Source organism: Phaseolus vulgaris, chromosome 4 (assembly GCF_051622355.1).
Source record: "Phaseolus vulgaris cultivar YP4 chromosome 4, ASM5162235v1, whole genome shotgun sequence".
NCBI lineage: Eukaryota > Viridiplantae > Streptophyta > Magnoliopsida > Fabales > Fabaceae > Phaseolus > Phaseolus vulgaris.
In genome coordinates this window covers 4,380,804-4,441,751 of record NC_143501.1, presented here as the reverse complement: position 1 = coordinate 4,441,751, position 60,948 = coordinate 4,380,804, and the positions used below count along the sequence as shown (strand labels likewise).

The window sequence follows — 60,948 nt, the reverse complement described above, 5'->3', positions numbered from 1 at the left end:
AAGGGGGTACAACATGTGAAAGACTTGAAGAAAAATATATTGTTTATTTGACAATTATATGACCTCAGTTGTAAGATCAATATTGAAAGAGGAATATAAAAGATGATGTGAGGGAATCTGGTAGTGAAGAAAGCAGAAAAGGTCATGAAAAATTTATATGTTCCAAGAAACAGACGTAACAGTTGTATCAACAAGTCAAGAAGAAGTGGTGGTAATGTGGCATCATAAACTTGGTCGCATGTTAGAGCGAGGTTTGAAAATTCTTATGGAACATAATCTCTTACCCAAGCTCAAAAATGTTGTTTTACCTTTCTACAAGCACTGCGTGATAAGCAATCAACATATATTAAAGTTTGCTAGCTACTGAAAGCAAACACATATTAGACTTGATTCATTTTTATGTGTGAGAGTCAGCGATATTGTCCTTTGGAGGAACAAATATTTTGTATCATTAATTGATGATTAATCCAAGAGATTATCGAGGTACCGTGTCAAGAGGATCTCATATGTATTTCCAGTATTTAAGGAATTCAAAGCACGAGTATAACTTGAAACTGGGAAAAGAATTATCGTTTGAGGATATATAATGAAGGTTAATATGTAGATGGAGATTTTTTAGCATTCTGTAAGCCCAAGGGTATTACGAGACAATTTTATGTTCCACATACATCTCAACAAAATGGTGTGGAAGAGAGGATGAACTCTCTTAAATAGAATAAGAGTTATGCTGAGTACAACGGGAATGACCAAGTTTTTCTAGGCATAAGCAGTTAAAATCACATGTTACGTGATAAATTGATCATCATCAACAAAGATAAGTTTGAATATATTGATGGAGATGTGGAATAACAAAGCATTTGATTATTCTTTCTTACATGTATTTGGTTATCATGTGTACGTGATGTATAAATTCCAAGAAATAACAAAGTTGGATCTATAATCTAAGAAATGTATATTCTTGAGTTATGATAAATGAGAGAATTATCTATAGGGGAAGATCAATTGCGGGATGTGAAAGGCAGCACAAGGCACCTAACTTTTATTTTTTATGTTTAATAATATTTACTATACTTTCAACTAAATGAATGAATGTTAAATACATAATTTTTTTTGTTATGTAACGTAAACTTGTTTAGTTTTAACTTCACTTATAATCTTTTTCAATCTTTTACATCCCATCCGAAAATAATACCCGAATATTTGAAAAATACTCAATTAAATATATATAATTATTCAATTTATAAATATAGAAAAAAAATTCAAATATAATTTATTCGTATGTGATGGTAATATAATCACATTTAATCCTCAATATTTGGAATAAACATTTAGCTTTCTTGTAACAATGAGTAGACCACATCACAATTGGTATGAGACAACTATATTTCAATATTACTTGAATTCAAAAATTTCGCTCTGAATGCACCTAAAAAATAAGTTACAACTCCTAAACCCTTAATGTGTCTATTCCTATAAACATGCATGTCACTTTCAAAAAAACTTCACTAATGGTTTCAAACTCTTGATCATCTTTACGATCACATTGTACATTTGTTTTATAATTATCTTCATTGTTCAAAGTCAATAAAATGCTTATGAGTTTCACTGAAATTTTAGTCATGTTAACAAAACACATTTTTTACTACTTAATTTTTCATAATTGGATAACCTACTAATGTATGTACCAATACATTATTATAATTCATCGCTCATTACCTTTCTACACAATTTAGAAATACATTCACATTTTCTTGTTTCAATTACTGTAGGTTGTAAATACAGTAAATCTTTTTCACACACCAAACACCTAAATAAATACATTACAACATAAGAATGTCACTTGCTCACATTTTGAGTAAAAATAACAAAATCCCTTATATACCTATTTTTATTTATTTGTTGTGAAAACATCATGATAATTTTTTTAACTAATGCATTGAATCAAATTTCATAATATCATCAACTTTATCGTGAATCAACATATAGACTTCATATAATCTTTTTTAACTAATGCATATGTTGTTGAATCAACATATAGACTTTCTCTAATATTTTATTTCAGTTGATCTTCATTATAATTCTATCAAACAAATTCATTAGATTTAAAATAATATTATATTATGTAACAAATAATCCATAAGTATAAAAAATATATTTTTAGACTATATAATCGGGATCAATCCAAAATTCTCAATATATTTTCCAAATTTGTTATTTTAAAAATCATAAATTAGCTCTTGGATTAGATTATCTAAAAATATCCTATGACTTAATCTATCTAGAATTTTCAAATTAGCTTCTTTTCGATTGAATACTCTAAAGAGTAGTACTAACCAAAATTTTTACAAACCAAAATTTCTACCATTGTAATTGTACTTCTCATCGATACACATTTTTATTTTAAAAAAATAGAGTTGAACACAACATAAACTTAAAAAACGCTTAAATAATTTAGTCGAATACTTTTAAAATAAAATAGTTTCTATAAAAAAATTTATTTATTTTTAGTTCTTCTATTCGCCATTGCATTCCGGTCCCCCTCCGTGAACCAAATTACATAACTTTTGTAATTTTAAAGAACTAAAAAGAAATAAAATTAAATGAAAACTAATTGAAAGGACATTAGATTTAAAAAAAAGAAAAAATATATTGAAGTGAAAAAATAAAAAAGAGGTAGGAGAGACTATTTTCCAAGATTACTGGATTGCCTATGGAAAGGCCAAAGATTTACGAGACGATCAAGGACGGATTTAGAGAAGTAACCAGAAAATCCAGCAGGTGTAGGAGGAAAGTCTTCTGCAGGCATTGCAAATGGACGAATCATGTTATCCATGGTTTCTAATGTCAGATATGATCCAATTCCTTGCAACCTCTCTGGACCCATGATGGGCAGTGTGTGCTCCTGATGCAGTGAAGTACACTCACTACCTTCCTTCTGCCAACCATAATTATTATGTATTCTATGTTAGCTTTTCAAAATTCACCATGTTTGCCTATAAAACTTCAGCAAAATGCATTTACATCTATAAATATTTGAGGCTCGAACACGTCAGATACACGTATTAGACATTGGTGTTCGTATGATCCTCAACGGTGAAGTATTCAATTCAAAAAATATTTGTTGGATGAACAAAATGTAAAATGCAAAATGTATTTTATTGCATATGATTACCTCCAGTGGGGATAGATCGGCACCACGGCTGTAGGTCAGCTCTACGCGGTACCTTCTAGGATCTTCTAAAGCAATCTGCCATTTTAAAGTCAAAAGAAAGTTCCATAAATACAAACATAATTATATAAATATATATACTCATATTACTAAAAAATTTAAGGAACTACAATAACTTTTGGGAATAATTTGTAACTCTACAGGTAATAACTAGTAATGTCCAAAATGATTCACCTCTGTGTTCTCAAACATCCTAAGCACAATGTGACTCATATAGTCAAGCTCCTTTGTATTAGATAGTCGCTCTAGAGCATTATGGCAGACAAGACCCTCTTCTTCTTGAAGGGATTCATCCAAATTACAGTAACGAAGAACATTCATAAGAGAATGTAAGTGCGATTCCTATCAACAAAATTATCCGAGTGAAACAGAGTATGAAGATCAAATTTACAGACAATTCTAAGCTACAAGTTTTATGAATCAGTCTGTTTTCATGTATCCATTTAGAATTTCAGATAAATGTATAGTTGCAGTTGAGGTTTCAATATAAGTTTTGATACTTTTGTTCTGCCAATACAATATTTTTAGTTGCCCTGACTATCAGCTTTATTTATATTTCAAAACAGCTCCAATAGTTATTCCTCAATCTCCCCTGAATAGCTCACTATATTTATTTCATGAGGATTAGGTGAGTGTGGATACAACACTCACAGAGGTGAAGTAAAGGCGTGTTCGCACATGGCGGTCAGGTGTCTTCACATTTGCATACCTGGTGCAAAACAATAAGATTAGAGTAGATTAAAATAATGTAGAAAATCACATGAGGACCAGATATTCACTTTGGATCTAAACGATATTTGGTCTCTTTATCATCATCATCATCTTGATCTATTTCATCAATCTTATGGAATAGTTTAGAGTTGGCCTCTGCATCTTCCTTAATTTTTTCAGATAATGAAAGGTCTTGATTATTCTTTATAACATTAATGGCTTCCTCTCGAGTGTTCCTCAAATCAATTAAAAGTTTCCCCAGCAACCGTCGAGCAATCTGAATTGAAACAGCAAAAAGCAAATTAATCAGATGTCTAGAGTTAAGTACATATGAATAAGCATTAATGTGATGTGATGTGAGTACTGTGTTCAGCCGTTCATCAAACAATATAACCTGCACCAAACTGAAGACATTATAGAGTGCTTCTTTTTGTGTGACATTTAGATCATCAATGCGGATATAGTATGACGAAAGAAATTCATAGGGCTATTAATTTTTATAATTAAGGTGAGGCAACATGGTACGGCAATAACACTCATAAAGCAGAAGTTGAACCTTTTGTGCAACATATTTCAAAGATTTAAATTAAATCAATTCCACAAGATTTATAAAACATAGATTCTGCTTTCTTCGTTTTCTTCCTCAAGATAGAAAGCATAAAACACAGATTGCTGCAAACACACTTAGGCTTCATGTTGCTAAAAGCACAGTGCCATGGCTCAGACAATCTGATCCTGAATTTCATAGTGGGCAAACTGAAATACATTATTCACAAAGAATCAACAATATATAAAGTGAACCATGGGTTTTTTGGGGTATGAGAGAGATCTCTGGAGGTGTCTCATATGCTGAAGTTCTTAAAAAAGAAAATAATTGCTGTTTTTGAGATTCAATATAATTCAGTGGATATCAATGACGATGATATGATTTTGATTTCCTTATTTTGGGTGGCTGGTTCTATGATTATGCCGAAGGGAAGACTAAGATTATACTTTAGAGGTTTGTAAGGTAAAATGAAAATTGAGTTATCTTTACAACGGGAGTTTACCTTTGAGCCAATCTTCAGCTTCTGCTTTGGATTAATTCCATATTCATTTGGAATTACACCATCAGCAAGCATCTGCAAATAAATAGGCTAAGCAATTAGGGACATTATAATAATATATAATAATATTTTAAATTAAAAAATAAACTAAATATAATTAAAATATTAAAGTATTGAGTTGTTAAACGGGTGCTTTACTGTACACAATGTCAAATTCCCTAACACAGTTCTACATACCTGAGCAACTTTGAAAAGCTCATCTAGTCCTTCTAGATTAAGATGTGCATTGTGCAAGAGATCATATCTGTAATAAAGACAAAATTAACTTACCATCAGAAAATAAGAAAAAATACATAATTTAAATGAAATCTCCAGGCATCTAGTGGGATAAGGCTTGGTTGATGATGACTCCTTTGTTATTGGTGTGACATTAAAAATTTAACTTTAATAATTGTAAGTGTCCTTGAATGTGAAGATCATATGCCTTGATTCATATATATTTACAAAACTTTTGCCACGTTTAATCAAACAATTTGAACTTTTAGTTCTTTGATACAAATAATATCCATGAGTCGTGGGGAAACTAAAAGAAGACTAAATTTCAGTGCTAGTACTATTATAGCTATCAGGAAACAAAAGACTCTTCGATTACATAATTTCCCCTTGAAATCTATATGAAAAAGCTCCCAGAAATTGATAGCCATGAAGACAGTTGTTTTATTTAAAATCACATCACTCAATGATAGAGTTCCAGAAAATAATCATAATATATCTCCATAAATGCAATGTTGCATAAATATTATAGAGTTGGAAATGAACTATTTAATTATAATAAAAATAAAAGATAAAAGGGATGACTTACTTGCATGAATCATAAACATCAGGAATTTGGGTGATATCATAGCGTCTGTACGTGTAAAAATACTGTTAGTGCGTCTGCCAATCAAGAACACATATACAACCAGAAAAACAGAAACCCATTGGCAACACATGTAAGGTACTGGAATTCATGGTATTGCAAGTGAAATTGCCATTGGAATATGTTTAAAAACTGAACGTATCAATATTTAAAAACACTTTAGTTAACAAAGGCAAGTAAAAATTCTAAGTAATAGCTTTTCTTACCTTTCTTCACTTATTTAACGTTCTACAAGATACAACTAACATTAAAAGCACTACATATATTTCTAGAAACAGAATAAAAATAATTTAGGTGAGATAATTTAAGTTGATGTATGTATTAAAGAATAATTTCATCCACGGGTTAAGGAAAAATATAGGCAATGTCATTATAAATTATGTACTGACTTTTAACTTACATAAGAAATAATTAGTTTCGGAAAATTCCTGTGTGATTTCGGTCATGTATATATCTATTTTTTCTGGCTAATATAAGAAATAAAACAAGGCGAAAAGAAAGGAACAAGATTAAACCAAAAAAGGTGAAATACTTACTCCTTGCGTTCATTGTACAAGTCCGTTTCAAGTTTTTTCCATCGAGCATACATTAATAGAAATCCTTCACTACCGCAAGGTAATCCAGCAGCTATTCGGTCAACGTCAATAGTTGTCTTACCAAGTGCATTTGCTTGGTCATAGGGAGGAATTATATCATATAAGTTTCTTTCTGTAAGTTTCTCATTTTCATCCTTTGCAAGTAGTCTTACTTGTTCTGTAACTTTCTTAGTCAACTTTACCTATTGACACCAGGAAAATTAAGAAATTAAATAAACCGTGAATATAAATTAGCTATTTTGCTAGAGAGGCTTTACTTGCAATTTACCTGAATAATTTAAAATTCTATTGATAGAAGAAGTGGCAATTAAGATGCGATTAAAGGTAAGAACTGACGAGGAATTTTTTTATTATATCTTAATTATAAGGTTTATTAGAGGATGAGACTTGGCTTAATGGTAAAGTTGCACCTCCTCCGAGAACAGTTAATCTTCAAACTTGGAAATAGCCTCTTTGCATATAATGTTGCGTACAATGACCCTCTCCCATAACTTCGCATAGCAAGGAACCTGCTAGCAATGGGCATATTGGTAGTGATTTATTTCTATGATTTCTTGTAATCATTTGCTTTCCTAGTACTATAATTAGGACAATGATTTACGCTTTTCTAATTAACGTAATTAGGACAATCATTTCCGTTTTCATAGTAACCTTAATTATGAAATCAATTAAGATTTGTTATTTTATTAGGTGAAGAAAGTGATCTTTGTTTTTTTTATTTAAAATTGATCAGAAATACGTGAAAGATATAGGCAGAGAAGATAGACAGGAGAAAAGATAAGGAAAATAATCTGGGATGAGAAGTCTAAGAAGATGAGAATTCTTCCGGTACCTCCATGCATGTCTTCCTGTAACCCCACACTTCCTAAAATACCAAAATTATCTTTCTCAATTTGTTTCTTTGAAAATTTGTATTTCAGAATGTATAATCCAAAATACAATTTGCATTATGAATTGCATTCCGGATTATACAATCCAAAATGCAAAAAATCATAAATATTAACTTTCACATTTTGTAATTAAAGAAGTCTCTGAATTTCACATTCCAAAATTAAAAAAATGTCAATAGAATATGATGGTTATTTTGGTATTTTCTGAAATATGAGATTTAAGAGGAAAATATGGAGGTGCAGGAAAGATAACCGAAAATAAGTTGATGTGTTTGGAAGAGGAAAAATAAGTTGGAAATAATTTAAAAATGGTTGGACTCACTGTAATATTTCTCATCTATTCCTGCATATCTCTCCATCTTTTCTCTACTTCTTATTAAACAAACATTTTAACTCCACTTTATTTCTCACCTATTTCCACTCACTCACTCTTTATTTTTATTCATCCTATTTGTTTCCTCTATACCAAAAAGAGTAGTAGTACTTACTATTTCTTGATTATAACTCGTGACTTTTCTCGGGCAGTCTGGTCTATTTCAGTATCATGAGCTCTTCTAAATTTAATTGCTTATGTAGAGAGACAATACAGGAAGCAAGTTAAAATGATTCAAAGTGATAACGGAATGAATTCACATTTCTGAAAACAAATTCTTGAAACTCACTAAACAAACAAACTAAAACAAAGCCTTATCCTACTAGGTGAAGTTGGTTATATGGATCACATAGAGAGACAGTATATGAAGCAAATTAAAATGATTCAAAGTGATAATGGAATGAATTCATATTTCTGAAAACACATTCTTGAAACTCTCCAAACAAACTAACGACAACTAAGCCTTATCCTACTAGGTGAAGTTGGTTACATGGATCACATACGAAATTCAACTTTGTTATAAACCAAAACTTCAGAAATTTTATTTACCATGAGAATGATAAAGACATGTTATACATACTACTTGCAGCATGAAAAAGATAACGGCAGTACCAAACAAAATATTTTTTTTTTCTTCTAGTCATCAAACAAGTTCAGAATTTGGAACCTAAAAATATGGCTTCAACACAGTCTCGGTCATCCTTTTTCCAGTGTTATTTATATTGTCATTAAGCCTTCGTTTCCTTTCTTGTTTGCAAGTGCATTTTGAATCCTTTTATGTGATGTTTGTAAATTTGTAAACACCATTGGTCAAATTCTAAGGAACTAAGTTTGAGAACAAGATTTACAAAACATTACCAAATTGGGGAGTAATTCTGATGCATTGGGTGGCAATCCGGCACCATCAACAGTCCAAGGAAATTCAGATGATCCATTGCTATCAACTGGCTTAGCTTTACACGTAATAATTTCATTCAACCGAGCCTACAAAAAGAGTACGATAAAAAGGTATATTAGCATTGCAGTACCCCCAAATCTTACTAAAGTGTAGGAACAATGAAGTGCATAAGTACCATACATCCGTTATTAGAAATTTGGACCTGTCGTTTTGTAGCTTGCAGATCGTCCATTTCTCGACTTACTTTACCGGGTATTTATTTGAGACAAATATCCAAAGTTTTAATAGTATTATATGTCAATCAATAAATTTTAGAAGCTTGGCTTAAATTACAAAAATGTTATATTTCTTTCAAATTTTAACTTCTTTACAGGGCTGTGGAGCTTATGGTCTCATAATGCTAAAAGTTTTCATCAGAAGTTTGAATTATATATAGTTAACATAATTCAGAAATAAAATGGAATTAATTACGTAAGGATACAATCACTAAATAATAGTTAAACATTTCAAACTTTTCCTATTTATATAGATAAAGACGATATATATCAATTATTTTATTCTCAACATTCCAAACCATATGATATTAATGACATCCAATCAAAACACGCGATCGTTTGTTACGCCTCAAAAAGACTGAATAATAACAGAATTTACATGTTAAGCTAAATATAAATAATATATGAAATTACAAAGTCTGGTAACAAGTTCTCTCCATCTCTTGCTCAAGAAATAATTTTATCAATTTACTAAAAAATCATGAATAAATTTGTTGATCAAATTTAACTGCACAGTTACTCTCCAGTAAAAAATTAGGTATGCCATTTATATTCCCCCATCCATCCATCTCTTAAATGTCGAGCAACCAAGTTCTTTGTCTTCCCGATCATAATCCACTTTCACCGAAATTGAAAAAATCCTATAGTATAGAAGGCAATATAAATAACAAAAGAGACTACAAACCTTGGCTTCTTCCATTTCAGAGCTGGCATTTTCAAGCCCATCCAACATGGAGGAGTCCTTGCTAACAAGGGAAACCTTACAAAAAAAAATTAAATCAGTCAAATATATCTGTTAGAATAGGCTTTATTGAAAGATAAGTCATGAAAGATAATACTTAAGGGGTATCCCAACCCGTGTACCACAGCCACAAAGTTACACTTCCACAAAAGAAAGTATAACCAAAAACCTAAACCTACAAAAGGGAAAGCCAAACCCAAACCAGCACTTATAAAAGAACCAAATGACAGAACCAAAAAAATAACAGCACCCAACACCCAACTGCACTCCAAAGAACAGCACAGCAACACCTAAAAAATCCTAACACTCTTCACCAGTTTTCCAAGCTGCTCCCCACGGCACCCTTCTAATCACACCCTCTCCAATTGAAACCTTCATTCCCCTTCCACAGGAAGAAGATGGTAATATGTCGATGGGTTTATGCCATTAAAGTTGACCCTAATGAAGTTAACTGTTTCAAAACTCCATTGGTTGTCAAAGGATACACTCAGATCTATAGTTATGATTATAGTATTACTTTATCTTCAGTGGCCAATATGACTATTGTTTGTCTTTTCTTTGGCATGGTAGCTATTCGTCATTGACCACTTCATTAATTGAATATTAAAAATATTTTTTTTCATGATCTAGTAAAGGAAGTCTATATGGAGCAACTTCTTGGGTTTGTTGTTTAGAGAGTTTGGTTTGGTTTGTAAGTTGCGTCATTCTCTATTGTCTCAAGCAATCTCCACGTGCTGTGGTTTGGAAAATTTAACTACATTGTTCAAACCTTTGGGCTGAAATGTAGTGAGTAGATCTTTCAGTTTTATGTAAAATGTGTTTACTTAATAATGTATGTTGATGACATAGTTATTATAGGGAGTGATGCCGATAGAATATCTTAGCTAAAGGAATGCTGGTGCAATCATTTTCAGACAAAGGATTTTGGAAGCCTCAAATATTTCTTGGTATTGAAATAGCCAGTTAAAAGGTGTTGTAATCTCTCAAAGGAAATATTCTCTAGATATTTTAAAAGAGACGAGCATGATTGATTGTAGAACATTGGATAGTCCTATGGTGGTAAATCAGAAATTAATGGCAGAACATGATGAATCTTTCTCTGATCCAGAAAGATATAAAAGACCGATTATAAAATTTATTTATCTTTCTATTAGTAGACCCGATTTGTCTTTTGCAGTTGGTGTTAGTCCGTTCATGCAGACTCCTCGCAATGATCATTGGAATGCTATCATATATATCCTAAGATACCTAAAAAATGATCTAAGACAAGGTCTGTTATATGAAGATAAAGGAAATACCCAAATCTCTTACTGTAGTAATGGCGATTGGGTAGGGTATCCAGAGAGACGCTCTACTATAGGATGTTATATTTTTCTCGTAGGAAATATTATTTCATGGAAAAACAAGAAACAAAATGCAGTCCTGATCAACTACTGAAGTTGAATATAGGGCAATGACACCTCTTGTGAACTAGTGTGGTTCAAGAATGAAACTTTTTGTGAGATTTAGCGAATGAATATGTATTGAGATATGACTTTTCATGTTTTTTACTCTTCCTTCTCCATACTGTATCTAAGGACAACCACTATTAATGTAAATATGACAACCTACGAGAGGAAAATTAAGCGCTCTAGATAAGATTTCTCTTTAAATTTATCTCAACTATACCCAATATAAAATAGATCAAATATTTTCTTCAGCAAAACGAACACAAACCAGGATTGGAGTTAGCTGCCCTTCTAGGTCGAGAAGTCCTTTGGCAAAAGCAGCTGCAGACATCTGTTTAACAGATCATGGAAAAATGGTTCACATATGATGCCAAAGGACAAATTAAGATGATAATCTGGACATCTGATCAAACACGTATAAAATGTATAAATGTAGCACCGATAATGAAAACCACTTGGACTTTCTTGATTAAAGGTGATCACAACTTAGGCCATACCTGCACGCGACCCTCGTCAGAGCTGTAAATCTTCAGATCATGACGGTATGTACTATGGAGGCGAAGTAGCCCTGTACCTTCTCCTGTAATTTTAAACCACATAAAAGTTTGCCTTTATACATAGTACAAGCCACTGACAAGTTGATGTTATATGAAGTAAGAATGCACGATTTTGTATGAAACATATCATATCTTACACAAACTAAAACACAAATACATACTAGGTTAAACTATTCACTTGGTCCTTACAGTTAAACTAATTTAGGATGATCAATTTCCATACTTTGGTAAATTACTTTATTATTTTATGTAATTTCCTATATAAAAGATGAATCCCTGTACAGTTTGAATATCAACAATATTCCTCCTATTTCAGCTATTTATGTCATTTACTTGAAGAAAACCTAATTGAATTTTTACCTGGATACATTTTATTCCGGAAATATCTTCCCAGTTCTTCAGCCTGCAAAAAGAGAAATTCAAACAACTAGGAAAGAAGATTATAAATGGAAATTCCATTTTATTCCTAAAAATAATAACAGTATATGAAATTCAGCCTCAGAACCTGCTTTCTGCCAGCGTGCGTAAGAACGCCACCATATTTAAGAATCATAAGAGCTTCAATTGGTCGTTCTTCAATTTCACCATTGGCTTTTGTCACTTTGACCCACTTTAGTGGCTTTAGTTGAACTTTCCTATATATGCCAGAGAAATGTCCTCCCTGATAATATGTAGAAAAGGAAAAGAAATGAAACAATTCACGACTTTGATTAAAAAAATGTTAAGGTAGCAGTTTTACAGGCTTTAAAAGGACACGCAAGCTTATATGTTGTATCAGTATGGCTTGGGCATGTCTCAGCTAACATACAATATCCTGTATTATGCACAACAGAGAAACATCAATAATTTCATTTCTATGCCCAGTTTTTAGTCAATGAATCATGGACTTCAGCAAGTAGGGCATTGCATTCCACCATATAGCTTAATCAATATTATGAAATAAATAATAAGAACGAATTCTTCTACACCCTCATAAGAGTATGTATCCAATCCAAAATGGCCATGAACTTAATTTTTTTTTTCCATATAGAGTTGTACCTGAGAGCTAATACATAACTGAAATTTCATTTAGCATCGAAATGCAAACCCAATCAAGGGCACAAGTTAATGCAGAGAACTTTATAAAAAAAACTAAATTTAACTCAAATTCCAATTACTAAACTTGAATAAATATGATGGAGAAAATACTGTGTTTTCAACTTACACTGTTTTACCTTCTTTTATTGATATATACTTATATATACAAAAAGAGGCAAGTTACTTAGTTGAAACCCTAACTCTAAAGATGGATACATACAAAAGAAATAATAATAGAATAACATTACATTTTCAACAGGGTTCATAATACAAAGTATAATAATAGAGAAAACAGTGCCAAGAGCATTAATAACCTCCTCAAGAACTGCTTTAACTTGACGAAGCTTTTCAGCATGCTCGACATCTTCAGCCTCACTGTCACTTTCTAGATCTCGTCTAAATATATACAAAGATAAAGTTAATTCCAAAAATCCAACTCAGCATATGACTAAAAAACTGGTGGAAACTATTTGTAGTACTACTACTGTAGGTACGTATAAATGGCAAAGTATACATGCAACAGAAAGTGTGCGTTTTTTAACTTAGCCTATGAAATGAAAGATGCATCATTCTCGCTCAAACATTTAAAAAATAAGGAAATTTCATTTGGAAGGAAAAAAATTATGCAAATACGAGGTCCTCCACATCCATGTTGCTGGACCCAAGTTAGGGGGATATGTATGCTTGGTTGTTATTGTCATTAAATAATGAATGAAGTAAGGATAGAAATCCTGATAGATAGACCATAGAAGCTCTAATACCATGAAAAAAGCCAAATCAGCCCCAAAATTTTCAGCTTTTAGAATAACTGCCCCCTTGAAGCCTTGAGAAAGCGACGAAAGTAATAAAAGAAAAGGAAATAAATCATCAGTAGGAAAGAGCTTTTCAACTCCTCTGCATGTCTAGAGAGCTATCAGACCTCAGATCAATCACCTCCCTAGCAACAAAGCTGGGCTGAGCAAGAGTTCGTTTGCTAACTATAAACAACCACTGGCCAGAAAAGAAGTGAGAACTAGACAGTGTATAGGCACAGAACTACCTTTTATAGAAGATATATACTATTGTAAATAGTAGATTATTAGGATAAAAAATATTCTCAATATAGTAATTAGGAAAGTATATCTTCAAAATTTTCCAATTTATTTCAATTTCAGCATGTTTTTTTTTAAAGGTTTTAGTTATTACAAACAGATATGATGAAAATGTAATTCGTGTGACTGATATCAATAAAATATTTCTTTGTTTTTGAAGTTATACTAAATTATATGGAAAATTTAACTACAATACTGGAGGTGAGGATTAGTTGATCAAGCTCTAGTAGCATGAACAAGAACATGACCAATGTGCTTCTTAAACTGTTCAGCAAGTCCCTAAAAATGTTTTTGATAGATACAACATAATTCCTAGAAACATTAATGCAATAATAGTAAAAGAGCTGCTAACCTGATTTATCTATCAAGTGTAATTGTCAAAAAAGAGACCAAATAATTAAGAATTTTAATTAGAGTGCATCATTAGAGAAGTTGTATCAATCACTCCTACAAATTGTGAAGAGTAATTACTTGTTAACCTAATTTTGAAACATGCAATCTGGGCATTCAACACATGCATGTAACCTAAAAGGTAAAATATGTAATTTTTGCTTTTCTTTTTCTTACACATTCATTGGTTAAAAGTGTGCATAATAACCTTTAAGTGAAAATACACAGTAGGCCAAACCATGTTCCAGTTTAAAGCAAAGAATGTAGACACCAATCACTGTGATTGAGATTTCAATAATCCTGGGTGTGAGACAATGAACTGCATGAAACGCTAACGTGATCAATATTTACACAGGTGACATACCTAGTGCGAGGCACCAGCATCCGTGTGGCATCTAAAAGGTCTTGCAGCTGAACAGCACTTTTAAGTTTTGTCTGCAAAACAAAAGACCAATAGATCAACCACGGAAGATAAGAAATCAGAAGCTCAAATAAAAATTTATAAAAATTATTGAAGGACTTTTAAGTTTTGTATGTAAACATGAGACGAATAGATAAACCACATAAGATTAAGAATTCAGAAACTCAGATAAAACTTAATGTTGTAAATAGCGGATTATTTGAATAAAAATATCCTCAATATCTCCATGTTAATTAGGAGAAAATATCTTTCAAATTTTCCTATTCAATTCAGCATATTTTTGTTTTCTCATTTTAGAGGTCATTACAAATATAGGTGATAAAAATGTAATTGGTGTGATTGTTGTCAATAAAATAATTATTCATTTTCTTATATAGTTCAAGTTGGCATCAAAACTCTCAATCTTGAGAGCCAGCTTAGTATCGGCTGCCATGTAAACCGCTGTCACTGTCATTGCAATTGAGGTTAGTTATGGGCCAAAAAGATGTGTCCCATGCCCACAATCGAAATGTCGATAGTTGTGTCACCAATAGAGTTGTCACATGTCATCACACACTACCACTAGAACCAGCATATGTAGCCCACACGCCTAGCTCCACCAAAGCCCCACTTGCCACCCCAGCCACAAACAGGGTTGTCAGAGCCTCCTGAGCCTATTCCAAAAGGTACGGTGAGATTCAATTTGGCTTCGACTTAGAGTGGATGAGCTTTTCAGCTTTTTTTTGCCAAACGGGTTTTCTTTATTACATCTTTGTTTTGTAATTTTTTTCATTCTTTGAAGAGAAACTCTTCCCTTTGGATCTTAATGATATTCAAAATGTGGTAGGTCCCTTGATGACCGAAACAATATGTTCTATTCCTATACTAAAGAGATATTGGATGAATTTAATAACACTTTTTCTTTGAAAAAGGATTTTGCCGATTGTTATGACATTGAGAACGGAGTATTTAATGCTAAAGAAGGTTGTCTCTCTCTAACGGAATATCACGAAACTTTGAATGGGTTATGCATGGAACTAGATTAGTACCAAAATTTGAGGATGTGCAAACTCAGTAATACGATCCTTAGACAACAACTTGTCTCTAAAAATACGACAATCAATCTATATGTTTAGTTCTCTCACGAAACATTGGATAGGAGGCTCTATGAAGAGATTTTTGTTGTCATAATGCAACTTCATCTATTCATTTTCACAAAATCTCAATTCTTGAAGGAGTTGCCACATTAGTCCACATGTAGCTAGGGCCATAGATCTATATTCAGCTTTTGCATTAGAACATGCAACAACACTATGTTTCTTACTTTTCCAAGATATAAGATTCCTTCCAAGGAATACACAGTATCCTGTGGTAGATCTTCTATCAATGGGACAACCAACCCAATTTGCATCACAACACCCTAAGACTTTAAGTATTTCCCTTGTTTTTATACAAGAATCCCTGTAGGGTTAGAAACTTATAATGGAAGTAACAAGGTGTGCCTCCTAAAGAAGTCAATATAAGGTCTTAAGAATCCTCAATATCTCCATATTGATTAGGAAAAATATCTTTAGAATCTTCCAATTCATTTCAGCATATACTTATCTCCATATTGATTATTAAAAATAGAGATGATGAAAATATAATTGGTATCAGTCAAATAACTACTTATTTCCCTACATAGTTCAAATCTTAATAATCACTATAGAAGGACCAAAAACAACATTACCTCAGACTTGGGTCGGCCACCATTGTATTTCAACATTAAATTCAACAACTTTTCCTCAGTAACCTTTAACTTCACCTTCTGTTTTGGAGTTCTATCGCCACTACCAAAAGTGAAAAGTATATAAGAAAAGACACATTTGACTAATCAAACGAATAAAGGAATAGTACATACTGACGAATAACAGCAATTACACAACGCAGTTCCTCAGATTGTCCAAAAGTGCCATTAATACCACTACCCTGACGAGTTAGCGTCTCAGAAGGTTGGATTAGTTCATTTACTTTCCATGGTAAAGTTGGTGGAACCACGGAAGAAAGATGAGGTGCTTTTGCATCTAACAACATCTTTCGTAGCACACAGGCAGAATCATCATAATACCTAAGGTAGCAAAAGGAAAAATAATGTGATTTTCACAAACACAAAAATGTTGAGAAACAACGTGTAGTACAATATAAAATATTAGAAGAAAGGCTAATTTTTCATACATTAAGCAAAATTTCATGAATCAAGTAAAGGCTTTTATTTTCTAAGCAATGTAACATTGTTTTTCAAGAGTTCTAAATTTGTAATTTGTGTAAGAGTACATATTGAAAAGGGGAACTTTTGTTTCCTTGAACTAATTTTCATCACTTAGTAATGACTATGACCCAAAAGAAAATTATGTAATAAAAATGTACTTTAGAGAGAATATCTACGTTGTATATGTAATCATTATGGGGTAATATAAAGCATACGAGTCTCCGAGATTTGTAAGCAAAGTGTTTAAGAGACGAAGAGACAAATTAAAGGTTTTCTCACCCACATTCCTCTTCATACTTTCTTCTCTTGGATTATTTACCTTTGGTTTGACAAAAAATTTGCCTATTCAAGAGCCATGGCATGCCACAAGCTTTAGTCATAGCTCAATGATGCTTTGACGTGTGATGAAATTATTATTTGTTATACATTTAGAAACTAGACTTTAAGCTAACACATCCTCACAAAACTTAGTTGATGTAAGATTCCAACACACACCCCAAGCCAAGGACTAGACACATTGAGCTTGAGACTAGATATTTGTGGTCGGTCCAATAACAGCTTGACAGCAAGTGACACGATAAGACTGACAACCCTTGTTAAGATAGGCTTTGATACCATCTTGTAAAGTCGAATCTAAGCTTAACTCAACCTCACATAACAAACTTGGAATGTTAGGTTTCCACCTACTTATATATTATAATTTAGTCATATCTCTAGTCATATTTCCAACATAATGACACTTCATAAATGATGGACAATATCCAGCCAACTATTCAGCAAGACAAGTGATTGCCTAAAACAAAATAAAAATTATAATTTGTGACTTTTTTTCCCAGAGATCAGTTACATATGCATACTAATCCCAATGAAAACTATTAGAAATGTTGCTTTCAGCAAAAGGGGCTTTATTGGATGGAATCAAAATTCAACACCCTATTCACATTGGTTACGAATGATAGAGTTCTCACTAGTCACTCAGTGTAGCATTTATAATTTGTCAAGCATTGGTATCACTATCCTTTCCAATATTTACTAAAGATAAAAGGGCACAATATAATATCTCCAAAACAGATATATATCAAATTGAGAAGAACTGATAATTTCTGTTAATATAAAGAAAGTGAATAATTTGTCAAGCATTGGTATCACTATCCTATGATTTTCTGTTAATATAAAGAAAGTGAAAAAATATTAAAGTATTTTGAACCATTCTGCCCATATCAAAACAAAAAAATCTAATTACAAAACTTACTTGTACGAATTTTTAACAAAGCTCCATCCATTCACATCACAAACATATGAGCGTCCCTCACTTCTCAAGAGATCAAACCCACAAACCTGCAAGCAACACAAATTTATAGTAGGGCACAAAGAGGATCAGACAAATTATTTTCTTATATTCATGGAAAGATTTCATTCAATCAATATTCTAAAGAGAATCACATTCATTAAATTGAAGTTCATAAAATATTGTGCAAACTTCATTGGCCCAGCCACATTTTACCTACCATAACAGTTAGCTCACAGATTCACAGCCCCATAAGAAAGTCAGATAAAGTGAAGAAATAGAATTTAATTCATTTTAGGATTTCCTTGGAAAAATAAAATTGGAGGTGCCCTCTTTCGGATTAAATCCACTGAAATAATAAGATTCATTTTCTAAAACACTTTGAGGTATTTGATGGTAGGACTTGTCAAGACGGTTAAACTATCAGAACATATTTTCTAAGCTAAAGATCAAACTTCACACAGAGGCAAAGAAGCTACAAAATAAAAGAACAAGCAGCTAGAATGAAAAGAGAAATAGAAACATGGCTATTGACATGATTCAATAGCAGTTTTAAAAATACTACAATTCAACACAACACTAGGATTAGTGATTAGTTCAGAAATTGTATACAAATAACTCCTATACAAACAAGGAGCCAGACACTGTTTTAGAAGATAATACACACTAAAAAATAAAAACAATATCTTTTATTAACGTGTAGTTACCAAATTAGTACAACATACCGCTTGACTGAATGCAATGCAAACATCTCTCGCCATTTCCTTCTCAGCAGGAGATAGTAACACTGGATACCTGACCTGCCGAATGAGATGGCAAACATGCTTCAACATGTTAAAATAATGTTTCAAGCAAGCAATTCTGATCTGCTTTGTAATGGTACATGTTTGTTCCTTCTATTAATACACTCAAAATTAAGACAACCATGACATGTTTGCACGATTAGGGAGCAAACCTTTTTTAACAATTACCAACAAAAAGGAAAAACCAATTTTGGTCATTTAGTGCTCTAAAAGATTAGCAATACTCATTTCATTATGGCTGTTAAAAGCACAATGTTTGGCCCAACCAAAAAGGATTAGTATCCTTCAATTAACCAAAATGTAACCCAAAAAAATAAAACAAATATAATGCTTTAAAGCTGCAAAACTGGAAACCAAGAGATTGACAGAAAATAACAAGATGAAACCTAAGTAGGAAAAAGGTTTTCCTCGGAATTGACTAATAACTAAGAAGGACCATCTTGTAATGCTAAATGGATAGGAAAGGACAAACAAAATGTATACCATGAGAATAGAGAAAGAATATCAGAGAAAAGCGATGAATTCTACTTACTTCCTTCCCATCAGGATTTCTCATAACAACACCATCAACAACAGGTGACTTCCGTGCCTCGGCATGAGCATATTCAGGACCTACCGTATACACCTACAGTCATTTATCAAAATTTTAAGAGACCATTCTAATATGCCAAAAGGTATGGAGAAACATTTGAAATACATTTAAGAGAAAAGGAATAGAAAGCAACATAAATATCAAAACTGCCAAACCTTAACATCTGTCCCTCCAGTTGGCATAAACTCCTCATAAATATAGGATCCTTCACGCCTTACTCTTCTCACATCTGGGTGAAACTCACTGGACCTATTTCCAACCTAAGATAATGTTATACCCAAAACAGAGACCAATTTGATTAACTATAACTCGTAAAAGAGTGAAAGGAAGCACAAGAAATTATCGAAAGAGCATGTTATTGAAAAACAAGCGATGTCAAAGCTAAAGCTGTAAGAAGGCATACAAAGTTTTATACATTTATATTTACAGTTAATTATATATGCTTTTGAAAGATTGTATTGCAATATAATTGTTGTGGAGATAGCATATACACATGCCAACCAATGTAATCCTCCCATTTAAAATTTGTAAAATAAATAACAGAACAGGTTGATGTTCATTACAAAGATGAGAACTAATAAAACCTCACCCCTGGGTTAGTTATTTCAACAGAAAAGTAAACCAAAACAGTAGTCACAATTTGAGCAAGTCTATTAGAAAAAGAATGTCATCTATAGATCATATATGTAGAATATTACACCCGGACCCACCTACCTAGGGAGAGTGCCTAAAGCTCACCTTCCTAAACAATTCCTTCATACCTCCACCAGCTGAACTGGGATAATATATCATTATACTGTGGTTATCAGCTTCAAAAAGCACAAAAATAACAGTTATTATAACATTTGAGAAATATATTTCCAATCATGAGTATGTATGTGTATAATTCAATAATGATGGCACAATAAGGCATTTTTGAGATTATAACTTCTATTCCTTTAGTATCTGATACAACAAAAAAATCATCTTAGAGATGACTTTCAGTGGCAAAACCCATAAAACTGAAAGTACTTAAATCAGTAAACACTAAAATAGTATTAAGGTATACAAAAGAAATAACATGATGCAAATGGTTTCAACCGGCCTTTCATCACATTATCTACGATTCTCTTTACATCACCTTGTGTCCCAAAGTCATGACAAATAAATTAGCAAAAGAGCAAGAAAAGGGAATATGAAATTTTCAATGTACCAACAACAAAAGTGTTTATTGTTGGGATTAAGGAACAAAATACACAGAATTCTAAATAAATTATAGAAATCATCTCCTTATAGTTCAGATTTGAATACAAACACTAGGTTCCCCCCAAACAAGGGGCTTCTTCTTCCAAAACACCAAAAACAAGAATTAGTATTGCCCAGAATCCAGTCCATCATGATGGGACAAAACACAGTAATATCAATAGACATTTATCTAAGAAAAAGCAAAACAATGAAATTGTTCAATTGTCCTACACTCAAACAAGACAGCAGGTTGTTTATATTGTCACAAAAGCAATTCCTAGGAATTGCTTTGAAGAATTCAGCCTCAAGTTTAGATTCTGTAATATATATTGGACTCAACTTGAGGGAGAAAGGAGCTAATCCTATTGGAATTACTTAGGAATAGTTGTGCTATTTTAGGATATTTTGTTTTGCAGACTAATTACTAATAAATAGGATCAGGTTTTCTCTTTTATTAGAAGCAGAAATGACTTATTATATAGGATTTCTGTCAAGGATCACAGCTTGAAATTCAGCTGTATTCAGTTAAATAGGACTATAATTCAACTTATTTTTGCAATGAGAATTAATCCCATTATTTTACACAGTTAAAATATAGTACGTAACCCACAGAAACACTAGCTAATTATGTAAACAAAATATATGAACCATAGGCAGTCTTGTATGCGGGAATATAAGGTATAAGGTTCATGCACATGCATGTAATATAAACACTGACAGTCTGGCTCATTATTTAATAAATTCAAAATATCATGAACGCAATGTAACAAAGTGCAACACAAGTTAAACATTTTCCATGAGCCTTGTAAGTCCCGCACATGTCTCTGAAAAGGAACAGCTGCATGGGGCTCATGTGCTGTGCAAGTTTGGCATATCATTAATGCACAAGGGTTTATTTATACATATTATTACCATGCAGAAAAAAAGATAAACTAGCTTATTTTCAATATTGTATTCATTTACCTATTATGTATTCTATTATTCCTGCCAAATATTCAATAACGACACGTACTTGAGTTCCATCATTTCAAGAAATGACATACAGATGCAATAACCAATTATAGAAGTTACTAGTCGTGATTTGAAGATATAATCCCTTTTATACTCCTTGCATACTGAAAAAACAATGATGAACGATTATTTACATCACACAACTTGTAAGCTATAGTGTGTGAAGGAATGCTACCCTATTGTTTCCGCTTGAAATTTTGAATCTCACATATTCAATAGTTGATTTTTTCATCCATATAAATGTCAATATTAAGCTGTGTGGTAATATTGACAAAAAAAAATCTGAGTATTTTGTGGCATTCCACAGGATAGGATCATTTGGAGTCCAAAAAAAACTGTCCAGTGATGTAGTTTCGATTCAATGGTCTAAGATTTTTTAAATTAAATTTTATTGTAGTAAATATTTGAATTTGTAGAGAACACTGATCCCACTCCATATATCATGAGTCAACACTTGGGCTCCCTAGTAAAAGAAAATAGGACAAAAATAACACGCCCGAAAATCTTTATCTTGATAAAACAAGCCAATGTAAATTACGTATATCAGTGACTCCTCGGTAAAAGAAAAAGGGACAAAAGAACACCCCCTCAATGTACACTACATGTAACAGGGCTTCGCAAAAAAAAATGGGACAAAATGAACATCCCCGCAAATCCATGATAAAACAAGCCAATACAATGTATATACCATTCATCAGTGACTTTGTAAGGAAAAAAAAACTAATGTAAGACACGGAAGCAAAGTAAAGAGTTTCACCCACACAAGAAAAAAGCTTACCATCAACGGGCTTCTCCACAAATGGCTTATAAAACCGCATGCCATGAACCTCAACAAAATCTTCTTCCTCATTAAAGTAATCCAGTTGTTGGTACGGGACTTCCCTAATTACAAGGGCATATTTTGGAACGGGGATTCCAAACATTTCAAGACGCTTGAAGCCCAAAATTGATTATTAAAAATAAATTATAGATATCATAAAAGAAATAGCATAGCATTTGGACTGTAATTGGTCATACATTCATAACTAATAACAATAAACAGAAATATGATCTTCACTAAGTTTAAATGTCTGTCCCAGGCGAAGAGGGGAGGGCAAGACCAATATTACTTTAATGAGTGAATTTTTTTTCTTTTTCCTAGTTCCTTCCTTAGCAACACTCGATTTAACACAAACTCAAAGTTCAGTTTTTCACTTCCTTAGCTTCATGCTAAAAATCTACATATAAATATCAGACGTTAAATAAACAATGAGAAAAAGTTAAGGCCTTAATTTGAAAAACAAGCCAGACCATGAAGGAAAAGTCAATACAGCATGCGGAGCAGAGTTATCAGCATTCAGAGCCAGATAGCACATTTGCAAGGCATTCAAAGCCAAAAGAATAAGGCTTCATCATACTTGAACATGACAAAGAATTTAGACCAAACCCTAACTGGAAAAATAAAAAAGGAGATTGATTCCATCCATGTACCTCATATACTTTCCTTCGGTCATGAAGAAGGTGCTGGGGCTCCAGTTCATTTACTACGAAAGGCCTGCATCACAGCGCATGAGTAGTTTTTAGACTAGTAAACCTTCTCATCCAAACATTCTATGTAAAAATGTAACAAACCGGAGATAATCATTGTTTAAGAAGATAATCTTCCGCTTGTCTAGTCCTTTTGTCAGCAATTATATTCAGTTAAACATGGATAAAACTGACTCTATGATAAGAACCGGATCACAAATGTAGTTGGAGAGTCCAAAACCTATAAAATTCCTACACCAAAATCCCATACTCCTAATGTGAGGCTGGAGTCCCATACCTTTCATTTGGATCCTAAAATCCCACGACGCTACATAGCCTTAGCACTCACAGGCTGGTTGTGCACTAGCCCTCTGACTAGTCCCAATCGAACACTACAATGTCAAAATATCAATTGTAGCTAAGGGGACGTGGTGAAGAACACTAATACCCAATTGATAAGAACCTTGAGAAAACCACACCACAAAGTTATTATAGTTGGAGAGTTCAAAGTCTAACAATCCCACACTTCCTATGTAAGACTTAAGTCCCAGACTTCGGAACTCAACCCTAACACTCTAACTGAATGCTGTTAGCTGTTGTCGGTCAACTCTAGTCGTTCTTAGTTTTCAGATTTCAGAGATAAGATTTTAATAACAGAATACTAGTTCAGATCTCTGTCCGTATTTTCTCTAGCTTTCTCACTCTTTTTCTCATTTTCTTGAAATGCCTACATTTATCAATTTTAAGAAACTATTATATGAGTGCATATGTTTTAGTTGTATGACTGAAAAACAGAAAACAACGCAACAGGCAATATATGCTGTAAATTTGAGCAATAGCCCACTGATTCTACAGTAACACTGAATGATTCAGTGTTGGTCAATTGAGATCTCTACCATATCCTTCTCCAGGAAAGAAACCGATTACATGATTTTAGATACAATATTGTAGCAACCTCCCATAGGAAAAAGGAGGCGAGAGTCAAACCAATTGTGGATCAATAATACACTGAAGATTTCAAAATCTTCCAAGAAGCTAGAGGCTAACTTCGGTGACGATCAGTTTCAATTATTCTAAAGATTAAAAAGCAACTTTAAAGTTGCAAGAGAATATTCCTCTTGAGTATCTCTCTGGATATTCTATAGTCTGACCTTTGTATTTTAGCACAGTTAGTTACAGCTGCCATTTTCAGACAGTAATAGCAAACTCAGTCTGACTAAGTAGGGTTGTTAGTTAGTGAGTCGACATCTTTGTACTTTCGTCATTCTACCAATACTCTTCCTAACACGCTCTACAATTGATTGAAATTTATTAAAAACAAAAAAAAAATCAAGAGAAATTCATTAAATAAGAAGTGGGGACTACAAAATTTTTAAGTTCCGACAAATTTCAACCAATAAAGTGTGTTACTAGCATTAATCTAATTACAATACATTCTCTCTGATTTCTCTCTCAATCTAATAAAAGTTTATACACAAGAATGACGAGTTTCTCACAATTTTACACTTCACATGTCTTAATCTTGCATGTAAATTCATGAATAACATATTTTACACTCATACCAAACTTAGCTGAGAATTTCACGGTCAGTGGTGACGCCTAATTCTCACATCATTTGAAAAGACTGGCACAAAGGCCTTAAAGTTCCACTAGACTAAAAAGCCTCTTACAGGCTACAAAATAGTGCAACACTAGCATCATAAACAGGGTTCCTTGCACGTAACAGTAATAAATCCCCTCCCAATTCCAGCGTCAGAAATAGAAATTCCTTGAAATATCGGCGAGCGAAGAACCATAAAAAAATTTCATATCAAAAGTCATGTAAACTAAATACACCAGAAAATAGAGGTTTCCTTTTTCAGATGATGATTGTCAATAAGCTAGCATATATCTATTGTAATGTTATATTTATAGAAGAATTTGACCATCATGGATGTAGCTGTTCATGGGCCTATATGTAGTTCAAGAACATTTCAGTGTTTCACAACCCAACTTTTAACGATCTTACACTATCTTTTACAGGCTGATGAGTAACAAAACATACGTAAAACATTCAAATCAATTAAAGTTGGTAAATAAACAAGCTTACTTCCTTAAAGCAGCATATGCCTCTGCCTTTTCAAGGGGATATCCCGAGGAATAGAAAGCAATCAAACAATCACATATTGGCCAGCTGAAATAACACAATATTTAAACATTACTGAAACGGCATGGCTTTAAACATCTACAAGGTCAACAAAAGTAAAACAGTTCAGCTATAACTTAAATGTACCAAGCGCAAATACAATTAATGATGTCACGTCATCATGGAACTTTTAAGCAGTTGATATAGATGCATGCTGTAAAGAAACGTTGGCACTGTTGTTTTTAGTTCCTTTCAAAATCAACAAAGTTTAAACACTTGAACAAACTCAAACTCAAGTAAAAAAATAAATGTCATCGCAAACACAAATATAGTAGCAAAATAAGTTTAAAAAATGTTATCACAAACATACAATAGGATATAATAAATGTTTTTGTTGATACATGTGAATGAAACTTTCCACATCCTCAAAAAAATTCTAAGATTTTCTCATGGTGAAAACTAAAACTAAGGGAATGTTTATTTTATTTTCCTTTTTATTTTTCGTTGATACCCTTATAATTACAAAAATTTCGCCTTGCTTTCATTCCCAATTTCTGTCTGCAGAACTGTTTCATTCCTATTCCCTAGGTTGGATGCATTAATCAAAGAGTCGCCTGAATACACGTGAATTTTTTTTCTCAAACAGGACCACAAAATATTGCTCTCCAAAATTTAGAGTTAAAACTAGGTTCCAGCTATACGAATAAGACTATCATACCTCTCTATTGGTTCTTCAAGGATCACCTTGTCCCCAAAATGTATGACCTACAAATAATACAAAATATCAACGAAAAAAAAATGGAAAACACAACTACCAACTCAGCCGTTTCTTTCACAGAACAAAATAATATATAATAGGAACAGGATAAATAGTGTATGCAGAGCTGAGCTTTTACAGTCTAATCACAGACTATTAAGTTAACATAAGTTTGTTGACTTCTACTATAACTTGGTTGAAAGTTAACAATTCTAAATTGATCCTTAATATAAAATATTTTACACTAACAATTCATAAATATTAAACTCAGAAAAATACATAATAAACTTTGAGTAAGCAGTATATGCTGACATCGAATCATCAAGCATCTCTCACATAATAGATGATTCGAGAACTTTTATAATTATAGTAAAAGTCATGTAAATACCAACTGTAATCTTTTACAGGTTGAAAATGTAAAGCTGTGAAAAGAAATTAAACTCTTAAGATATAACCGTTTCGTATTATTCACTCATATGGTTTACATTAGCCTCTGTTATTTGTAGTTTTTCACCAACAAACCACCACACAAAAAACCAGAACACTGCAAACGCAAACTCGTTCACCTACCTCGAATTCACCAAACGCTTGTAGCCTGTCAAAAATCTGTCCCATAGGCGCGGAGAAGACCTACAAAAATCAATCCATCAATGAGGACAGAAAAACAGAGGCAGAGAATCCCTCGCATTCCTCCAAGTTCAAACTCGCTGCGAAATCCGAAACTATGCCGCCGAAGTACCAAATCACCAAAACGCAAAACAAAAAACCAAAGCAAAGACGAGGTAACGACATTGATTGATCAAGTGTAATGAGGAAGAGAACCTCGGATTGACATTTCACCTTCTTTTCCATCACGCAGACGCCGATCTTGACCTTCTCCGCGAGCACCACCGCCATCTATGCGATCGATTGAACCTCGCTTGCGTCCTCGAAACCAATGGCGATAAATTATTAACGAAACGGTGTCGTCGTGAAGGAATCCCTGCGCATTCCGCGAGAGAAAATGCCAGCACGTGACCGAGAAAAATGGCGGAAACTGTTCGAGTGTTAGAAAATAAATGAATAAATAATAACGAACTGAGTGAAAAATTGTTCAAACAGAGGAAAACTGAGTCTGAAAGGAAGCACAAATAAAAAACAGAGAGAGAAAGAGAGAGAGAAACGTTTAAAAGAATGTTGTGAGCACTGTATAACAGCCACTGGCACGTTGGTTTAACTGTGGCGAATCAAATTCCTTTAGACAAGGAATGTTTTACGAAGACTGATTAAAAAATTAGTAAATTATAATTAAATAAAAAAATCAGAATTTTTTTTCAAATATTTAATAAACTATTTATTACAAATATCTTTTATAAACTATATTATGTCAATGTTATTATTCGACAGTGGAATGGCACGTAAGCTATGTAGCACGTGAAACTGATATAGACACTGATACTATACGGATACAGAGTATAATTTCTAAAATGTAAGACACGAATCTATATATTTATAATTCTACAATAAATATTTGTGTACATAAGTATTTTCCAGATTATTTTATAGAAAAAAATATATTTTTCATAACTGGTTCAAAAGAATTTGTTTTTTATTATTATAATCATAATAAAAATTTATACAATAAGTTTGAATTTTTATAAAATTTATGTATTTTTTCTTTATAAAATTGTGTTAGAAATGTACTATAATTGTTAGAAATTCAACAAACATTTTTTGAATTGGACACTTCACGGATACGTATCCTACAAGTGTCATACGAGTGTCGGTGTCCGATACGAGTATCCAACACCGACACGCCACCATTTAAGAGGAGTGTCCGAACTTCATAGCATGTAAGTCCACATTTCTTTTATAATAAGTAGCAAAAACACGTGTGCCAATGTCTCTTATGTCCTCATTCTTTTTATAATATTTTATTTTATTAATTTAAAATTCAATTATTATGTATATTGCTTTTAATTTAATCTACTTTGTAACACAATTTCTTTATTTTTAAATTTTATCTATTTGTAATAATTAATGTATAAAATTATACATGTATTGGTCGGATCCATATAATAGATGGAAGTCTTACCATTTGGTCGGAACTGACCGACCGACACAATCAAATTCATTATACCTAACAAAAGATTAACAAAACTAAACAATAATCAAGCATTAGATAATACACTATTCAAAATCTATTCTAATTCAATAACAAAGAATCAATGATAATTGATAAAAGATGGTGTGGTGTTTTGTTATGCGAATGGAGATTTAGGGATGCTGGAATATGCAAGAGAGAAGAGGGTGGTAAACCTTTTGGAGGAAATAAACATGAGGAAAGATGGTGTGAAAAAGGTGAATAAAACAAGTTGTTGAATTGGATTTTGGGATTTTCTGATTCTAAAGCATCAAAGTGAACCCAACTTTTTACGTTTTCCTTTCCTTAAAGCTGCTTTCTTAGTCACTATCCTACACTCAAACTCTACCTTGCCACAAATGTTTTTTTTTTTTTGTTAAGTTGGGATAAATTCTGGTTGTGTATTAAAGAAACTATTTTTGACATATAAATCAAACCTTTGATCAAAATCATTTGGAGATTAAATGGCACTTATATAGTTTACATTAACTATTACACTTTTGAAAAATATTTAAAAGTAGGATTGTTTTTTTTTCAAATTAAACCTTGTATAAAAAAAAATATTCAATTATCCAAATAGACTCATTTATTGTTCACACTTTTAAGAATTTTTTTCACAATTGAACACTGTTATGGGATTCTCCTCTTATCTTTTTTTTTCAAAAAATAAAATTGAAAAAATCAGACTGAAATTTAGCTTCCCGCCAATTTTCCGGTACAATTATCTAGAACTTGAATTTTGAATAATAAACTAGTCTTGTTTAGAAATTAAAGTAAAAATGAGTTTATTTAGATATTTTTTTAAAATGAGTTTATCTTTTAATATATATATATATATATATTATTTTTATGATTTTTCTACCAAAATAATACTTTTGAACAAATTTACTTAAATATAAAATGGTGTAATTTTATTTTATGATTATAAAAATAAATAAAAATTGTGTAACTCATGTTTAAAGAAACTGATTTTATGTGAAGAAATTATGATCAAAGGAGAAAATTCCATCATTAACGAAATTTGAAGTTAAATTTGTGTTATGGAAGAATAATTTATGTTACTCATACACGATTTTAATTATTTTTATTTAATATTAAAATTGTGTGACCACGTACAACTTATTTAATCTCGTAATAATTTTTTTTAACCATTTTCATAATTACTAAGTCAAATTTTTACCATTTTGATGTAAAAATTGAATTCGACCCTCTTTAAATTATAGTCTAATTTTAAATTTTAAAAAAATTGAAGAAAAAAAATAGAAGAGTAGATTTTGATGATACCATTCACCTTACCAAATTCTCAAATTCTCAAAGTGGATGAATATAGTTAAGTAAATAATGTTAAGGACGGTTTATTTGGATAATTTTTTTAAAAAAAATAATAATATGAGAAAAAATGGATGAAATATAAATTTTTCAAAATACATAAGCTTTTTTTTTTTTTTTCTTTTTATCTATTATTTAAGCTTTTCATTCACTTTCTTTCTCTCCTCTAAACACTTTTTGTTTGTTAATATATAAAAGGAAGAGATTCGTTTTTTCCTCCTACTTTTGTCACTGTCATATTAGTTTGTGTATCTTTCAATTAATGTTTGGGTATTTTTTATTTTTTTTTAAATAGATAGGTATAGGATTTATGGATTTTTAAAAATTAAAAACACAATTTCAAACCTAATTTTGTTTTAACTTCTTAGGTAATAAATCTATAATTCTTAGATTCCGTGAAAAGTGTAATTTGAGTTGGTGAGTGTGTAGTTGGATAGAAAATTTTATGCATTTGAATTGTCTTCAATTTAAATTGTTTTAATTTTAAATTTTTTGTTTAATTTTAGTTTATTGAATTTTATTTTTTATTTTAATTATTATCAAATGTAAAATGTATTTTAATATTTAATAAATCAAAAAGTTACATTTGAAACGTATTATATATATTTTAAAAAGTTTGTTCTAGAAAATCATATTCTGGAATTTCTTTCATAAATTCTGAAAATTTTATTTCAGAAATCTTATTCGAGAAATCTTAGAAAATATGTTCCAAAAAATATATTTCACGAATTTCAGAAAATGTGTTGCAGAAAAATTTCTAAAACAGGTAATTCAGGAGTCATCACTTTAAAGAAAGATAAATTAGTAATTTTAAAAATTAGGAGAGTGCAAGTTAAAAATAGGGGTGCAAAAAGTAAAAGCCTAATCTTGATTTAAACAAACTTAAACTAAGTACACCATTTATTTATTAAAGAAAACTTGAATACAAGCTTTAATTATTATACAATAAAATTGAAGTTTCATCATTTTAAGACATACTTTATAATGTAAATCTTTGTTATATGAATGATCAATTTTTAACAGTACAATGACTCAGTGGATACTGCATTTAAGTGTTCTCCTTTGGTATGATTTAGACTGTTAAAAGTATAAGAATCTGATTTTTGAAGAACTTTTCATATCAAATCTCATCCACCAAAGTATGCTTAAGCTAAAAAAGGAAAATGCAGTACATTGACACCAAAAAAGGAAGACCAAGTTGCCAACAAAAGCATGCAATTTGCAAATTTGCATTTACTTTAAACCTAGACAAGATCCAAGTGCTAATCTACCAATAGTGGTTCCTGCAATAAACCCTCCTGACCAAGCATTCTGCACACAGAACAAAGGAAAATGGATGAAGAAACTGAGTCATCACACTTTTCAGTATACCATTAATCATCAATCAATTAGTCATAAAGTTGTTCTCCTTTTCCTTTTTATTCCAAAGTGAATGATTCAATCAATGGTTCTGAGGAAAACTGGACCCTCAAATTATGCTAAATTATGATGCTGTATATACACATACAGAGGCATATGATATTTCATTTGATCTCCAGATTCTAGAAAATTGATAATTTTGGTTCAAATCCTTAGTTTTTCATACATTTGTTTTTGCATTTTAGTATATTAAACTGTTTCTTAATCTAATGTCTAGAGTTCATTAGACTAGAATAAAAGAAATAAAATGCAAAAAATGGGACTTTTTTAAATTTGAAAACTGAAGTCACAGAAAAAAATAAGACCAAAATTGCAGATCAATTTTTAAAAAAAAAACTAAAATTGTAATTTAACCTAGTTATTTCTGTCCATTTTTTTCCTATAATAGAAAAAAAAAACCACATAAAACTCCATTTAAGTGTCAATAATACATTGACCTTTTCAATTGAAGACTTTTTTAGTGTTGTTTACCAAGCTTTTTTTTAGACTTTTAGGAAAATTGATAATTTTTAAAATAGAAAATATTTTTTAGCATAGCAAACCCTTCCCCTCCCCCTACCAAAAATAAAGTTTTTAAAGAAACTTATAGAGAAATTCTAATAGAAATAAAATAACCATCAATTTCATGAACTTTACTACTAGCTACCATGACACCATAGGTTGATGGAATCTTTCTTTTAATACTTATAGTATATAGTATATGCTTGGAATAACCATATGGCTTATGCTATTTTATGTCAAATATGGCAACAAAAAAGCACAAGAATATCCAATGACAATTGAAGTTGAAGAGAAATTTCAGACAAGAATATACCTCAAGACAGAAAAAAATGTTATTCATGGTGGTAAGAATTGAACAATTCAACAAGTATGAATACAAGATTTTACTATTAATAACTTGGGAAATTGGAATTGCTGGTTGTCAATAATCATATGTCAATTAAGCCTTCATTACTATAATCACATGTATTTATTTACCTGGAAATTGAAGCCACCAGTTACCCCATCAACATTCAGTATCTGCATAATAAACATTTAATATTGCATTATCATGCAGCATAGTTTGATATGTGATACACATGCAACAATTTATAGTTTTGGCAATTCTTTAACTATTCACTACTAGAAAATCATTAAATAAAATCATTAAATAGAAATCAATATTAGAGACAAAAAAAGTATTTATTATATTGACTAAATTAGATACTATTTAAGAGATTAAAAAAATTATTGGTATCTAAATTAGTTTTTATTACTGATAAATAGTTTCTAAATGGTATCTAATTAGCTACCAAAGTTTTAGCCACCAATTATTTAGATTCTAAAGTTGGTAGTTAATTAGATACCAATTTAGAAACTGTTTATCAATAATATAAACTAATTTATATACCAAAAAAAAATTAGTTTCTAAAATCCGATCTACTTTAGTGAATATAATAACTAATTATTTTTTATCTCTGAAATTGGTTTCAATTTAATGATTTTTTTTGTAGTGATTAGTTAAGGAATTAAAAGAGAAGTTTTTTTTATAGGAATGCAGAGAAAAATGTGTTCCCCTATGGCATTTTAATACACTTCCATATGATTTCCAATAAAAGCTTTCTTAACTAGTACCTAAGGGCATAGGTTAGAAAGACCCTAATGTTTTATACAACAACATTTTTTAGTTTATCTTTCTATATGTGATAAATAATGTACACAAACAACTGTTGTATGATTTGTTGTACATTCTCTAGTTCTACTTCAAAAGTTGAAATAAAAGACAATTTTTAAATTTGATATACCTCTCCAGCAAAGAATAGACGTGTGCAAACTTTGCTTTCCATTGTATTAAGCGAAATCTTAGAAAAATTAAAAAAAAAAAATCAGTTAAATAATATTTCTAATTAATGGAAGCTAGGGTAGGGAGGAAGGAGAAAGTGAAGAAAGAGAACCTCTGACAAGGGAACACCACCAGCAGTAACAAATTCATCCTTAAATTGACCCTTTGATAGGACAGAAGAAATGTTAAATCAAGAATATATGAACAAAATTAAGTAACATTACAGAAAGGATAAGAAACCTTACCTTGCCTGTCACTTCAAATATGCAGTTCTTTAACACAGAACCTATGGACATCAATGAACTATTTGAGATAGAAGCCCACAAGACATCTCCACTTAAACCCTACATATGAACATTATTTATAAATTTGTCAATATATTTTAGTTACATTACAACTCTATATTAATAGAGAATGTTATTTTTTTTTTATAAAAACTTTCATGTTAGACATCACTATGCAACTTGACATCTCAGTTAGGCTGACACTTCAAGTAACAACAATCATTTGTCATCACATGAAAAAAGTATTATTAAGAAGGAGAATGTATTTTTGCAACCTATATTTTCAGCCAACTAGATGTTAATCTCTGCACTCTCAAATTAATGAATATAGTCTTCCAATTCTAGAAAATACTAGAATTTAGTTCCTCTATCACATTCTTGGCAGAAAAAATACCATTATCAGATGCTAAGTTTAAGCATGAAGAGGGAGTAAATTCATATATTTTTAAAAATTGCAGGACTGAGTTCATCAATTTAAAAGTAGTGACCAATATCTAGCTTAATGAAAGTAAAGGGATTGAAAACACACTTTTTTTCCATAAAAAAACTAGGAATTGCTATGAAACCTGTCGTTCCAGCACATAGCTCCAAAATCTTTTTGTTATGCCAAATTCAGGAGGACAGGAATTAAGTACCTTTTGTTTCTGCAAAGGCACAGGCAAAACAACTTAGTGAGACCAATTCGAACACAAAGTGGTTGCAATTTTTTAGTGGAGGACATGATGGTCGAAACTTACATGGAAATAGTCTTAGATCAAACTGCTTACATTGAATTAATGCAAGTTCCTAAACTCAATTAAAAGAAAGTTTGAGGAAAGAAGAAAACTATAGCATGATTGTGGCTGTCTTGATACAACTTTATTATACTAAATCAACAATATTAGATAGAGTGCATCTATACATGCAGAAACCCATGTTGCAGACTCATTCAATTTCCAATAAAATGTTGAGAAAGATAAATGGATTTATGCTACAAATATTAACTGACTAAGAAAAGAACCTCATTAACAAAATCATATAATCACCTTCCACGTCCAACTTAATACAATGGAACATAGGTTTGTAGTATTTTGCAGAGAGCACAAGGAGCCATAATTTACCGCATATTGAAGCTTGTGATGAGAAAGAACTGACTTCAAATTTTCCACATGCAGGTCAGGGATAAAATCCACAAAAAGTTGGCCTGCATCCAAATTATAACAATATCTGTAAAAGGAATATGGAAATGTTGGAACACTGCAGAATAGAAAAGAATTTGCTTGAGTGAAAATGATTTACAAATCCTACCAAAAGTTACAAACATTAGAAGATATTAAACAGAATGATTTGTAAATGAATTCATATCCTAAACTATTATCTCAACAAGTTTCATAGAAGAATTGATTTAAATTTTATAAAAGTTTTAAAGATTCCAAACTCAGCATATTGGGAAAGATTTTCCCTACCTTTGTAACTTGAACTGAATAGAAAACGGGCACCCCAAGCAGATAACCGAAGAATAGCAGGTCCACTGAGCCCCCAATGTGTAACTAACATGGGACCAACCTAAAATTTGAAAATATGTTTTTCACTTTTAATCTGTGGTAAAAACAGCACCAGGGTAAACTAGTTTTGATCTGTGATAATAACAAAGCATACCTGTGTAAGCTTAGGTATATTCCTTTGGACACTATCCAATTTTAGCCTCACTTTAACTAGAGGGAATGTAACCTGACAGTTAAGGAAACCAAATATAAAAGAGTAGAAAAGAAGCTAAATTTATACCGAAACAACTCTATTATAACTTAATGAGTTTGAATTCCCTACTTGATACACATAACATGATGACCAAATGAAGAATGCAGTGTGTAAATGAACAGAATGTAAATGTCTCCATGTAGTGATCAAATTGAAGCCAAAACCGTGAATTCTCAAGAGAAACTGATTTCTCATCTCTTCATCCATCTGTCACACAAATTGAGCTAGCTGGCAACTCATTCACCCTTTTGTTTCCCAGACGGTATCTCATCCAAAAAGCTACTCATTTAATTTACACCCAAGTGCTGCCAATATTCTCACCAATTCTAGTGATTTTCAGAGATACAAAAAACTTTGACACATTAGGCACTCAATATCCACAGAACCATTGTATGTGTGGAAAAGTGAATATATTTAACTGATGTAGAACTAATACATCAGGAGGTATAAATAGGAATAGGATAATACTTCTGAACACTAATTTGGCCTAAATATCTGGGAAATAATTATTCCTATAAATTCTATAGCTAAAAGGAAGCAAAGAAGGAAATGCAATTATACAACACATTCTTAATACATCAAATCTTAATATTAACAGCATAAATCAGACCACACATTAATTTGGATTGATTTCCATATATCAAATCCATTTATCCTGATTTTTTCCCCATAATTATCTACTATGATGCATTGATATAATACCTGTATTGGATACACATTGAATCCGATACAGTGATGTGCTTTACTTTGAAAATAACAAGATATGATTCGTAACAAATGCTGACATATGTATAAGAATTCTTTAAGCATAATAAATATATAATTGCAATTGTGCAGATCCAAATTAAAATCAAATTTTTAGACATTGTCAACATAAAAAATTATAAATTGTTATCATAAAACTATTAGTCGGTAAACTTGGTAACCACTCACTATTATGGTGAAAGTAGCTTTATAATACTGTACATCATTGAAGTTCTCCTTTCTCAGTCTTATACTCACAAAATGATAGCAACTCCCATTGACACAACAAAAAGTAAATAAGCATGCTTATACTGAAAAACTATACTAAAGAAAGTGGCAAGGCCAAGAAAAGCAAAAAAAGAGAAAGGTTTATAGAAGAAAACAGAACTTCACGTTTCTTAATATTATACAGAAAGAACTTCACAAATTGATACTTTACCCCAGACAACTCCCGCAAACGCAAATCTTCTATTTTGAAAGTAAACAAGCTTGGCACTGGATCTACAATTGAATGACCAAGCTGAGATGCAAGAGTATAACCCTATGACAGAAAGAAACTGGTTTAAAAAAATATGACATGATTAATGCCTGTTAATTCAAATAAATCAATTATCCACCACAACCTGACGACTACTACCACTAGCAATCAATAGATAATCAGCTTCAACTCGTTCAACATGAACAGATGTGTGCTGCTGAATCTCGAGAAGGAATTTGCCACTAGATAAAATAGATATTGCTGCTACAGTTTTTCTTGTCTGCAGAGAAACTATTTCAGAATACAGATTTCAGCATTGACAAATGGAATGTACATCATAGAAATCTTAAAATCAAGTGATGGTAAAACACAAACAGAAGTGGATGTGATAATTTCTATTAGAAAAAACTCAAGTTCCACATTGACTGAAGATATGACTAAATTATAGTATATAAGTAGATATAAACCTTACTGTAAAAGCCAGTTTTTAAGGGTTGAGTTAGACCAAAACTACTTTTTGTAAGATGATATCCAAGCTTGTTCTAGATCAATTAAAAGGATCACTTATGATGTTATACCCATATCAAGCCCAATAGTGCTAGATTTGAGGAAGTGTATCGGGAAAAATCAAAGTCTTACATTGACTAGAGATAGTGCCAAAATACAATATACAGTGCACGCCAATTTTATGAGGTTGAGTTAAATTTAAATTTCCCTTTCTAAGAATTTATAATATTATATCAATGAGTTTATATAGATAGGGATCTAGGAATATGAAATTTAGTATTTCCAAGTTGAACATATAGCATGTTATCAACAAATCATCCATTTTGTGGAGAGAATACTCCATATAGAGTGGATTTTAATGAATTATGAGTTATAAATAGTGTCGTAGAATCCTCTATAATATAATATAGCCAAACCAGTGTATATAATATAACTGGAGAAAAAATCTCATCACATGAGAACTCCAACAAAATAGAAAAATATATTATTGTTTTACATGAAAAAAGTAACAAAACTTTCATACAAATACATGAAAAGGTATGGGCATGAACTCCTTTTGATATGTTTTCCAAAAGCTCAATCATTTGGTAACATAAAGCAAAACCTACTGATGCTCAAGGAGAAAGCAATCAAACAACATGTGAGCATGATCTCATACCATAATTTTTTATACTATATATTGTATTTTAGGTAAAATTAACTTTTAGTAACTTTCACTGCTTTTGAGATAATAAATGTTCTTGGTCATAGTAAGTTATGAAATGTGTTGGAAAGCCACCTTAATTGTGGTTACCCCTAGTCCACCTTAGTTGCAACCTCTTTGGGATCTATCTCAAATTCAATCTCAAGGGTGGTAGTTTAGTTTCATATCAACTAGATATATGACTAAAATAGATAGAGCTTATAAAGTTTTAACAGTGTGCACTACACAAGTCAGTTTTGTGAGATTGAGCTAGATCCTAAATCCAATTGCCAATAAAATAGGAGAAAAAAACAGAGTAAATCTAACATTTCATTTATAATGAGTGTGCTTAAGACTATGACAACTGTTATACCCATGTGGGATGAACTGGCAGCTATTAATTGTCAGATTAAAATCTCAGCCTATACTACTATAACCATATATATAGTAACATTTTGGCTTATGAACCTTTAACTAATCTTCAAATTCGGAGAAAACTAAAAGACAAAAAGGCATGATTTACCAACTATAAAAATGTTTTAACTGGATTCAGGATTTAACATCAGAGGAAGAATCAAACTGTGTAAGTGACAGAAGGGGGTTAATGGACATAAAGGATAACTGAAAGCTCAGTTGTTTTTTAATATACAATGTTTCATCAACCCAATCCACATTACACAAACAGCCAAAATCATAACATACGAGGACACCATACCTCCCCTTTGCTTCACTTCAGAATTGAGACAATCAATTATAGAAGAAGAGCTGTTGCTGACAGGAAATACCCTGCCATCATCCTCAACCTAAGAGCAGTTAATCATGAATCAGAAATTTACACTTGAAAGTTGAAACAGAAACAAGTAATGAGTGGTTTTTCAACAGGACAACCTTCAGCTCCACTCCATGAGAGGCAAACCAGGACATTGTATCCACCGGACCATGTATATTAAAAAAAGATCCTCTCAGTTCCTTGTGCCCTCTGGGATAGTTTTCTGCCAAAATCTACAAACTAATCATATTCGAAACATTTAAGCTTCCATTATGGTAATCCAATAAAGTAATTAGATGCAAGACACAACAAAACAAATATCCAAAACAGACAATTTATTAATTCCTCAGAGGAAAGAAACCAATAGAATGACCTGCTCACCTGCAGTTGATTACAAACACCAAATTAACTTCTGTTACCCTATTTCTCTTAATGCTCTCAGAACAAAAAAGTGATATGCTAGTGCAAGGCAGTTAACAGACTATGCCACAAGAAAACATATATGTTTTTAACTTCACAAGGAGAGCAGGACTACCATATTGTCAACACAATGCCCATTAGTCACATTGCACCGTCCTCCTCCAGAAACTTTCACCTGCAGACAGTACCAATGAGAAGACCAATAAGAACAATAGAGAATGAAAACATTGCACAGAAATTGAATAACATGATGGCACTATGACACAAACCTTGGAGAGAGGCTTTCCCTTCTCTATAACTACAACACTAAGATGGGGTGCCACAGTCTTAGCATGAATTGCTCCATACACCCCAGCTGCCCCACCCCCAACAACCACCAAAAGCTCCTCCTTTGACTTCACGGAAAATAATACAGTGTTGGAGTCATAATCACATTAACTGGCGCTCAAAGGCGTAGTTGATTAAAATAAAGACAAAACTTAGTACAATATGATAAACACATCAAGAATAATTATTTGGATACCTCAACATATCAAACACTTCATCAACACTTGCCATTTTTCTCAACTTTTTTCTTCTCATCACATCATATTACCAATCGTATCTTACACTAACTCTCCCATGTCTCTTTCTCTCAAAATTGCCTACTAGTATATGAGTGTCCATGCATCATTTTTCATGCCTCTATATTTTATATTGTGAAACACTAACAACTATTTCTCTATTTCTTTCTTCTAATCATGTCATATCATCAGTGATATCTTACCCTATTTGCTGATCTGTCTCTTTCTCTCTCAAAGTGTCTTCTAGTATACGGGCATCCATTTTCACACTTCTGTACTTTATATCGTTTAACACTCGTCATTTGTTCTCCATTTCTTTATTATCGCATCATATCTACATTATTCTCTCTTCCATCTCTTACTCTCTCTTCGTGTCTACTACCATCATATGGTGTCTATGTATCATTTTTCATGTTTCTATACTTTCTTAATCTCATTTCTCACAGTTCACCAATCAGAACAAGATTGGAAAACATCCATAAAATCATTTATTGCACCGTTCTAAGTTGTCTTTTAAAAACAAGGGGAAAACATCATTTGGGTCCGACAGGGTATAATTTCGTAACCTTAGTATCTGTAGATAAGAAAAACTTCACAAACGAATCTTGAAAGTACACTGTCAATTACTTCAGCCAAAATTTAAAAACTTGTGTGACTAAAAACGATAACATTCACATATATTCAAAGATTAAAATGACAAAAATTAGATACATGTTTCGACCTCCCGTGAACTTACCTTGAAATTCTCTGGTTTAAGGATTCAGTTCACACAAGTGGCGACCAAAATAAAGCTTTTTTCCCTTAAAAAACTGGAACTAAGGATTAATACGAAAAAGGGTATTTACCTTTGTAGCATGGCAAATGGCATGGGTAGTGCAACGCCTTTCCCTTGGTCTGGTACGTTTGTAGTGAAAGGTAGGAAGTATTGAGGAAAAGCTGAGAGAGAAGACGGAGCTGTTAGCTTGTCCAGAACCTACGAAGCACCGTCTCATTGCCATAGTATGCAGAGTCTAACACACCGGAAATGCTCCTCAAGCTGTGTGAGTCTTCTTTGTGTGATTTGCTCACACAGCAGCTCCCAAATTTTGGGTCCCTTTGTTCGAAAGTTTGCAACTTTTTTATGTCTTCATTTTGGATAGACAATCCTATGTTTTGACCTGATTCAATCGAAAAAAAAAACATTTACTCCATATAAATATGAAAAAAAAAAATCTACCTCCATTTTTTTCTTTATAATACTCACATTTCTCCCCATTTTCAAATAAATATTTTTTCACTTTTGTAATATTTTTAGTAAAATCATAATATACTTTCCATGATAAATATTTATTTCTCTTTTATTTTTAATAAATAACATTATTTTTATGTTTTTAATTGAATGATTTTGTTAATTTCCCAAAACAAATATGAGTAGAAAGTGTGGTGGTGTGAAATGCAACAAAATGCCTTCAACAGCATCAACATGTCACAAAAGATAAGATAGATCCTAAGCCGATGTATTTTCATTTTGGATTCATAATTATAAATGTGTTTATTTATATTTAGGTTGATTCTTTTTACTTCATCTCATTTTTAACCTGTTCCTTACAAAATTTTAAAATGTCACAATTGTCTTCTATCGTTATTTAACATAATGAAGCTCCAACAATGAAGTTTGTAAGCGTTGGTAGGTTTTAGTAGTGGTGGGCAACGTTAATGTCGTTTTCGTGTTTTTATTTTTTTTATTAGCAATAAAAAATAAATAAATGTGAACCATTTAAGGGGTGGTCAAACCCTTATACAAAACACATAAACAAAACTTTTTTCCCGCGACACAATTCCGCCACCACCTAAAAAGACAACCTACTTAATTAATACCGGCTTAAAATTGCCTTCAGATCTCACTCTTCTTCCAAAAGAAAACCTCAATGACAATATCTTTATACAAACCAAAGGTTCAAAACACCAATCTGAGAAATAGAAAATCACAGCCTGCAACTTGAAAGTAACCTAAGACCAAGCCTTTAGTTGTACTATAGCAAATACTTCTAATACATCTATTACATTCCTTTAAAAATTACTCTATTCCTATGCTTCCAAAACTCATATATTCTTATACATCTATTGCAACTAGGTTTCATTATTTAGACTAGTGAAGATCACTCTAATTCTCATCATCTCCTTGTGCATTCACATAATTACCATCATTACATATAATCATCAACCATTCTATTCAACAATAAAATAAATTCATATACAACCCCAACTCAACACACACAACACAAACACTACTAAATTTCTTTGTCACCAAATAAATGACCTCAAATAAGTGGGGGCAATTTTGTAAAATTACTTTATTTATAGGGTGCAGGTCAAAATGATACGGTGTAAGGAGAATTTATATTACATTTATCAATAATTACCCTCTACTTCCATTTAGGGTTTACAAACTAGGTTGTAAACAAATCACATTTTAAAAACTATAAGTTCACTCTTTTCCGAAATTTATTAAACCAATAATTATTTTATTATTACCACTACAATTAATCTTTGAAAATAAGATTAATTCGTAACATATAAATTATAAGTTAATTTTGTAATATTGAAATATGTTTATAAATTTTTAGTTCCACATATAAATCTATATTATTGAAATGAGGAAGTCTCTTGAAAATCCTGTAGTATAAAAGTAGATATTTCATAGAAAATTAAACTTAAAGTGTAATTCTTAATAATATTGTTACTAGAAAATAAATTTAAGATAATTTTATACATTGATGTAATGATTGAAAAATAAATATATTTATTTATTTATTATTGACAACTTTGGTATTTCTTTCCAAAATTACAAGGAGTTCTGTAATACAATTACGTTTACCCTGTTGATACTTTTTTTTGAAGCTGTTATTTCTAGTTTTTTTTAATGTCATTCTTATAATATTGATAGAATTAATTTCACGGAAGGAATTATATTAATTTATTTTGAAATTAATTAAATTAAAAATAATAAAAGGAAATTAAAAAAAAAATCCTAAGAATGAAAGACAATGTCATTAAGCAAGTAAACAGTTTTTGTTTTTTTTTAATTATTGTGCTTTTGAAATTATAAAATAATTGACGTGAAGATGGAGAAAAAAAAAAGGATAGAGAAAGTAACATCAAAACGAAAAAGGGTCCCACAGTACCTTTAACCGTTTAGCGAGGAGCACGGAAACACAGTGAGAATAGAAAGAAACCAACACACACCGAAGCAACAAAAAAGGAATCACGAATTTTGCATCGAATGTGCATTTTCATTTTCATTCTCATTTTCATTTTCGTTTTCGTTTTCAAATTTCATCAACAGTGACAAGAAATTGAGAGAAAATTGATCTGAATGGAGATATCGCAAGCGATGGACGCTCTGCGTCAAAGAGCGACGTTCGTGAAGGAGTCACTTCACAAGAGCCAGACCATCACCGATAACATGGTCTCCATTCTCGGCTCCTTCGATCATCGCCTCTCCGCCCTCGAAACCGCCATGCGTCCCACTCAGGTACGCGCGTGTGTCACTTTTAGTGCCAGAAAGTATGAATCTCGCGCTTCCGATTATAGCAATAAATAATGTTGTTTACGTTGCCTCTTTCGTCGCTTAATGTATTCATCAATGTTGTTCAATTTCTCATTCGTAAGAGCGTTTGCGTTTTGATTCATGGAATGTTTCAAATTCTCATCATAGAAGCTCGTTTTGATTCAAGGAATGTTTCAAATTCTCGTTATAGAAGCTCGTTTATGAGGATACAATTTTTCTGGAGAACGATTTCGGTGAAATTTTCTGGGAGGAGATACGAATCTAAGTTCATGGAATTAAAATACGAAATTTGTTAAAAAATTAATCATAGTTTTTGGTTGACTGAATTAAAATTTTATTTTATTATTGTAAATGCAGCTGAGCCATGACAGAAGTAAAAAATAAATTTCACTACATGTGTGACATAAAAATAGCTAATGACAATTTTTGTTAAATTATTTCATATAGAATAAATCAATTTTGAGCTTTTATCTAATTTATATAAACTAGTGAAAATAGTTACTATATAAAAATACAACATGTTTTTAAAATTATCATGTTGTAAGAATACGAATATAAAATTTACAAAAAAAAACATGTACACAATGGTTAAAATAGTTGTATTATAGATATTTTAGGATATTTTTAGCAATAAAATTGAATTGTATGGAGATTTCCATGAAAAAATTTATCGGATTAAAAAATTGTGCTTTTAGTCTCTGAAATTTAGGATGATTATGATTTTTTATCCCTTAAAATTTAAAAGAATTTATTTTGATTTCTCAAAATTTTAATTTTTAAACACTAAATTTAAAAGATTAAAATACTTTTTTAAATTGTTTTTAAATACTGAAATCATATTTTAGTAATTGAAGGATTTTATTTATTTTTAATTTAAGGGAAACAATTATCTATCTCAAATTTAAAGACTTATGTTATTTTACCATCTTCTCCCTCCTTTTTTTTTAGAGTTTGTGGTTTTTTACTTGACTAGATTGTTGTTTTAATTTTCTTTTTCGGTTCATATGCCGTGTCAGATAAAAACGCATTCAATTCGTAGTGCACATGATAATATTGACAAGACTCTAAAAGCAGCAGAGGGCATTTTGACGCAATTCGACCAGACACGAATGGTGAGTCTTTGTTTTTTCTTTATTTTTATTTTCAATTAATTTCCGTCTTACTACATCGGGTATATAATTTCTTTATTTGAAGTGCCAATTTTGATTAGAAAAATTAAAAAGGAAAAAATTGTAATTAATGTAACTTTTTATGAGCCTGTACAAAGTTGAATTTGATAATGACAAGCTCTAAATTTCATTTTGATTCCATTACCACCTTTTGTGTTTTTTTAAACTAAAGTTTGATTCTTAACTTTTAGATTTTTTTCACAATTTTGTCTTCTTTAAATTATATTTTTATTACTAAAATCACATGCCCTTTTGGATTATGTACAAGTATAATAATATATTATATTATAATTTTTCAATTGAATTAAGTTAGTTGTGATTAATAATGTTTTTTCATGATTTTCATCCAAATTTAATTATCAGGCGGAGGCTAAAATACTTCGAGGGCCGCATGAGGATCTTGAAAGCTATTTAGGAGCAGTTGATCAGTTGAGGGCAAATATTCGTTTCTTTACTAGTAAAAAGAGCTTCAAATGCAGTGAGACTGTCATCAACCATGCTAATAGCTTGCTTACCAAAGCTATCTCAAAGTTAGAAGAGGAATTCAAACACCTTTTGACAAATTATAGGTTGGTCTTCTCAAATTTGAATTTCTAATCTTGCTATATTCTAAAAATATGTGTATTCAAATATGCTTTTGATAAATTTTCTTTCTAATAAAGTTGTTTTTATGTGCAAACTACGTTTCTCGAGGCTAAACAAACTACAAATTATTGCTAGTTTAGCTCAAGTTCCTTATGATATTCTCATCAAGTCTTACTCTTATATTCACACGTAAAAGTATTATTAACTCAACTCAAGATCAAAAGACTTAAATGCTTTAGCGTTGAGATTTCACACGAGGAATTTCACCTTGATATGAAGAAAAAAGACGAGGTTAGGTAGGTATAAAATATCTGAAGTTTTTAAAGTATTTTATTGCATATATAACTCACTTTACCCACATTAATTTAATTGGTCAATAAGTATTAGTGGTAATACATATTATTTTTATGTTTTTCTTTTCAGAAAAAAATTAAAAAAATTAAATTAAAGGGACACTTTAACCCTTATTTACCAAACTCCTATGTATTGTATTTGCATTATTAACAGAAAGTATTCAACTTCTTCGATAAATATTTTCCTTAAATTTATCCCATTTAAGATGTTATATTTTATCCTAAAATATTAATAAATTAATTTTAAATCTAATTAATTTTATGAAATTAATTTATTAGGTGAGATTTACATTCAGTTATTTATTATAAAATATTTTATCTCTATTTAATTTGAGATCTCAATATAAAATATAAAAAAATGTATCATTATAATTTTTTTATAAAATTAGTTTTTTTATTTCAGTAAACCTGTGGAACCTGATCGCCTTTTTGAGTGCCTCCCAAACTCTCTAAGGCCCTCAAATTCTGGGAAGCATGGTGAGGGTGGTGGAAAAAACCATTCTCGAAAACAAAGTTCAGAAGGTGTCGCTTTCGCCCTTCCAACTCTCATTCCACCAAGAGTCATACCTTTGCTACATGATTTAGCACAGCAAATGGTTCAAGCTGGCCATCAACAACAACTTTTTCGAATCTACAGGTAATGATTTATTTTGTTCTTTCCATATAGTCAATGACCAAGTAGTTACATGCATGTGTCTAAAACTATAAATATACTTGAATTTCTTTTTGTGAAATTTGGTTTATGATCCATGTTCCAAATTTGTAGAGATACCCGAGCTACAGTCCTGGAACAAAGTCTTAGGAAGTTAGGTGTCGAAAGGTTGAGTAAGGATGATGTTCAAAAAATGCAATGGGAGGTTTTGGAGGCAAAGATTGGGAATTGGATTCATTATATGAGGATTGCTGTAAGATGAATACGAATTTTTTTCTACTTGTTTTGCTCTTTGCATTTTTCTAACTTTTCTTGAACAGATCAAATTGCTGATTTCTGGAGAGAAGAAAATTTGTGATCAAATATTTGATGGCGTGGACTCTTTGAAATCTCAATGTTTTGCTGAAGTCACTGCTGGTAGTGTGGCTATGCTTCTTAGTTTTGGAGAGGCTATTGCAAAAAGCAAGAGGTCACCTGAGAAATTATTTGTTCTTCTAGACATGTATGAGATCATGAGAGAGCTTCAACCAGAGGTATTATAAAGTTTATATCTCAATACTTGTATATATACATCAATTAAAGTTCGTATTTAAAACAACTTTTACTATAATGAGCTTGATATTGTATTAGGTTCTCTAAATAATCTTTTTCTAAGAAGAAAATTGGAACACTCTTAAATTATTTTGAAATATTGTGTTTTTTCAATACAATTTAAAGTTTTTTTATTTGAAAGATAGCATGTCATCCAAATTGATGAGTTAAAAAAAATCTTTACTAACCTCGGGGACCAGAAAATTGCAGAGAACAAGTAAGTGGAAAAACTACATACTGCATGATTAGGAAATAAAATATGTTAAGGTTGAAAGAGAGAAAAATATTCTTACAAAACTATAAAGATATTCCTTTAATAAAGGCAATCATCATAATTATAAAAGATTATAATTAAATAAGAAAACAAATAAAATATATTAAAGAATAAATCCTAAACCATCTTCTAAAATATTGTAAGATAATATCTGTAGATATTTTTTATATTTCTCTAACTGTTACTCATATGAATTTAGTTTTTATGAAAACCTATTTGACATTAATTGAAAAGGAAAATTTATCGTCATTTCTATGGATTTGAAGTATTAGAAAATCTATATCTTAACATAATTTTCTTAGAATGATGCATATACTTGTTTTCTTCGTATGTAATTTTATGTCATTTTCTTATATTTATATTTTCACTGTTTTTTATTGGAGTGGTGCATGATGTAGGTTGAGATGCTTTTTGAAAGTAAAGTATGCACTGAAATGAGAGAAGCTGCAATAAATTTGTCAAAGAGATTAGCTCAAACTGCCCTAGAAACCTTTGTTGATTTTGAGGAAGCAGTTGAAAAAGATGCCACTAAAACTACTGTAATGGATGGAACTGTCCACCCTTTAACCAGCTACGTGATCAATTACGTAAAGTTTCTATATGAGTGAGTAAAATCGCAATTTTTTTCTTTCTATTGTGTTTGTGTTTGTGTAATTCGCTATGTATCTTTTCCGAAATATTTTATAAACACTTCCAAAAATATTTTCTTCAAAATGATTTCGAGAAATAATGATTTTTAATAAATGTTTCCTATGAAAATGTAATTGGATTCAGATTGATTGTTTTTACAATTTACTATCTTAGTTTTTATTCTAAATGCACACAGTTATCAATCAACCTTGAAACAACTTTTTCATGAGTTTGATCCCAATGATCCGGAAGGACAATTAGCAATTATTACAACAAGGATTATGCAGGCTCTCCAAAGTAACTTGGATGGAAAATCAAAACAATATAAAGATCCAGCATTGACCCAGTTGTTTCTTATGAATAACATCCATTACATAGTGAGATCTGTGAGAAGGTTGGTTGTTACTTATTTTTTTGTTTTACCCTTATTTTTTTTTGTATCGGCAAAAAAAATATTATATAAGTATACTCCAACCCTAATAGTATTGTAAGATTGATTTTCAAATTGGATCCAATTCCATTTTGCATACTGTACTTGTAGGTCAGAGGCAAAGGACATGTTAGGGGATGATTGGGTGCAAATACATAGAAGAATTGTGCAACAACATGCAAATCAGTATAAAAGGATTTCTTGGGCAAAGGTTTTCACTCTTCAAATTTGATAAACTCTAGAGAAGTCACATTAATTTTATTTTTTTATCAGCAAAAAAAAGTCGCATTGAATTATGTATATAAAAACATCTAGTTCTTTCATCTGATTTCCTAAACAGGTTATACACACAAAGTTTAGAACAAATCTTCTCCTTCAACACAAACATTAAACTATTAATGAATATACTCCATACCCAAAGGCCTATACATATAAAATACCACAGAATAACTTTCACACAATCCTTCAACTAAATAAAAAAATACAATAGTTTCCTAAATATTTCAGATTGTAAAATCCAAAACTTGAAAATGTATTCTGAATTACATTATTCAAAAATTATTCTAAAGTACAAAATATATTAGATTGATCAATCTAGAATGTATTTATGGATTTTGTCCAGCATAAATATATTTTAGATTGTACAAACTGAAATACAATTTTAGACTACATAATCTGAAAATCTGAAATATATTTTTAGATTTAAAAATGTAAAATGAAATACATTTTTGAATTGTCATCCAAAATATATTTTTGGATGTGAAAATATATTCTAGATTACATAATCTATAATATATTTTTTAATTTCACAATCTAAAATTATAAAACATAAACATTTCCAACATCTTATAAATGTGCACACAAAAAATGATGTAGAAGATGAAATAAGTGTTTGAGTGAATAAGTATTTTTTGTTCTATGGATAATTATATTTATGAGAATATTCGGTGGAAAAGACTTAGATTATTTGTATGTATATGAGTTGGACCATCCTGAAATAATTCACATTTATTCATTTTTTATTATCGATAAAAAAATATTTACTAATACTTTTTGTCACTCTTATATGTTATTATTTTAGGTAAGGGGTGGCTACCAAAAAAAACCACATCATATTATGTCATAAAGGAGTGATGATCATGTTAATGTTAATGTTAATCATATTTTTAATTTCACTTTGAGTTTGCATGACGACGGTTTCATTAATCGGTAATGTTGGATGATCTTGTAGATTTTACAATGCCTCACTGTCCCAGGAGGGGACAACAATAGTGGAGTCTCAAGAACAATGATTAAAGATAGATTCAAGACATTTAACGATCAAATTGAAGAGATTCATCAAAGGCAATCTCAATGGACTGTTCCTGACAGTGAATTGCGTGAATCTCTTAGATTGGCTGTTGCTGAAGTCTTGTTGCCTGCATATAGATCTTTCCTTAAACGTTTTGGGTACTTTTCAATTAAGCTATGTAGTTTTGGACAAAATTATAAGCATTTTCTTGTTGTTTTTAGAGTTGTTTCTAATGAAAAGTTTTACTTTGATGATCCGCATAATAAAGTTTTGCACTAAAGGACAAGATAGATTGTCAAAGTAAAACTTTAATTGTGATGGGAGAACAACACTAAAAACACTTGAACTATTTTTTTTTCTTTTCTTTTCAGTTTCGGAATTTTCTCACAAATTTTATTCCTTTTATGGTGATGAAGATGTATTTAATGTTTCAGGCCCGTGATAGAGAATGGCAAAAATCCTTATAAGTACATGGTATATTCTCCCGAACATCTTGAGCAAATGCTAGGTGAATTTTTTGAAAGCAAGATATGGGGTGAACCAAAGCGATAAATCATTGCAATAAGTCCCTTTCCTTTGTGATTTGGAAGCCTGGTTGTTTATAATAATTTATCAATATTGTACATGTGTTGTCTTTCAGTCAAACTTGCTATTCTTTCTTCTTCTCTCGTTTTAGGATTTCTTTAATCTCACTTTTTGAGCACCACCAAAGTAAGAAATAGTCATTGAATAGTTCATTTGTTAGTTCCTATGTTAGAGTTGATTTATTGACACTTTGACAGTCCAAACACTTAATTGACACTATTTTTTATCCTATTACAAATACATATGTCATACTTTGCTATATTTATCTACTAATATTGTTATTGTGGTTATGGTTTGGTTTTTTTATCGACAAAATAAATTAGAGCATTGAAATGCTTCAATCTGTATACAAAAGTTTCTAACAATTTGAAAAAGAAAAAACTCAGCACATTGCCAAAGTAAGGAAGTACTACATCTGGATTAGCTCTACCCAATACAGAAGACATATCAGATGCTAAAAAAATGTCACATATGAACACGTCCTTGCTGAGTCCCCTTATTCTATGCCTCTGTTGTCCACTAGCTGGATCAGACAATACTGATTTATGTATGGAATTTGGATATCACCTGAACAAGGTTTACTGATATTACAATACACAGGATAAAAATACACAACATAATGATCGTAGCAGGCAGTTACAAATTAGATATAAACAGGTATTAGTCCAACAAGACTATTGTGAAAAGTCCAAGACTAGTATCATTGTGACCCCAAAGTGTGTATAGATAGCCTTAAGTTGTAGCAACCAAGTGTATGAGATACTTGTAACTTCTATTCTTCATGCTGCATAGTGTTCCTGCAATACTTTGGCTAATAAATTTGTAAACCTTGTTGCAACAAACAGTTTTCATGTAATTATGATATTTAGCTAAACATGACTCTTGTGATCGAAGGAGCTAAATTCAAGAAAGAAAAAGAGAGAATATATGCTCCTCTCTAAATTGGAATAATGAGGGGAATGATAATTCATCAAAATACTTCACCAATTATTCTCAACTCTTACACATTCAATCCATTTTGTTCCCATATTATCTCAAAAGTTTGCTTTTACATATCACACCTCAAGTGCAAAAAAAAAACAAAACTTATATTTTAACCAAATTAATAATCTTAATTTGATTTTTAGGCTATGTTTAGTAAAAGTGGTCCAAAAGCTGCAATTGAAAGCTAGAAGCGAAACACTATTTAATTAATTTATTAAGTTATAATTGTTTGAATGCTGAAGTAATTAACAAATGTAAAATAGTTTCATATAAGTTTTAATTTTATCTTATTAATAAAAATATGTTTTCGGATGTTTATAATTTTAGATTTTAATTAATTTTAAGATCTTGCGGTTTTCTAATGGAAACAGAATATTACTGTAGTTGTTACAATGTAGAAGAAGATAGTACACTAAGATCTTTCAATTCTCCTGATAAAGTCAGTCTCTAATAGTGATTAAAAAACTCTTATCTGGAACTATATTTAGTCTTTAACAACGATTAAAAAACTCTCTAAACTATATTTATCTTTCACCTTATATTCGCCTTGTTCTTAGGTTAAATCTCGTTCATATTGGAAACTTGTTACTTCATATACAACAAATCATTTCCCAACTCTTTCAATCATATAGCGATTGTGTCTAAGAAAAATATATACAATTGCATACGTCAAAACAAGAAGATTCCTTACTAATACTATTTATAGTTATTTTTTTTCTCAACTAATTTATATATCAATAATTTTTTTAGTCTTTAAAATAATATTTAATTTAGTATATATATATCAATTATTTTTTTTCTAAAATTAGTTTTTATTTAGTAATTTTTCTATATAATTTAGTTTTGTAATCTTTTATATAAATTCACTCATAACTTACTTTCTCCTTATTTTTAGACTTTTTATATACTCGTATATTATAAGATGAGGATCATTGATAGATCAATATTTTATAAAATTATATGTCAATTATTAATTCATAAATAAGGTGAATATCATTGATAGTTCAAAACCTTTCAAGTATCCTATATGACAATCACATTTAATTCGTAAATAAATAAATTGAATGTAATAAAAGAAGGAAAATCCTAGTGGGTGTCCAAAAGGCACTAATTAATTAATTAAAAGAAAAAAGTTTAATATTGGAATATGATTTTTAGTACAAATTTTGTTCCGTTCAATTCTTTTTAATATGTTACAAAAAGAAAAAAAAAAACAAAACATATATTACTTTATGTATTATTTTCTATAATAAAATATTATATAATTATCGAGATAACAGTTTAATATAATTGAACAACAACAACCAAAACAATTCATATATGTCTAAATTTTATCATAAAAAATCATTACGGAACAATCAACACAGATCAATTTTACAACCAAATGGTAAGCAATTTAATTATTTTTTCTTAAAAAATTATTAAATAAAAACTAATTTTAGAGATAAAAATAATTAATTACTATATTGATTAAGTTATATATTATTTTAAAAAATAAAAAAATTATTAAAAGAATTATTAATATTTAAAGTAGTTTTTATTATATATTAATTAATAGTTTTTAAATTGATATCTAATTAATAACAAGTTTTTATTTATATAATACTAAATTATTTGAATCCAAAATATATATATATATATATATATATATATATATTATGCAACATATATATCCAATTACAAGCATGAATAGATACATCTTAATTGTTTTGAATTGAAATAAGAGTTGATTTAAGCTAAAAGTTTGTTACAAAATATTGTCAAAGGATTTAAAGTAGTTAGTACAATAAATGTGGATAGTGATTTTTTTTCATATACGCATCTAATTTATGAGTAAACAAATAGTTTTCATGTGGCTACACATATGAAAGTGTGCCTATGTCTCTAATTGTTCAAACACTGCATATGATTTTCTTTTCCAATGTATTTCTCTAGAAAAGATTATAAATATGCACTTTTAGGCTACACACATTTTTTATTAATAGGAATATGAATAAAATGTGAGAAGTGTATCACTAGAAAGATTACAACTTCATACCAAGTTAACCCAATAATTAGCTCTTTCAAGAGGCAATGGAATTCCTAATTAAGAATTGTAAAGAAAAAAACACAGCAAATGTGAATTTGCATTACATTCCAAATAAGTTGGAAAACATTTTGAAATTTTGAGTTGTTCTTTTTGGCTGCTGGTCTTGTTGCCTCATGGTGTTTGAATGATTACTGTTCTCAACCACACATGTAGACTCAATTCAACAAATATGCATATACACAACTATTGGAACATTCAACTGCTAAAAAGCTTTCACCTCCTTCAATCACCTCCTTCAATCATTCCACTGAACAAGAACATTGTTAGAAACTGATGATATGTTATGTGTTATAGTGAAGTGTTGAATGTAAAAGAAAATAGGTAAAGAAGAAACTGACCTTGGAATGAAGAAGGAACAAGAACTACATGCATGTCAGAAGAATTAGGAGGTAATTGCAAACGAAGAGGATAGAGTTTTGCAGTGAATGGATTGCGGCAACACACAAGAATATCATCAAGCCCTGTTTCTTCTTGCAATTTATCTCTTAATTCACTCACACTGCTTCCTTTAAAGATAAAATAACTCTCCTTCTTTGCATCATCAACATCACCATTTTCGTCCCCCACGTCATAAAATATTACTCTTCCTTCTTTCACTGGTGATAAACCCTCTTCTGAATCTTCACACTGCATGCATGCATGTGTATCAAAATTTACTTTCATCAAGGATAAGTAAGAATTTTGAAACTTAAAACACTTTACAAGGTTAAGATCCAACAAAAATAGGGGAGTTGACAAGGATTTTTCACCCAGAAGTATATAACTTTTAAAATATAAACCTTGTTTCTTCTCTACAAAATAATACTATTTTGTTGTACAAGGTATTTTATTATTAAGTTTTGGATTTTTTTTTGTTATGCTACAGTTTATTATACTCTAAAACAATAGTGCAGTTTAGAATGTAAATTTTTTCAATAAGCTAATTAAGATAATATAAAATTTATAACTATGAAGGATGAAATAAAAAATAAGTAGTTTTAGAGATAATAGAATATAACTATTACATGAATTTAAGTGATGCAGGTTAATTGAAATAACAAGTATCTTTATTTATTTTTGTATTGGAAAATAATATGTAAATAAACAAACAATTTGACTTATAAAATTTAGCATTTTCCATTTTTAATTAATTATTAAGTTTTATTTACATGTTATATATTTTTACTATTATAATGAAAATAATTATATGGAAAAAAACATGAATAACTATGTTTGAATCAACAGTTAGCATAAGTGAAACTATGTCTTATTTTTATTTTTTTTTAATTAAAGTTTTATGTTTGACTTTTGTGAATGAAAAAACAGTTGAAAGAAAACACTTTACTAAATACGATTCACCAGATCCATGCAAAATTGGTAATCAAATGGTTAAAAAGCATTATTTGAGCATAACATTTTGTATATTATTTCAGAAATAATTTACTCATAATATATTTACACCCAAAAGTTATATTGTTCCAATAATCAATTATAGTATATTATTCTTGTTATTGGTGACCCATGATTATTTTTGTTTAGATATGTTTGTTAAAAGGTAATTTTAAGACAACAAGTAATTAATTTCGTGACATAAAAAAATTAAGGTTTACTTAAAAAAAAAAACATGCATGAAATTGAAAACATCACATAATATAAAAAAACAATTTATCTTAATTTTTTTTTGCAAATCTTGATTAGTTTTCCAAAGAAATTATATTTAGAATACATTGTATTCAATGTATTATTTTTTTTAATCTATACTTTCATTTTTTTCAATCTCATATTTGATTTGAGAGAAAGAACAGTAATGAAGATTCTGTTTAGTTTATGTTTTGTCCTGAGTTTGATGTGACGAACCTCAGGTGTCGTGGGAGATCGAAGATCAATCCTCACCAAAGAATCCATGTCGGAGATCATCGCCAATGGAGAAGAAGAAGGTGAAAGATCTGTCGGTGTCGGATTCAAGGAACCAGATTTATTGGGAGGTGTAATAGGAGTTGGTCGTGGTCTAGGTTTCGGTTGATTCTGAGGTCGAAGCTCCACAATGTCCACGTCCCACAGAATCCAATTTGCCGTCGAGGTACGATGAGGAACATCATGGGTGATGGTGTTCCTCCAAGGTGGTAACCCTCCATTGCCACGCAGATACTGTCCGTAGCGTGTTCTTAACCGCACCTGAACGCCCTCTCTTATGGGTTCCCATTCCACAGAAGAGTTCAACCTCGAAGGAAGAGTCTGCAACACTCTTTTCCCTGTTCCTCTCAATATGAACGGCATGTTCGAAGCTGTTAGGTATTTTCCATAGCAGCTTTTCAACCTTATGAAATTCGAATTCTCTATCATCTCCACGCTCCATTTGGCGTTGTTGTAACAACCGTTTCGATCTTGGAACACGTTGTCTTGATTCTCATCGGCCAACATGTACTTGTCGTGGTAGCTTCTCAAACGCACCACTTTTGCCTTCTGGAAGAACTCCATTGATTCAAAAGGGTGGATTGAGAAAACAGAAGGGTGAGGGTGATCAGATGCAAAGAATTGGAGGGGAAAAGGAAGAAGGTGGTGGTGTTAGTTAAGATGGAGAAAATGGGGTGAAGTTGATTCGTATCTACATGTTTGTGAATATGTGTTGTGGAAATTGCACGTGATGGAGCCATGATCGTCTAATTAGGGCGAGGTGGGAATTGCATGCAAATGAGATTCTAAAATGATGCAAAATTTGTTAGTTGTTACAATGAATTCACCTTTGGCTATCAAACTTTTGGTTTGGTTTTGTTGACATATTTTGAGATGGATTGAATAATTGAAATCTTGTGGAGCATCGAGAAACCATTCATTGGTGGGTGGTGATTAGGGATACATTGAATAGAAAAATAATTCAATTTTTGTATCACATGTTTAATATGGATACATAATTCTATTTAATGTTTTTTAAGATGATAATTTATTTCTACATTTTAAAAATATTTGTGTTTTAATTAGAATTAGACTTACTATGTGATTTTCTATAATTAATTTTAATTTGGTTTCCTCTTCTTGATTTCTTCTCGATCTACCTCGGTTTTTTCTTAATTTTTATATATAGAGAGTGATAGCTATCGTTTTACTATCAAATTAATTAAGATGATTTCGGTGTAGACATGTCTAACGTGCTAAAGAGATGATATATAATTGTGATCAAATGACCTCAAGTCGTCACTCAACGAATCCAATAGTAAATCAGTATTTATAATCTATCTTCAAGCAGTAAAAGTTAGCAATAATAATAATAATAATGATAAAAAGGGGTTAAGATAGTTGTGCAAAAAAATAAAAGAGATTAAAATAACAAATAAAAAACGGTTCATCCCCGAGTTCTTTCACCAATGAATTCCTCACACATTTTTTAAAGATTATTTCTTTCTCAATCTTCAAACAAAGGTAAATCAGATTGAACACGTGTCAATTTGATTTAACTTGAAACTCACCAGTAGAACATGATTTAATCAATATCTACTTTGTTTCATGAGCATATTCCATGGGAATACTTATTTTCTCTCCCTTAGATCGTGCGTCCAAAAAATTAATTAAAACAATGCAAACTAAGTAAGAAAATTTGTTCTCCTTGAAACTTGTGTCTTTTTATATGTTTTTCTTCCCTAAGGATCTTGGGAAAATATTTTGGTTCAAATTTTGTTTTCTATTTTGATTCAAATAAGTAATTTGGACTTTTGCATATTTGGTCAATTTGCAAAGGTAGACACAAATAATAGCTAAGACTCAAATAAACACAATTATATAAATTTTAATTAAAATAATAAATTTATTTATTATTACATTCCAACAATTTATTATTAAAGTTAATAAATGTGACTAAAATTATATTCATCACATCACATAATATCTACAAAAGACATCTTCACAAGTAAGTAAATTGTCTTAATGAGTAGTTAATACTATTGAACTTAACCTTTACTTGTCTCCTATGTACCTATTTATACTTTTCATGATGCCTTACTTAGACTCAATTCCCTTTATTAATTAATGGTTTAGCTTCTTTAGCAATCCAAATCTTGATTAGGGTTGATAATCACATTGTTACGACAAAATACACAATTATTTGGAGTTAACTTTACTTAGGGTTTAGGGTTATTGGATAGAAATTTGTTTCATTACCCGGAGATCAAGATACGGATTGGTATAATAACTAATTGACTAAACAAAATCAATATTGGCTCCTAAAATTGATTAAAATACAAATATGTATAAAGAAGTCAAATAATGTTGCAGGGTCTACATCAAATTAAAACCAAGGATGATATCATGGGCATGGTTGATGATGGATACGATAAGAAAGAATTAGCACTTAAAATTCAAAAAGGAGATTATTCAAATATAAAAAAAAATTGTGGAGAATGAAAAACTATTTAAGGAAAATAGGTTGTATGATGAAGATGTAGACAACAATAAAAGGGCACTATGGTAGGAGGGGAGCATTTATTTTTATTTATTTTTCAAGGTGATTCACAAATTAATTGAGACACGTATGATTCATAGGAACAAGAACGAAATGAAGAGTGTATCCAAAATTGAATGAGTTACAATTTTAGATGGGAATCGCATTCTGGTGTGCAATGAGATCATATAAATGAGGTTTGTGTTAGATGATGTATATAGCGTCTACTGTATTAGTCAATGTGCATTGTTTTAGACGATGTACATGATAGCATTAGACGGTCTGTATATCATCTAATGCTATGTTTTGCGTGCTCTGTTTTCTCTGAGCTTTTTCTAGTTTCTCCTCTTAGTTTATATACTGAAGGATTATTTCTAATTTTGTTGTGATAAGCTAAAGACTTTCGTATGTTGGGTAGAAAATACAGGAAAAAGAAGTTGCAATGTTTGAATGATGAACTTAACCAATATCACTAAAAAAAATATTAAATAAAAATTAATTTTATAGATAAAAAAAATAATTAATTATTATAGTGACTAAATTAAAGATATTTTAAAGACTAAAAAAATTATTGATTTTTAAATTTATTTTTATTATTGATAAATAGTTTCTAAATTAATATCCAAAATTAAATTTAATATTTTTTTTAATTTATTAATTTAACATTACAGTTTAAGATAATTGATTAAAAAAGAAAAGACTAATGCACCGAAACGAATGGGCCCGGCTCACATGCCTAAAAACCGGCTTTCTCGACAATTAAGTTACTTAGTTTCTTTTTACACTCCCTAATTTCCATATGCACCTTCCTAAATTTTCAAATTTACCCTTATGGTATTAAATGCAGCAAAAAGGATGGTTGGTTTGGGCATTGTGTTGTTGTGGCTTATTTGAGTGTTTTTACACGTTTCATGTCTGTGGTCATGTTTGATGTTGAAGGGAAGATAATAAACAAAATGAAGGTAAATTTATGATTTTGTTTTGCAATTTTTTCTCTAGTTTATGATTTTCAAATTAATTTTTGGATTATGTCATTTGGAGAGCTTTCATATTACACTATTCAGACTCGTGTATAAAAATATTATGGATTCTAAAATCTAAAATGAATTTTATTTTTAAAAATATATTTCAGTCACTACAAGAAAATCATGAAATAAAAACCAATGTGTAGAAACCAAAATAATTAGTTGCAATAGTAACTAAATTAGAGACAATTTTAGAAACTAAATAAAAAATTGGTTTCTAAATAAGTTTCTATTATTTTCTATTATTGTTAAATAGTTTCTAAATTGGTATCTAATTAGCAACCAAGGTTTTTGCTACGAAATTTAGAAACTAAATAATTGGTAGTTAAGATAATTTACATTAGTTTGATAATTATTTATGTAATATTTTGCGACCATGTGTTCATTAACCTGGATCGTTGTCTTCCTAATAGCGCATATTGTTTTTTTTTTAGTTTTTGAGCTCCGTCACAGTTATGATCAATCACCGCATCTGAAACATTGTCGGTTGTATAATTTTTTTAGTTTCGTAATGTTTTTTTTCTTAAAAGGTAACTCGATAAGTACTTTTGAGCGATATGAGACTATATTGTTACCGAAAATAAAAACCGACAATCATTTGATTAATATAAAATATTTAAAATAACATATTTATATTATTGGTACATTGAGGACTATATTATAATCTAAAAAAGAAAATACTATTCTATTAAAATGTTAACTCTTTCTAAAAGATAAAATAATTTAAAAATTATATTACGTGATATCACAAATATATAAACTCATTGTGAAGTGATAAAAAAAAATTCCATAAAAATTTAAACACTAAGAAGAAAGAGAACAAAATTGTTAGATTCTGTGTGACCACAAGATGATGGTGATGAATTATGTGAGAAAATGTGAGTTTTGATTAATTGATTGGTAAGATGAAAAGGTTGTTGGAAAGTGGGGTTGAGTTTCACCAAAACCTTTGATGCAAACAACATGTCACATTCACTTATCTATTTGCCAACGGTATTGCAATTACTTATTTAAATCATTTTAATTATGTGAAAGGGACTACTCATTCATTCAACAAAATATATGAAAAAATAGATGTATCCACCACCCACTAATTATAATTTTATTAATGTAAACATATTTATAGAAAATGTGAACATTTAATTATATTTTTATTTACATTTATGCTTTATGGAAAATATCTTTTTGAATAATTTGAATTATTTTTTAATGTAATAAATCTTATATATTGTATATTTATTATTGAAAAAAAATCATCTAACACTGCACATCATTAACATTAAAGTAAAATCTAATTTTCATGTCAAAATAATTAGTTAATATTTGATTAAACTAAAAATTATTTTATAAATTAAAATAGATATCTAAAATAATTTGTATTATTAATAAAAATTTATAAAATAATTTTTAAATTAATATGTAACAATTATCTATTAAGACTTTAACTATCTACTCATTTATATTTTAAATTAATTTTTATTAATCTTTTAGAAACTAATTTAGACTATAAAATATTAGTAAAAACCGTGATAGTTAATTTAAATATTAATTTAAAAAATATTTTATAAATTTTATTAATAAACGAAACTATTTTAGATATATGAATAATTTTTTAATTTTTAAAATAATAATTTAATTAATATAATGACTAATTATTTTTTATCTTTTAGTTATTATTTAAAAAAATAATATAAACTAAGAAAATCAGTCAACTGCAGTAAATTTTATTAACATCTTAATATTCTTCTTATAAAAAATATATATTGTGATAATATAACCCACAATCAAACAATAAGTAAACTTAAGATATTTTTAAGAAAATCATCAAATCAATAGTTAAAACTTGATTATATTTCTAAATTTTTTTATGGGAAATAGTATGTTATAAAAGAAAAATAATGTAAAAATTTAATAAAGTGAATAGTTTTTTAGGATGTAATGGATATAAAAGTGACTTAATATATACATTATATTATATCTCTATGTTTTAATAAATTAATATTAAGTATTATTTTGAAAAAAGATATTGGTTCATTAATAGAAGGGATGATCAACCTAAACTCATACAGCAACAAAAAAGATATCTAATTCAATTTATACCAAATTCTTTTATCTAATTAACCCAATTTATTTTGTGATTTTTTTTCCAAAACAATTAATAAGACCAACCTTATTTTGACACATGTGGTGGCCATTTATTCACCCTTCCTGAACTGAATTCCTAATTTGTACAATAATTTTGTAATATTATTTTATTTCTCTTTTATCAATTTAATTATTTTTCTTTATCACATTTTTTTTTATCTTTTTTAAATGTAAATTAAAATATACAGCTTAGAGAATTAACCATTTTCTAAAATAAAATAAATACACCAAGCATATAAAATAACAAACCCTAAATATTGGAATTTTCTATCTAGGAACATTTCAATTTACCCATATCTCACAAGTTCATAACTAAATCAACATTTGCTATTCTCTCACCCCAGAAAAAAAATAAATTATAATCACAGTTTCTCACAATTCAAAGGTTGGCAAGGTATTAATTAATTACTTCACCTAATTGTATGCTAGAGAACAAAATTAAATGCAATGCATTTTTTTTTGTCAATTAAATATTACTATTTATTAATTTTTCAATCAACATTGCATAATTAAAAGAATTGAAAAGTTGATAAACTTAATACTATTTTTGTATTTTTTTTTCTTTTTTTAATAATATGTTTTTTTTTATAACAGATGATTGTTGTTATTTGAGATGTCAGCCTAGCTGAGATATCAAGTACATGTTAATGTTTAACATAAATTTTTTTTTTAAAAAAAAAATTCGTAAGCTTAATAAAACGCCGATAAAAAAAAAACTTAATAAAACGATTACTAAAGTAATTTCCATTAAAAAAAACTGTTTAATCACTATTAACGTGTCCTTTTTTTTTTCTCTCTAAAAAATCTCGAATACTAAACTTAATGAAACGAAGACTAATATAACTGGATCAGAAATATCTTGATAATTAATACTGTAAAAATTTGGAATATATTTACTATTATGTTGCAATTTACTTTTTTTAATTAATTTATGAAAATGGATATATAGATAAATTGTTGAAAGCACGATTTTATATAAAGTAGTTGCGCTTACTACTTTTGTTTCTATATTTACTTTCAATCTTATTGGAAGTCACAATATTATAATTTATTTAATTTTAAATAAATGTGAATACCACATTATATTTTTAAAAATAAATTTTTAAATAAAA

At 30.2% G+C, this 60,948-nt stretch overlaps 4 protein-coding genes across 18 annotated transcripts; 1 reads left to right on the top strand and 3 right to left on the bottom strand.

The window, feature by feature from the left end:
* Positions 1-2,471: 2,471 nt before the first annotated feature.
* Positions 2,472-27,400, bottom strand: LOC137836865 (inositol hexakisphosphate and diphosphoinositol-pentakisphosphate kinase VIP2). 12 transcript variants are annotated; one of them, XM_068645630.2, is made up of 30 exons: positions 27,037-27,400; positions 26,767-26,826; positions 26,158-26,204; positions 25,404-25,487; positions 23,279-23,342; positions 22,587-22,740; positions 20,312-20,382; positions 19,729-19,833; positions 19,514-19,606; positions 18,904-18,978; positions 18,143-18,228; positions 16,543-16,749; positions 16,372-16,471; positions 14,607-14,677; positions 13,076-13,157; positions 12,190-12,345; positions 12,045-12,087; positions 11,625-11,707; positions 11,396-11,458; positions 9,623-9,697; positions 8,623-8,748; positions 6,442-6,683; positions 5,849-5,893; positions 5,224-5,290; positions 4,990-5,061; positions 4,009-4,217; positions 3,881-3,938; positions 3,404-3,571; positions 3,173-3,247; positions 2,472-2,935 (listed from the first exon to the last, which is right to left on the bottom strand). In XM_068645630.2, exons 1-30 carry the CDS (start codon positions 27,091-27,093, stop codon positions 2,684-2,686), a joined length of 3,090 nt encoding a protein of 1,029 aa, XP_068501731.1. In that variant the 5' UTR covers positions 27,094-27,400; the 3' UTR covers positions 2,472-2,683. The 12 variants fall into 12 exon arrangements, with proteins under 12 accessions (XP_068501731.1, XP_068501730.1, XP_090157597.1 ...); XM_068645629.2 differs by having other exon boundaries at positions 27,019-27,359; XM_090301471.1 differs by having other exon boundaries at positions 22,587-22,690; positions 27,037-27,335.
* Positions 27,401-30,734: 3,334 nt separating this feature from the next.
* Positions 30,735-40,240, bottom strand: LOC137836863 (FAD/NAD(P)-binding oxidoreductase family protein). Of its 4 annotated transcripts, none has more exons than XM_068645626.2 (16): positions 39,918-40,240; positions 38,779-38,904; positions 38,625-38,684; positions 38,209-38,322; positions 38,036-38,123; positions 36,277-36,422; positions 36,093-36,194; positions 34,811-34,882; positions 34,618-34,717; positions 34,198-34,355; positions 33,739-33,816; positions 33,134-33,232; positions 33,001-33,051; positions 32,851-32,907; positions 32,045-32,086; positions 30,735-30,958 (listed from the first exon to the last, which is right to left on the bottom strand). In XM_068645626.2, exons 1-16 carry the CDS (start codon positions 40,068-40,070, stop codon positions 30,881-30,883), a joined length of 1,524 nt encoding a protein of 507 aa, XP_068501727.2. In that variant the 5' UTR covers positions 40,071-40,240; the 3' UTR covers positions 30,735-30,880. The 4 variants fall into 4 exon arrangements, with proteins under 4 accessions (XP_068501727.2, XP_068501728.2, XP_090157707.1 ...); XM_068645627.2 differs by having other exon boundaries at positions 34,273-34,355; XM_090301581.1 differs by lacking the exons at positions 38,779-38,904; positions 39,918-40,240 and having other exon boundaries at positions 38,209-38,312; positions 38,625-38,689.
* Positions 40,241-42,284: 2,044 nt separating this feature from the next.
* Positions 42,285-49,439, top strand: LOC137836373 (exocyst complex component EXO70A1). Its single transcript, XM_068645100.2, has 11 exons — positions 42,285-42,586; positions 43,639-43,734; positions 44,155-44,360; positions 45,133-45,366; positions 45,496-45,634; positions 45,702-45,914; positions 46,645-46,850; positions 47,073-47,270; positions 47,418-47,517; positions 48,538-48,755; positions 49,032-49,439. The coding sequence occupies exons 1-11, from the start codon at positions 42,428-42,430 to the stop codon at positions 49,147-49,149; spliced, it is 1,887 nt and encodes a 628-aa protein (XP_068501201.1). The 5' UTR covers positions 42,285-42,427; the 3' UTR covers positions 49,150-49,439.
* Positions 49,440-52,067: 2,628 nt separating this feature from the next.
* LOC137836372 (uncharacterized) lies at positions 52,068-54,851 on the bottom strand. Its single transcript, XM_068645099.2, has 3 exons — positions 54,092-54,851; positions 52,594-52,882; positions 52,068-52,502 (listed from the first exon to the last, which is right to left on the bottom strand). Exons 1-3 carry the CDS (start codon positions 54,710-54,712, stop codon positions 52,495-52,497), a joined length of 918 nt encoding a protein of 305 aa, XP_068501200.2. The 5' UTR covers positions 54,713-54,851; the 3' UTR covers positions 52,068-52,494.
* Positions 54,852-60,948: the final 6,097 nt, after the last annotated feature.

Bases quoted from the DNA above. Each gene is read 5' to 3' on its own strand.
- LOC137836863 (XM_068645626.2), bottom strand. From the start codon at position 40,070: ATGGCAATGAGACGGTGCTTCGTAGGTTCTGGACAAGCTAACAGCTCC. The intron at 38,323-38,624 runs GTAGTCCTGCTC...ATTAGTTTGTAG, and splicing joins GGCATTGTGTTGACAATATG to ATTTTGGCAGAAAACTATCC. The intron at 30,959-32,044 runs GTAAATAAATAC...TTCTGTGTGCAG, and splicing joins CTGGTGGCTTCAATTTCCAG to AATGCTTGGTCAGGAGGGTT.
- LOC137836865 (XM_068645629.2), bottom strand. From the start codon at position 27,093: ATGGCGGTGGTGCTCGCGGAGAAGGTCAAGATCGGCGTCTGCGTGATG. The intron at 18,229-18,903 runs GTATGTTGTACT...TGTTGCTTGCAG, and splicing joins GCATTGCATTCAGTCAAGCG to GTTTGTGGGTTTGATCTCTT. The intron at 11,708-12,044 runs GTAAAAATTCAA...TTAAAATTACAG, and splicing joins CCGGAATAAAATGTATCCAG to GAGAAGGTACAGGGCTACTT.
- LOC137836372 (XM_068645099.2), bottom strand. From the start codon at position 54,712: ATGGAGTTCTTCCAGAAGGCAAAAGTGGTGCGTTTGAGAAGCTACCAC. The intron at 52,883-54,091 runs GTTCGTCACATC...GCATGCATGCAG, and splicing joins GATCTCCCACGACACCTGAG to TGTGAAGATTCAGAAGAGGG.
- LOC137836373 (XM_068645100.2), top strand. From the start codon at position 42,428: ATGGAGATATCGCAAGCGATGGACGCTCTGCGTCAAAGAGCGACGTTC. The intron at 45,635-45,701 runs GTAAGATGAATA...TTTCTTGAACAG, and splicing joins TTCATTATATGAGGATTGCT to ATCAAATTGCTGATTTCTGG. The intron at 46,851-47,072 runs GTGAGTAAAATC...AAATGCACACAG, and splicing joins TACGTAAAGTTTCTATATGA to TTATCAATCAACCTTGAAAC.